At 52.6% G+C, this 72089-nt stretch overlaps 1 protein-coding gene across 1 annotated transcript; it reads right to left on the bottom strand.

The window, feature by feature from the left end:
* Positions 1–16818: 16818 nt before the first annotated feature.
* LOC140425115 (kunitz-like toxin PcKuz1) lies at positions 16819–71578 on the bottom strand. The gene is made up of 4 exons (XM_072509029.1): positions 71407–71578; positions 45660–45839; positions 33174–33188; positions 16819–17502 (listed from the first exon to the last, which is right to left on the bottom strand). The coding sequence occupies exons 1-3, from the start codon at positions 71477–71479 to the stop codon at positions 33178–33180; spliced, it is 264 nt and encodes an 87-aa protein (XP_072365130.1). The 5' UTR covers positions 71480–71578; the 3' UTR covers positions 16819–17502; positions 33174–33177.
* Between the last annotated feature and the right edge of the window lie 511 nt (positions 71579–72089).

Raw genomic sequence — 72089 nt, 5'->3', positions numbered from 1 at the left:
GCGGTCTTGGGCTGAGCAGTTGCCATACCAGGCTGTGATGCAGCCAGATAGGATGCTTTCTATGGTGCATCTGTAAAAGGTGGTAAGAGTTAATCTGGACATGCCGAATTTCCTTAGTTTCCTGAGGAAGTATAGGCGCTGTTGTGCTTTCTTGGTGGTAGCATCGACGTGGGTGGACCAGGACAGATTTTTGGAGATGTGTACCCCTAGGAATTTGAAACTGCTAGCCATCTCCACCTCGGCCCCGTTGATGCTGACAGGGGTGGGTACAGTTACAGTTACTTCCTGAAGTCAACGACCAACTCTTTAGTTTTGCTGGTATTGAGGGACAGATTATTGTTGCTGCATCACTCCACTAAGTTCTCTATCTCCCTCATGTATTCTGACTCGGCGTTATTCGAGATCCGGCCCACTATGGTCGTATCGTCAGCAAACTTGTAGATGGAGTTGGAACCAAATTTTGCCACCCAGTCGTGTGTGTACAGGGAATATAGTAGGGGGCTAAGTACGCAGCCTTGCGGGGCCCCGGTATGGAGGACTATTGTGGAGGAGGTGTTGTTGTTTATTCTTACGGATTGTGGTCTGTGGGTCAGAAAGTCGAGTATCAAGTTGCAGAATGAGGAGCCAAGTCCTAGGTTTTGGAGCTTTGATATGAGCTTGGCTGGGATTATGGTGTTGAAGGCGGAGCTGTAGTCAATAAATAGGAATCTGATGTCAGAATCTTTGTTGTCAAGATGCTCCAACGGTATGAGAATTGCAGTGGATCAAGGCGTTCTGGGAGTATGGAGGTGATGCGCTTCATGACCAACCTCTTGAAGCACTTCATTACGACTGAAGTCAGGGCCACAAGACAGTAGTCATTGAGGTACGTTGCCTGGTTCTTCTTTGTGTCATGTGAGAGTACCTGTAAGAAATGGATGTTTAAGCAATGTACCTTTAAGAAATGGAGCTGATCATATTACTGAAGCGATGTCAGAGAGTGAGGGGAGCTGAGCTCACTTCTGTTTTTTGAGTTTCAGTTGAGAACGCAGCTGGGAGTGTCCGTGCGTTTTGCTGAGAGCTGCAGGAAGAAACACAGAGCTGGTCTGTTGATGTCTGCAATCCAAGGACCATAAATATGTTGAATGTAACCTGGTGTGTTCTTATTTTTGAAGGTTTGAAGTCTTTGGTATGTTTAAAGGAACAGTTTGAAGGATTATTTAGTGTTGTAGTTTTTTGGGGTTATCTTTGAAGTAATGGGTGTTAAGATATTCAATTTTTGTTTTTAAAAGGTTAACTTGATTTCATAGAATAAACATTGTTTTGTTTTAAAAACCATTTGTCCATAATTGCTGTATCACACCTGGAGAGTACGCAGTGTGCTTCCCACACCACAATCTATTAAAAGTTGTGGTCGGTTGAACTCCATGAAACACTTTACGGTTCTGTAAACGCAGACCCATAACATTTGGCACTGGTATGATGGTGGTCTTCTTGAAGCGGGTGGGGACCTCGGAGTGGGATAGGGACAGGTTAAAGTTGTCCGCGAACACATCTGTCAGCTGGTCCGCACAGGCTCTAACTGCACGACCAGGTATCCCGTCCGGACCTGTCACCTTCCGAGGGTTCACTTTCAGGAAAGCCAGTCTGACTTCAGAAGCTGTGACGGTGGGCATGGGTGTGTTATGGGTTGCTGGGGCACTTGACAGCGGATCATTGGTTTCCTGATCCAACCGAGCAGAGAATGCATTGAATTAATCAGGGAGGGGTGCGCTGCTGCTGAAGTACTGCCAGGCTTCGCTTTGTAGGCCATTATGTTGTTTAGGCCTTGCCACAACTGGCAAGAGTCTGGAACGCTAGTCTGTGACTCTAGCTTGATCTGATACTCTTGGCATCTCGGATGGCTTTGCGGAGGCCATACCTGGGTTTCTTGTATAGGTTAGGGTTGCCTGACTTGAACACCTTAGATCGGTGGTGTTGTCGACAGTGTGGAAGGATGTAGCAGGTTACAGAGGGACATAGATAAGCTGCAGAGCTGGGCTGAGAGGTGGCAAATGGAGTTTAATGTAGAGAAGTGTGAGGTGATTCACTTTGGAAGGAATAACAGGAATGCAGAATATTTGGCGAATGGTAAAGTTCTTGGAAGTGTGGATGAGCAGAGGGATCTAGGTGTCCATGTACATAGATCCCTGAAAGTTGCCACCCAGGTTGATAGGGTTGTGAAGAAGGCCTATGGAGTGTTGGCCTTTATTGGTAGAGGGATTGAGTTCCGGAGTCAGGAGGTCATGTTGCAGCTGTACAAAACTCTGGTACGGCCACATTTGGAGTATTGCGTACAGTTCTGGTCACCGCATTATAGGAAGGACATGGAGGCTTTGGAGCGGGTGCAGAGGAGATTTACCAGGATGTTGCCTGATATGGAGGGAAAATCTTATGAGGAAAGGCTGATGGACTTGAGGTTGTTTTCGTTGGCGAGAAGAAGGTTAAGAGGAGACTTCATAGAGGCATACAAAATGATCAGGGGGTTAGATAGGGTGGACAGTGAGAGCCTTCTCCCGCGGATGGATATGGCTGGCACGAGGGGACATAGCTTTAAACTGAGGGGTAATAGATATAGGACAGAGGTCAGAGGTAGGTTCTTTACGCAAAGAGTGGTGAGGCCGTGGAATGCCCTACCTGCAACAGTAATAAACTCGCCAACATTGAGGGCATTTAAACGTTTATTGGATAAGCATATGGATGATAATGGCATAGTGGAGGTTAGATGGCTTTTGTTTCGGTGCAGCATCGTGGGCCGAAGGGCCTGTACTGTGCTGTATCGTTCTATGTTCTATGTTCTATGTTCTATCTGTCCTTCAGCAGGGAGTCAATCTCGCGAATGAGCCATCTTCCATTATATACCAATGTAACTCCTTCAGGAAGACAGATTTCCTTGTAGATTGGGAGACAGCCCAATTCCGATAAGTTTAAACGTCACTGTGACATTGAATTTCTATACCTGTGGGATATTCCAGGGCCCTCCAGTGGGCATGTCTGGTATCTCAAATGCAAACACTCACAATTGCATAATGGAATTCTCCAATGTCTTGTTCACAAGAGCCAATGCAATTCACCACAGACACTGAGAGCCAGGCAACCAGGTCTGTGAGATTTGCTGCCATTATGAGAATTCTTCTGATAGAAAGGCAATTGACTGCACACATGTGGGGCTATAAACCGCCTGGGATTATTCAGCTTTCATTTTCCAACAAAACTATTGCTGTCTGTGTAACTGCCTTATCATCATGTAAGGTGATGTCCCGTTTAAGACCGGGCTTGTAACCCTGGGGACTCCGCCTCTGGCTCCGCCCATCTGGGAGCCATACTTAAGGGCTGCCTCATGGTCTGTAACAGTCAGCTCTCGTCTCTAGCTCTAGCATAGTTATTAGTCTAATAAAGCCGTCTTTACAGTTTAATCTCTAAGCGTCATTATTGAGGGTACCTCAATTTATTAGGCTAAACTAGATTCAGGATGGACGCAGGCCTAAAACCAGAGAAGCTCAATCTGGAAGCACGAATGCCGGAGGCAAAGGAAATTTTTTAATACTGGCTGCGGTGCTTCGAGGCCTACCTGGACTCCGCAGAGATTCCCATCCTGGGGCCACGCAAGCTGCGTCGACTCTACGCCCGGGTGAGTCACAGAATCTCCGCCACGCTCGAAAAGGCGACGACTTATGAGGAAGCGATCGAGTTGTTCCGCAAGCGGTTTGTCAAACCCATCAATGAGGTGCACGCCCGGCATCTGCTCTCTACCTGCCGGCAGCGCTCGGGGGAATCGCTCGACGAGTTTGTTGAGAAACTCACCGCGCTTGCCAGGGACTGTGACTATCAGGATGTGACAGGGGAAGTCCATATGAACCTGCACATCAGGGATGCTTTCGTGTCCGGCATCTGCTCGACCTACATCCGGCAGCGGCTGCTCGAAAACGGGGCAAAAGACCTCCAGGAGATGCTAACGCTCGCCTCCTCGCTGAAGGTGGCCCGACATAACTTGGGTACATACCCCGCGGACTCTGCCAGCCCCCTCCGGACTTCCTCAGACTCAACTGTATTACAGGCCTGCGCCACGCGGCGACCCGCTCACCATGGGGGCACACCATGCTACTTTTGCGGGTAGGGCCAGCACCCACGCCCACGCTGCCCAGCCCGCTCCACGATCTGCAGCGACTGCAGGAAGAAAGGGCACATTGCGAGGGTCTGCCTGGCCAGACCCAGGGGCCAGAAAAACAAAGAACAACCGGCCCGAAAATCAGGCTCTCAGGCCCGCAGGCCTCGCAATGCTGCTGCGCACCGACCCGACACGTCCTCTTCTGACACGTCATCAGCCACGTGCGAATCATGGGAGCGGCCATCTTGTCGGCGGCCATCTTCTCGACCTGACACGCGCAGCCGGTGACGGCGGCCATTTTAAGAGTCCGACTCGGCTGACGACTCCAACTACCTGCGACTGGGTGCGATCACCCTCGATCAAACTCGGCAAAAACACCTGCAGAACTCCATGATGCAGGTGCAGGTCAACGGGCACGACACTGCATGCCTCTTCGACTCCGGGAGCACGGAGAGCTTTATCCACCCTGAAACGGTAAGGCACTGCTCCCTACGCACCCATTCCGCATCCCAAACCATAGCCCTCGCATCTGGGTCCCACTCGGTACAAATCACGTGGTACTGCATTGCGGATCTCTCGATCCAGGGTGCCGAATACACCCGTTTCAAATTTTATATCCTCCCTCACCTCTGTGCCCCCCTGCTGCTCGGACTGGATTTCTAGTGCAGCCACCGAAGCCTGACATTGAAGTTCGGCGGACCCTTGCCCCCCCTCACGGTGTGCTGCCTTGCGACACTGAAAGTCGCACCCCCCTCGCTATCCGCAAACCTCACTCCTGACTGTAAGCCCGTCGCCACCAGGAGCCGGCGCTACAGGGCCTAAGTGCCCCTTCTGCACTGTAAATTCTATGATATGGCTTTTATCAAGTCAGAGGTCCAGCGTTTACTGGGAGAGGGGGTCATCGAGGCTAGCAACAGCCCTTGGAGAACGCAAGTGGTGGTAGTCCGGTCCAGGGAGAAGAAACGGATGGTCGTGGATTATAGCGAGACCATAAACCGATTCACGCAGCTCGATGCGTACCCCCTTCCTCGCATCGTGGAAATGGTAAATCGGATCGCCCAATACCGAGTCTTTTCCACGGTCGACCTCAAATCTGCCTACCACCAGCTCCCCATCCGACCAAAAGACCGCCCCTATACTGCCTTCGAAGCAGCCGGCCGGTTCTTTCACTTCCTCAGAGTCCCCTTTGGTGTCACAAATGGGGTCTCCGCCTTTCAAAGGGCGATGGACCAAATGATGGACCAGTACTGTTTGCGGGCTACATTCCCGTACTTGGACAATGTCACCATCTGCGGCCATGATCAGCAGGACCATGACGCTAACCTCAAAAAGTTCCTCCAGACCGCCCGAGCCCTTAACCTGACCTATAACGAGGAAAAATGTGTTTTCCACACCACCCGGCTGGCCATCTTCGGCTATGTCGTGGAAGACGGGGTCCTAGGTCCCGACCCCGACCGCATGCGCCCCCTTAAGGAACTCCCTCTCCCCCGCAGCCTCAAGGCCCTCAAACGGTGCTTGGGGCTTTTCTCCTATTATGCCCAGTGGGTCCCCAAGTATGCGGACAAAGCCCACCCACTCCTAAAGACCACCACTTTTCCCCTCTCGGCTGAGGCTCAATTGGCCTTCAATCGCATCAAGGCCGACATCATCAAGGCCGCCATGCACGCGCTGGACGAAACCATCCCTTTCCAGGTAAAGAGCGATGCATCAGACATTGCCCTGGCTGCTACCCTCAATCAAGGAGGCAGACCAGTAGCGTTCTTCTCCCGAACCCTCACCGCTTCCGAGGTTCGACACTCTGCAGTCGAAAAGGAGGCACAAGCCATTGTGGAGGCTGTACGGCGCTGGAGACACTACCTAGCCGGAAGGAGGTTTACCCTCGTCACCGACCAACGGTTGGTCGCCTATATGTTCGGTAACACGCAACGGGGCAAAATAAAAAACGATAAAATTTTGAGGTGGAGGATCGAACTCTCCACCTACTGGTACGTCCAGGGGAGCTCAACGAGCCCCCAGATGCCCTGTCCCGCGGCACATGCGCCAACGCGCAGCAGGACCACCTGCAAGCCATCCACAATGACCTCTGCCACCCGGGGGTTACCCGGCTCGTCCATTTCATTAAGTACCGCAACCTACCTTACTCAACCAAGGCGGTCAAGGCCATGGTCAGGGCCTGCCAAGTCTGTGCGGAGTGCAAACCACACTTCTATCGGCCAGACAAGGTTCGGCTCGTGAAGGCCTCGGGCCCCTTTGAGCGACTGAGCGTGGACTTCAAGGGGCCCCTCCCGTCCACCAACCGTTATGCCTATTTCCTCACCGTGATCGATGAGTTCCCCCGTTTCCCATTCGCCATTCCCTGCCCCGACATGACCTCAGCCACGGTGATTAAGGCACTGCACAGCATCTTCACCCTGTTCGGTTTCCCCGCTTATATCCACAGCGACTGGGGTACATCGTTCATGAGCGATGAACTGCGTCAGTATCTGCTCAGCAAAGGAATCTACTCGAGCAGAACGACCAGTTATAACCCAAGGGAAACGGGCACGTGGAGAGGGAGAACGCGACAGTGTGGAAGGCTGACCTTCTGGCCCTGCGGTCGAGAAATCTCCCAACCACCCGCTGGCAGGATGTCCTACCCGATGCCCTACACTCCATTAGGTCACTCCTCTGCACGGCCACGAATGAGACCCCTCACAACCGATTGTTTCTCTTCCCCAGGAAGTCTACCTCCGGGTCTCGCTTCCACCTTGGCTGATGGCTCCGGGACCTATTCTTCTCCGGAGGCACGCGAGGAGCCGTAAAACGGACCCCCTAGTTGAAAAGGTCCGACTGCTCCACGCCAACCCCTAGTTACGCCTACGTGGAGTACTCCGACGGCAGGCAAGATACGGTTTCCCTCCGGGATCTGGCACCCGCTGGATCCTCCACCACAGACGCCCCTTCCTGCGCCGCTCCCCTGCAGGACCTGTTGCCCCCTACAACACACCCCCTTCCGGCCCTACCACCCGTTGGTGAGCCCCTACTGTGCTCCCCCTTTACACAACCTGCCGGCGTCAGCTCCGCTACCCCCGGCCCTGCCTAGTTCCCCTGCCCCGACCCGGACCGAAGCTCCGACCGCTGTTCTCCCGGATGTGCCCTCAACCGGGACGTCCGTGCCCGCCGCATCACCGCCCGAATTGAGGAGGTCGAGGAGGATGATCCGGCCACCGAGACGGATGGACCTATGATGGCACTTCACCCCCGCCGGACTCCTTTTTAAACACGGGGTGAATGTGATGAACGGTTACTGCCTTATCATCATGTAAGGTGATGTCCCCTTTAAGACCGGGCTTGTAACCCTGGGGACTACGCCTCTGGCTCCGCCCATCTGGGAGCCATACATAAGGGCTGCCTCATGGTCTGTAACAGTCAGCTCTCGTCTCTAGCTCCAGCATAGTTATTAGTCTAACAAAGCCTTCTTTACAGTTTAATCGCTAAGCGTCATTATTGAGGGTACCTCACTGTCTCAATGCGCTGCTGCTCTGTGATCACTACAAATGAATCCTTCAGCTGTGTGCTCACATCCCAGGACATTGTCATAACTCATATCCTCAGTCACTCTCAGAGACCAGGGACGGGATTTCCATCGGCCGACACCGAATTCAGGAAAGGCGACTGAGTGGAGAATCGGTCTTGATGCTGAAATTGTGGCCGCGTTCAGTCCGAATCGCAATGTTCTGGTGCCTCGGCAGTGGTGCCAATGCATTCTACTCTGTACGTACAGTAAACACTGTTTGCAGATTATTAGCTGACCTGACCTGGTATTCTCCGGGGCCTCCGCGATCCTCCACCAGTTGAATTTGTGACGATGAAGTTCACTTGTGCTTTTAAAAATCAGGAAACAGGCACCGTGGCTGATGATGGAGAGCGAGGAGGGAGGAGATGCAGATTGGGCTGCCGGTCCTGACACTGGCTGGGCTGGCTTGGGGTGGCTCCTGTGAGGGCCAGTGGGGAGAGGGGGGCAGCGAGGGTGACGGGTTGACCAGGAGATGGACCGTGGGGCCGGGGTGACCCCCACGGAACCAGGATGTCTACTCACAGACAGCCATTGCCACGGCCTGCAAGCCACCATCTTGCTGCGCACCCCACTGACTACCTACCTTGGCCTGTGGTTCTGCAGAGTGTCACTGGCCGTATGGTGCCAACACCGCACGAGCCCCCACACCCAACCAGCCCCACCCTCGACTGTCCTGGCACCCCATCCTCCTCCATAACAACCCCCTCCTTTAAACGGCTGCTATCCTCCAGCGGGGCATCACGCACCACACCCAAGGGCAACACCCACAGTAGCCCCTATAGGGTGGTGCCGTATGGGGCCATGGAGTGTACTACTGACAAGGGCAGCACCAACCGATGGCACCCCTGGTTGCAGGGGTGGGCGTTAAGGCCAGAGGCCCTCTTGGTGTCGGGCACTGATAGGGCCAGGGATGCGTAGATGGGGGATGGGGGTGTTATGCGGGCTCAGGAGGATATGCTGTGCAAACCAGGGATATCATGTAGTCCGTTGGACCAGGTTGGGCATGGGGGGTACACTCCGTGCTGACATGTCGGCCTTTCACCCTTTGCAAACAATGGATATTGGAATTCAACCAGGAATGGCGTCCTTCCTCCTAGTCGCTGCAGGCCTGGGGGATGCACTGTGGCTGTACGAGCTGGAGCTGCTCGAGGAGGAGAATCATTCAGCAGCTGAGCGTGCCCCAGTGGAACAGGGGGCAGCCAGTGAGGATGTAAAACCGGCTTCCCACCAGGCCGAGGAGGAGGTTGGAAGGAGGTACAGCATCAGGCCCTGTGTGCACCGGGCCTGCCATCAAAGACTCCGGCTGAGCTGAGAGACAGTGACCTGAACAGTGGTATGCCAGAACACGGCATACATGTCTCCGGGGGGAATTAGGGAGGACATCCGCTCCCATGAGTCATCAAGGAGACGGTCATCCTGAACTTCTACGCCACAGGGTACTTCCAGTGGGGGCCTGTCCGCAATCCCACAGCGCTGGATGCACAGGTGCATCATTGCCGTCACGAAGGCCCAATATTACTGGTTGCCGCAATGCATCAATTTCAATGTGGACCGAGCCCACCTGAATGCATGAGCAGTCGGGTTAGTAGCCATCGCCGAGGTGCTCTGGGTCCAGGGGATGATCGACGGGATGCATGTCCCCATACGAGCAACTGCAGGTGACAGGCAGCACTTCACAAACCCGCGATGAGCTCTTGTGCACCACACATTTGCCAATGTCTGAGCCCTGCCCACAGTGGCAGTTTCCACCGTCCACCTGGGTGATCCCTGCATGCAAACTGACCATTCCTTCATGCGGTCCCACCAAACCCCTGGTGTGGCAAAGGGGGACGTGAGGGTGATTTGGGTGTGGGGCACAGGAACAGTGACTGCTGGCTGTACTGGAGTCCATGGCCCAAGCCCCCTCCCACACTCTGCCCACCACCCCACACGCCCCCAGCCCAGCTCTGCAGCCAGCCCAGCCCATCCTACACACCCTTCTGACAGAGCACCGAGATAGGTTGTAACATAGTGAACAGGTGTTTATTCTGAACATATATGAACAGGTTTGTGCCCTTGCCACTATCAATATGCTGCACCCAAGCCAACCTAACTGGTGTCTACCTTTCTGGCCTTACGGTACCTAACCCTTGGTCCAGGTGGATGCCCAGGCGGTACATCAGGAGTGGAGGCGGCCTGCTGCGATTACCACCCTGTGATCTGGGCCCCATTCGGCGGCTGTCTTCTGGGGTGATCGGGATGCTGCTCGTGTGACTGAGCCATCTCTCTCCGGGACTGGGCCAGCTAAATTTATGTCTGTGCCACGTCGGCCAATACCAAGGTAATGCTGCCGACAGTCTCAGTTATGTCCCGCTGTGAGTGGGACAGGCTCTGGAGTTCCGCTGCAATGTCCAGGTGGTTCTGGGATATGGCTGCCTGTGGTAAGGCAGCACTGACCTGGGCCTTGCCCACTGCCTGCACAGATTGCCCCAGGCCTTGGACATCTTGACCCAGGGCTGAAAACTTCGCCCCCAGGGCCTCACCGCAGACATCACTCGTGCGGTGCTGGCCTGGGTGGCACGAATGGTCAGCACTACCACCTGCTCCTGCTGATGGTTGGATTCCTCCATCTACTCCAGCAGGTACTGAATGGTTCCGACACCCCATTTTACAGCCCTGGCTCTTTGACTGCAGCTCCACTATCGATGGGACCGTCCGTTACAGAAGCCCAAAACCCATCTGGACAGCATCTAGTCCCTGGGGTCAGCCCACCCTCCGACCGTCTGTCCGCTCAGGAGTCCCTACCTCCACCTGCTGTACCGGAGCATGTGTGTCTGATGCACACCAGATAGTGCTCCAGGAGCATTTTCACTAAAGTGCCCAACCAGGGTGAATGTCTCTGAGATGGTGGAGGGTGTTGGAAAAAGCTGCAATGGAAAGTCGGTGTCTTCCCCGGAATTGAGCTCCAGGGTGTCACAGGATGCGAGTCGAGGACTTCCGTCGCTGTCTTGTTGTTCTGGTAGTGGTCGGGGCGGTACACACCAGAAGGGCCTGTACCATCGCCAGGACCTCCTACAAGACCCAAGACAGGCCGCATGATTGGTTTGTGATCCAGGGGGGAGTGTGACAGGTGGGGTGTGTGAGAGGGAGGTGGGTGGAGGAGAGGTGTGGGGAGATGGTGGTGGGGAGAGGGTGTGTGGGGTGAGGTGCATGTGCAGTGGTGGTGGGGGGGGGGGGGGGGGGGGGGGGGTGACACAACTGCCATGGGGAACCGCAGCGTTGAGGGGTCTCAGTTCCTTGCCCAATGCCGACCTTTGCCTTGGTGACTGCGATCTCTCTGAGCCTACTGACCATGTCCAGTGCCCTCTGCTCCGCTGCGGTCCCCCTCCAGCCTTCTTTCTCTCATGGCGATTATGAAAAGTAGATTATTAAAAGTAGAGAAGTGTTGTTGCAAGTGTAGAGGGTGGAGTGTATCTGGAGTAGTGGAATGTATAGGGTTGGGTGTATCTGGAGTACTGCAGTGTAGAGGGTGGAGTGTATCTGGAGTACTGGAGTGTATAGGATAGAGTGTAACTGGAGGACTGGAGTGTATAGGTAGAGTGTATCTGGAGCACTGGAGTGTATAGGTGGAGGGTATCTGGAGTACTGCAGTGTATAGGTTAGAGTGTATCTGGAGTACTGGAGTGTATAGGTGGAGTGTATCTGGAGTACTGGAGTGTATAGGTGGAGTGTATCAGGAGCACTGGAGTGTATAGGGTGGAGTGTATCGGGAGTGCTGGAGTGTATAGGGTGGAGTGTATCTGGAGTACTGGAGTTTATAAGGTGGAGTGTATCTGGAGTACTGCAGTGTAGAGGGTGCAGTGTATCTGGAGTACTGCAGTGTAGAGGGTGGCGTGTATCTGGAGTACTGGAATGTATACATAGAATTATAGAATTTACAGTGCAGAAGGAGGCCATTCGGCCCATCGAGTCTGCACCGGCTCTTGGAAAGAGCACCCTACCCACGGTCCACACTTCCACCCCATCCCCATAACCCAGTAACCCCATCCAACACTAAGGGCAATTTTGGGCACTAAGGGCAATTTAGCTTGGCCAATCCACCTAACCTGCATATCTTTGGACTGTGGGAGGAAACCGGAGCACCCGGAGGAAACCCACGCACATACGGGGAGAACGTGCAGACTCCGCACAGTCAGTGACCCAAGCCAGGAATCGAACCTGCGACCATGGAGCTGTGAAGCAATTGTGCTAATCACAATGCTACCGTGCTGCCCAACTTAGGTTTAGGGTTAGGGTATACGGTGGGTTGTATCTGGAGTACTGGAGTGTATACGCTGGAGTGTGTCTGGAGCACTGGAGTGTATAGGGTGGAGTGTATCGGGAGTGCTGGAGTGTATAGGGTGGAGTGTATCTGGAGTACTGCAGTGTAGAGGGTGGAGTGTATCTGGAGTACTGCAGTGTAGAGCGTGGAGTGTATCTGGAGTACTGGAGTGTATACATAGAATTATAGAATTTACAATACAGAAGGAGGCCATTCGGCCCATCGAGTCTGCACCAGCTCTTGGAAAGAGCACCCTACCCAAGGTCCACACTTCCACCCCATCCCCATAACCCAGTAACCCCATCCAACACTAAGGGCAATTTTGGGCACTAGGGGCAATTTAGCTTGGCCAATCCACCTAATCTGCATATCTTTGGACTGTGGGAGGAAACCCGAGCACCCGGAGGAAACCCACGCACACACGGGGAGAACGTGCAGACTCCGCACAGACAGTGACCCAAGCCAGGAATCGAACCTGCGACCATGGAGCTGTGAAGCAATTGTGCTAATCACAATGCTACCGTGCTGCCCAAATTAGGGTTAGGGTTAGGGTATACGGTGGATTGTATCTGGAGTACTGGAGTGTATACGCTGGAGTGTATCTGGAGTACTGGAGTGTATAGGATGGAGTGTATATGGAGTACTAGAGTGTTTAGGGTGGAGTGTATCTGGAGTACTGGAGTGTATAGGATAGAGTGTATATGGAGTACTGGAGTATATAGGTGGAGTGTGTCTGGAGCACTGGAGTGTATAGGGTGGAGTGTATCTGCAATACTGGAGTGTATAGGGTGGGGTGTATCTGGAGTACTGGAGTGTATAGGGTGGAGTGTATCTGGAGTACTGGAGTGTTTAGGATGGAGTATATCTAGAATACTGGAGTGTATAGGGTGGAGTGTGTCTGGAGTACTGGAGTGTATATGGTGGAGTCTATCTGGAGTATTGGAGTTTATAGGGTGGAGTGTATCTGGAGTACTGGAGTGTAAAGGGTGGAGTGCATCTGGAGTACTGGAGTGTAAAGGGTGGAGTGTATCTGGAGTACTGGAGTTTATAGGGTAGAGTGCATCTGGAGTACTGGAGTGTATAGGATGGAGAGTATCTGGAGTACTGGAGTATATAGGTGGAGTGTATCTGGAGCATTGGAGTGTATAGGGTGGAGTGTGTCTGGAGTACTGGAGTGTATATGGTGGAGTCTATCTGGAGTATTGGAGTTTTTAGGGCCGAGTGTATCTGGAGTACTGGAGTGTATAGGGTGGAGTGTACCTGCAGTACTGGAGTGTACAGGGTGGAGTGTATCTGGAGTATTGGAGTTTTTAGGGCCGAGTGTATCTGGAGCACTGGAGTGTATAGGGTGGAGTGTACCTGCAGTACTGGAGTGTATAGGGTGGAGTGTATCTGGAGTACTTGAGTGTATAGGGTGGAGTGTATCTGGAGTACTGGAGTGTTTAGGATGGAGTATATCTCGAATACTGGAGTGTATAGGGTGGAGTGTGTCTGGAGTACTGGAGTGCATAGGGTGGAGTGTATCTGGAGTAATAGAGTGTATAGGGTGGAGTGTATCTGGAGTACTGGAGTGTATAGGCTGGAGTATATCTAGAGTACTGGAGTGTACAGAATGCAGAGTATCTGGAGTGCTGGAGTATATAGGTGGAGTGTATCTGGAGCATTGGAGTGTATAGGGTGGAGTGAATCTGGAGTACTGGAGTGTATATGGTGGAGTGTATCTGGAGTAGTGGAGTGTTTAGGGTGGAGTGTACCTGGAGTACTGGAGTGTATAGGATGGAGTGTGTCTGGAGTAATGGAGCATATAGGTGAAGTGTATCTGGAGCACTGGAGTGTATAGGGTGTAGTGTATCTGGAGTACGGGAGTGTATAGTGTGTAGTGTATCTCGAGTACTGGAGTATATAGGTGGAGTGTATCTGGAGCACTGGTGTGTATTGTGTGGAGTGTATCTGGTGTACTGGAGTGTATAGGATGGAGTGTATCTGGAGTACTGGAGAGTATAGGGTGGAGTGTATCTGGAATACTGGAGTCTATAGGGTGGAGTGTGTCTGGAGTACTGGAGTGTATAGGATGGATTGTATCTGTAGCACTGGAGTGTATCGGGTGCAGTGTATCTGGAGTACTGGAGTGTATAGGATGGATTGTATCTGTAGCACTGGAGTGTATAGGGCGGAGTGTATCTGGAGTACTGGAGTGTAGAGGTTGGAGTGTATCTGGAGCACTGCTTCCAGTTTTGGTCTCCTTAATTGATGAAGGATGTTGTGGCATTGGAGCAGTTCAGAGGAGGGTCACCAGATTGATTTTGGGATGAAAGATTTGATGTATGAGGAGAGATTGAACACTTTGGGCTTATACTTGCTGGACTTTAGAACAATGCGAGGGAATCTGATCGAGGTATAGAAAATACTAAGAGGGATTGATGAAGTAAATATAGACCAACTGTTCTCCCCTGTGGGGAAAACTAGAACGAGAGGTCACAGATATACGTTGTGAGGTGGTAGATTTAAAACTGAGATGAGGAGGAACTACTTCTCGCAGAGGGTGGTGAATCTGTGGAACTTGTTGCCCCATGGTGCAGTGGAATCTGAATTATTAAATGATTTCAGGAAGGAGATAGATACATTTCTTATAAAAATCAGGGTAAAGGGGTATGGGGAACATGCAGGGAGGTGGATTTGACACCAGGAAGAGATCAGCCATGATCTGATTGAATGGCGGAGTTGGCTTGAAAGGCTTCATTGCCTACTTCTGCTCCTAATTCCTATGTCCTTTGTCGTGGTGTTTTTAACGAATCCTGGTTTGAAAGGTTGGGAGCCAATGATGCAATTAACACATTGTAAAATGCTTGGATTGATGGAGTTGTGTTTGGATGAAGGTTATTCCGTGTGGAGTTGATTAGATTTCAGCTTGGTAAGGTGATGTAATTATTGGGAGGAGCTAAGGTATCAGTCATTTTGCAGTACGTTGAGGTTTAGATTGGGCTGTGGGCAAATGTCCACCATTTTGCTCTCACTGCAGTTCAGTCTGTAGACAGATTAACAGTTTCATTCCAAGCAGTTCAGAAATGTCTGATGAGAAGGTGAGTTGAAACAAACTGAGAAAAAACTTCTGAAGGAATGCAGACAGAGTTTCTGCATGGTTCTGACAGGATTCAGGGGCGAAATTCTCCGGAAACGGCGCGATGTCCGCCGACTGGTGCCCAAAACGGCGCAAATCAGTTGGGCATCGCGCCACCCCAAAGGTGCGGAATGCTCCGCACCTTTGGGGGCTGAGCCCCAACCATAATGGGCTAGGCCGGCGCTGGACGAATTTCCACCCCGCCAGCTGGCGGAAAAGGCCTTTGGTGCCCCGCCAGCTGGCGCGGAAATGACATCTCCGGGCGGCGCATGCGCGGGAGCATCAGCGGCCGCTGACGGCATTCCCGCGCATGCGCAGTGGAGGGAGTCTCTTCCGCCTCCGCCATGGTGGAGACCGTGGCAAAGGCGGAAGGGAAAGAGTGCCCCCACGGCACAGGCCTGCCCGCAGATTGGTGGGCCCCGATCGCGGGCCAGGCCACCGTGGGGGCTCCCCCCGGGGCCAGATCGCCCCACGCCCCTCCCAGGACCCCGGAGCCCGCCCGCGCCGCCTTGTCCCGCCGGTAAGGTAGGTGGTTTCATCTACGCCGGCGGGACAGGCATATTAGCAGCGGGACTTCGCCCCATCCGGGCCGGAGAATCGGGGGGGGCCCGCCAACCGGCGCGGTGCGATTCCCGCCCCCGCCGAATATCCGGTGGTGGAGAATTCGGCAACCGGCGAGGTCGGGATTCACGCCAGTCCCCGCCGATTCTCCGACCCGGCGGGGGGTCGGATAATCTCGCCCCAGGTCTTTTCTTTAAAACAGTCTCAGAGGACATTTCTGTCCAGTAAGTATTCCAGAGCGGTAACTGTATTTAACAGTGGATTGAGAACTAAAATGACTTTTTTGCTGTTTTGGTGGGAATAAAGATAGCAGTTAAGGGATATTGTGCCGCTGCATTGATTAGCATTGTTTAAGGGTTATTGTGAGCTATTTTCTCATGTAATGTTAAATATATTTTAATACTGTGTTAGTTATGGAATTTGTTCAAATATACCATATCACTCCTCGAGCGTTCTGACTGCACTGCCCTTGGTGGTCATCCTATGATATTCGAGACCTAGGGGGCTCAAGCCTGCTGAGGATCTCCTGTACAAGTGCATGTGCACACTCCCTCAGCCTTACCTAAAAGGGGAAGAGGAGAAGCAGGATATCCTTGGAATCCCGATACACTGGATTGGCTTGCCAGTATTCCTTCGCCATGTCAGTGTGTGATATCAGCCTCCCTCAATCCAGGATGAGAAGAGGCACCCGGAGAGAGATCTAATTGTCTTGTTCCCCTCACCAAGCCACTGCTGTCTGGAGTGCATGTCCAAGATGTGGAATGCAAGTCCAAGCACACATCCAGTAATCATTGGGTGTTTTGTTGGAACTGATTCTTCCCAGCTCATTTCTGTATGATTATCTGGATCTCACCCAGCGAGAGTGAGATACACATTGCGGGGGGAATAGCAAGTCGTGTAACCCGCACAAGGTATTGCATCCGATGCAAAGGCCTATTTGGGCTTTGCCCGCTATTCATCGTCAGAGCCAGCTCCGGGCCGGGCGTGATGCGGTGTTTGAATCACAACAAAGGTCTACATTGGAGCCCCTGTGAAATCATTGAAAACGCTTCACCAAATGATAAAATGGTCCTGTAGAGTTACAAACATTTCTGTGTAAAAGGTTCAGAAATGTCATCACATAATCGACAGATATAAATCTATTCACACACGCATCATTTGCAATTCAATCAATTTTAATTTTGTTTTGTATTGGAACATAAATGATTATATCCTTTCAACACAGTTCATAACAGTTGCAAAACAAAATATATTCCACCAGGGCACCATCTTTGAAATATATGCTTCACTTGTCAGATTTCCCTTATTCTAAAATGCATTAAAATAAATCAGTAGCTCTTAAAGAGCGACAGGATTTAAAGGGAGTCGAACCATTCAAAGCAACATTGTAATTTTACCAATCAGAAACATCAATGGTTTCCTTTTGAAAATATTTTCTATTTAACTCAGAGCTCAGGGTTTCCCCGATGTAACTCTGCTCACAAATGGTGCTGAAGTTTTATGTCCTCGTTGTGGCGCTGACAGTCACAAATAGCCCAAAGTAGAGGGTAGCACCATTCAAATACAGTACAGGAGGTAAATTACTGGCACTTTCGAATTTAAGAGGTAATTAACAGAGGAATAAATATTTCAAGTGTTTTGCACTTAAATGGACTGAAATAAATCACTGCAGGGAAGACTTTGATCAAGATTAAAAATGTAGGAACTCAAGAACTTCTTACGAAGAAGAGTCTAATTTTTATCACTGGATTTTTTAAGAACTGATTTCTTTGATTGTGTTTAAATAATCAATTTCTCTTTTGCAGCAGGAACTTCTTTGATTTTCATTGTTTTCCTGTCACCTGCCAAAATGGAAACAACATGTCAAGGAAAGAAATATTGGTCAGCGCATTGCCCATTCCATATATTCAGCATCCCTGAGTTTGGGATTGTTTAACGTGGAATTGACTTTTAAATATTCTCTCATAATGTGTGAGGATATTTTCAAAGAAAAATTCACTCACAATAAAGCATATTCTATTTTAGTAATTTGATCCCAACGTTATTCAAGAAGGATCCAAGTCCAAACAAGTTTCAGCACAAAAATCTTCTGGGATGTATTTAAACAGGTGTCTCTGTGGCACATTAATAATCAGGGAAGAAGGTTTCAGCGGACAGTAAGGAGGAAACTCACTATGCAAGACTGCTTAGTTTATCACAACAGTCACAACTAAAAATGTTATCGGGCACTTGGAAAATTCAAGCCAATCCGATAGAGTTATCCTGGTTTTGTGAAAAGAAAGTCACGTTGAATCAAATAATTGGAGTTCTTTGAAGGAGTCACATGTGCTGTGTCTAAAGGGGAACTGGTGGATGTACTGTACTTATATTTCCAGAACACATTTGCTAAGGTGCCACATCAAAGATTATTGCAAAAATTAAAAGCTCATGGTGTAGAGCTTAACATATTGCATCGATAGAAGCTTGGCTAGCTAACAGGAAACAGAGAGCTGGCATAAATGGGCCATCGTCTGGTTGGTGGGATGTACCAAGTGGTGTACCACAGTGATCAGAGCTGGGGCTTCAACCTTTTCTATTTATGGAACTGAATTGGATAAAGAGACTAAAGGTATGGGCAGCATGGTACACAAGTGGCTAGCGCTGTGGCTTCTAGCGCCAGGGTCCCAGCTTCGATTCCCCGCTGGGTCACTGTCTGTGCGAAGTCTGCACGTTCTCCCTGTGTCTGCGTGGGTTTCCTCCGGGTGCTCCGGATTCCTCCCACAGTCCAAAGATGTGCAGGTTAGGTGGATTGGCCACGCTAAATTGCCCTTAGTGTCCAAAAAAGGTTAGGAGGGATTATTGGGTTATGGGGATAGGGTGGAAATGAGGGCTTAAGTGGGTCGGTGCAGACTCAAATGGCCTCCTTCTGCACTGTATGTTCTATGTATGTATGATTGTTATATTTGCTGATCACACGATGATAAATAGGAAAACAAATTATGAAGAGGACATAAGAAGGCCACAAAGGGACATAAATAGGTTAAGTGATTGGGCAAAAATCTGGCACATGGAGTATAATGTGTGAAAATGTGAAATTGTCCATTTTTGCAACAACAATAAGGAGAAACTTATACTCTGAACAATGAGAGATTGCGGGAAGATCTCTGTGTCCTGTGCAGAGCTTTACATACTTTTTTTCCTGGGACCAACTTTTACCAACTGGTTGACCTTTGGGACCCAGGCTGACCTTCGGGACCCATGCTGACCTTCGGGACCCACGCCGCCTGACCTTCGCGACCCATGCCGTCGGATCTTCACGACTCACGCCGGCTGACCTTTGCAACCGATGATGCCGACCTTAACCCAACCACAGGTCACAATCCTTAGTTTCAAAATGGCTGCACTTATGCATAAATCACAAAAGGATGGTGTACAGGTACAGCAAGTAATTAGGAAAGCTAATAGAATGTTATTGTTTATTGTGAAGGGAATTGATTACAAAAGTAGGGAGGTTATGCTATACTTCAAGTCACATCATATTTCAATTGTACAGGGAATTGGTGAGACCACAGAGTATTCTGTAAAGTATGGGGCGAAATTCTCCCCCAACGGCGCGATGTCCGCCGACTGCCGCCAAACACGGCGCCAATCAGATGGGCATCGCGCCGGCCCAAAGGTGCGGAATGCTCCACATCTTTGGCGGCCTAGCCCCAACATTGAGGGGCTAGGCCGACGCCGGAGGGACTTCCGCCCCGCCAGCTGGCGGAAATGGCGTTTGTTGCCCCGCCAGCTGGCGCGGAAATGCGGCGCATGCGCGGGAGCGCCAGCGGCCGCTGACAGTTTCCCGGCGCATGCGCGGGAGCGTCAGCGGCCGCTGTCAGTTTCCCGCGCATGCGCAGTGGGGAGAGTCTCTTCCGCCTCCGCCATGGTGGAGGCCGTAGCGGAGGCGGAAGGGAAAGAGTGCCCCCACGGCACAGGCCCACCCGCGGATCGGTGGGCCCCGATCGCGGGCCAGGCCACCCCAGGGTCAGATCGCCCCGCGCCCCCCCCCCCCCAGGACCCCGGAACCCGCCCACGCTGCCTGGTCCCGCCGGTAAATACCAGGTTTGATTTACGCCGGCGGGACAGGCAATTTCTGGGCGGGACTTCGGCCCATCTGGGCCGGAGAATCCAGCGGGGGGTCCCGCCAACCAGCGCGGCCCGATTTCCGCCCCCGCCCAATCTCCGGTACCGGAGACTTCGGCGGGGGCGGGGGCGGGATTCACGGCGGCCAACGGCCATTCTCCGACCCGGCGGGGGGTCGGAGAATGACGCCCATGGTCTCCATATTTAAGGAAAGATATAAATGCTTCAGAAGCAGTTCAAAGAAGATTTATCAGACTAATATAAGGAATAGGTGGGCTTCTTCTGAGGAAAGCAAGGAGTGACTAGATTTGTATCCACAAGAGTTTAGAAGGGTAAGAAACAACTTGTTCGATCCTGAGGCGTATTGACAGGGTGGACGTAGAGAGGCTATTTACCCTTGTGGGGGAATCTAGAACTAGGGATCACTGTTTAAAAATAATTGGTCACTCATTTAAGATAGTGGCGAGGAGAAATATTTAGTACGCGATTCAGCGGCCCCGTTGCGCCCGACTTGGTGTCAAGACAAGGCTGTTGAATCTTGCAAGAGGCATCTTGCAGGATTCGTGATGCTCGAAACATCTCACGATATTCAGCGGAATCCCATAACCTTCCCAGTGAGGCCTGAACCAGGCACCGTTTAATACTGGTTCACAAAGTCGTGAACCAGTTGTGATGGTACGTGGGCGGGGTGTCGCTAGGGAATTGAGGCCCCCGGCTGTTCGGGCACTGGGCAGGGTAGTACCTTGGCACTTCGTCTGTACCTGGCACACTGGCGCTGCCAGTCTGGCATCTTGGCACTGCCGACCTGCTACCCTGGCACTGCCAGTGTTCCCAGGTGGAATGGCCAGGCTGGCAGGGGTACTTCCAAGCTGTCAGGCTGGCAGTGCCAAAATGCCAGGTTGCCCATGTCAGGGTTGGGCCCTTGAGGGCCATGCCCGTACGAGGTGGCGTGGGGTGCTCGAGGACCCTGGAAGAGGGATGTTGGATGAGGTGGTGGGGGTTCGCAGACTGCGGTGGGGAAACTGAGTGGATCAAAAGATCAGGGCTGCCTTTAAAAATGAAGCCCCAATCTATGAGTAGTCTTCAGCGAGGAGAAATGACTTAAAGAGTGGCCTTGTCAGGGAGTTCCTTGCCAGGCCAAAAAAAATGGTAAGATGCCTTTGAATGGCAGGGTCTTTCTCAGCCCTGCAGGCACAGAACAACACCCCGATAAACATGCCATTCAAAATCCACTGAATCGCACCCTTACGGTTATGAGTCTCTGGGACTCACTTCCTCAAAAAACAGTGGAAGCAAAATCTTAGAATATTTTTAAAGCAGAGCTATATAGATTCTTAACTTACACAGGGGAGAAAGATTATCAGGGAGGCAGCAATATGAGGTTACGATTAGAGTCAGATGGGCCATGTTCACGTTATGCTGCATTTGCAGATACTGATCAACAGGAAATAAAAAAGGAGTTTCCTGGGTTTGTGCAATTACTTTAAGCATTTCAGAGGAGTGTGCAGAGACCATTGAAATTTGCAAGAAACCACGAAAACAAAAATGGTGGCGACAAGTCAGACAGCATCTATAAAGAGAATACAAATTATCTGATGATTTGGTTTTGATGAAAGATCACGGGCGAAATTCTCCGGAAACGGCACGATGTCCGCCGACTGGCGCCCAAAACGGCGCAAATCAGACAGGCATCGCGCCGCCCCAAAGGTGCGACCCGGTGGGGGATCGGAGAATTTCACCCCACATGTCAGAATCATTGACTGGTTTGTGCTCTCTCGACAGATGCTGCCTGACCTGCTCAGTATCTCCAACTATTTCGATTTTTCTTTCAGATTTCCAGCACCTGCAGTATTTTGGGTTTTTGTTCAAAGGGAAAGCTGCCTCTGGGATTGGGGGAAGTGAACAGATTGATGCCTGAAAATAACTTTTTTAAATTCGTCTTTAGCGAGTCATGACAGGATTAAGGGGCGAAATTCTCCATTATCGGCGGAAAGTCCGCCGATCGGCGCAAAAAACGGCACAAATCCCACTTGCGTCACGTCATAAAAATGGGCCGATAGTCTGCGGCCCGAAATGGGCTAGCAGCGACGTAACGGGATCCGCGCTTGCGCAGTGGTTCACGCCGTGCAGCGTCATACGCGCTGCACGGCGTGACGGCTCATAAGACTGCGCAGCTCCCCCCCACCCGACCGGAACAGCCGACCACAACACCCGACTTGATGGCTGGCCGTGGCTCAGCCCCGAGGTTCGAGTCACGCGATGTGGAGGCGCTCGTGGACGCGGTGGAGCAGAGGAGGGACGCCATGTATCCCGGGCACGGCCGCAGAGTTGCCCCACGCCACAGCCGGCGTCTGTGGAGGGAAGTGACAGAGGCCGTCACCGCTGTGGCCCTGACACCACGGACAGGCACCCAGTGCCACAAGAAGGTGAACGACCTCGTCAGAGCAGGCAGGGTGAGCCTCCCCATATCCCCCCTACCCCATATCCCCCCCTCCCCCATATCCCCCCCTCCCCCATATCCCCCCCTCCCCCATATCCCCCCCTCCCCCATATCCCCCCTCCCCCATATCCCCCCTCCTCCATATCCCCCTCCCCCATATCCCCCCTCCCCCATATCCCCCCTCCCCCATATCCCCCCTCCCCCATATCCCCCCTCCCCCATATCCCCCTCCCCCATATCCCCCCTCCCCCATATCCCCCCTCCCCCATATCCCCCCTCCCCATATACCCCCCTCCCCCATATCCCCCCCTCCCCCATATCCCCCCTCCCCATATCCCCCCCTCCCCCATATCCCCCCCTCCCCCATATCCCCCCTCCCCATATCCCCCCTCCCCCATATCCCCCCTCCCCCATACCCCCCTCCCCCATATCCCCCCTCCCCCATATCCCCCCTCCCCCATATCCCCCCTCCTCCATATCCCCCCACCCCCATACCCCCCCCTCCCCCATATCCCCCCTCCCCCATATCCCCCCCTCCGCATAAAACCCCCTCCCCCATATCCCCCCTCCCCCATATCCCCCCTCCCCCCTCCCCCATATCCCCCCTCCCCCATATCCCCCCCTCCCCCATATCCCCCCCTCCCCCATATCCCCCCTCCCCCATATCCCCCCCATATCCCCCCCATATCCCCCCCATATCCCCACTCCCCCATATCCCCCCCTCCCCCATATCCCCCCTCCCCCATATCCCCCTCCCCATATCCCCCCCATATCCCCCCCATATCCCCCCTCCCCCATATCCCCCCTCCCCCATATCCCCCCTCCCCCATATCCCCCCTCCCCCATATCCACCCTCCCCCATATCCCCCCTCCCCCATATCCCCCCTCCCCCATATCCCCCTCCCTATATCCCCCCTCCCCCATATCCCCAAGTGAATCCAGCCTAACCTTAACCTCTGCAATGCACGCGCAACCGATGGCGTGCATTCATATACCTGCCTAACACTGTTGCCTTTTACCCCTGCCACCACCCCCCCCCCCCCACAGGAGAAGCGCGCACACAACAATAGGGAGCATGTGAGGACTGGAGGAGGGCCCGCTGATGAGAGGCCACTGACCGTACACGAGGAAAGGGCCCTGGAACTGGCTGGCGGACCTGAAGACCGGGAGGTTGCTGATGCAGAGGTCGGGGGCCCACGAGCAAGTGAGCCATCAACAGCCCGTCCCCATATCCCCCCTCCCCAATATCCCCCTCCCCCGTATCACCTGATCACTGCCTGATGTCTAACCATGCATGCTTCATTGTGTATCGCAGGACCAAACGTCCAGGCACCCATCCCCGCAGATGCACACCGCCCGCAGGATGCCCCTCGGAGACCACAGGAGACGGAGAGACCCGCACCCTCCAGCATGCGACGCCCGCAGGATGCCCCTCGCACGCCACGGGAGACGGAGAGACCTGGACCCTCCAGCATGCGACGCCCGCAGGATGCCCCTCGCACACCACGGGAGACGGAGAGACCCGGACCCTCCAGCATGCGACGCCCGCAGGATGCCCCTCGCACACCACGGGAGACGGAGAGACCCGGACCCTCCAGCATGCGACGCCCGCAGGATGCCCCTCGGAGACCACAGGAGACGGAGAGACCCGCACCCTCCAGCATGCGACGCCCGCAGGATGCCCCTCGCACACCACGGGAGACGGAGAGACCCGGACCCTCCAGCATGCGACGCCCGCAGGATGCCCCTCGGAGACCACAGGAGACGGAGAGACCTGGAGCAACAGGGAGACGACACCCCCGTCACGTGCGGGAGCGACCACCCAGCGATGAGGGGGGCAGCCACAGGCCCCCGTCACATCCGAGCCAGGACACCACTACCCAGGACACCACTATCCAGGACACCACTACCCAGGACACCCCTACCCGGGACAGCGCTACCCAGGACACCCCTACCCGGGAAGACGAAATACCGGACAGTGACTCAGAGTGGATGGGTGGAGACGAACCCCCACCCCAAAGTGACATGGAGTCAGAGTGGGACGAAGAGCACGACACAACGCCACTGCTGTCACCAACACCCTCCACCATCGCAGAAACACTCACCACGGTTGGGCACTTTAGTGATGAGGCGTCTGGTACACTCACTGGTGCGCACAACACAGCCGTCCCGGTACAGCAGGTGGAGGTAGGAGCAGCAGAGGGACCGGGTGGTCGGAGGGCAGCCCAGGCCAAGCGAACATCTGCCGCCCAGATGGATCCCGGGTTCCTGCAGTTACCACACCCACACATAGATCCGATGCAACCACCGACACGGAGACGAGCGAATAGGGTGACGGGTGGCTTGCGGCGGCTGCGGTCGCAGGTGGAGGAGTCCACCAGCGCCCAGGAGCTGGGAGTGGTCCCGGTCATGCGTGCCACCCAGGCTGACACCGCACGGGTGGCGTCCGCGGTGGAGGCAATGGGTGCGACGGTGTCAGACATGGGGAACGGTATGCGAGGCCTGGGGCCTTCCGTGCAGGCGGCGTCTGTGGCCCAGGAAATGGCTGCCCTCTCACAGGAGGCCATGAGCCAGTGCCAGCGCCAGATGGCAGAGGCGCTCAACGCCATAGCCCAGTCTCAGCAGGCCAATGCCCAGTCTCAGCAGGCCATAGCCCAGTCTCTGCAGGCCATGGCCCAGTCTCTGCAGGCCATGGCCCAGTCTCAGCAGGCCATGGCCCAGTCTCAGCAGGCCATCGCTGAGGGCATCGGCGCCAGTGGCCATGTGCGAGCCGGCGTCGCACTGTCACCGACAGGGTTTGCCAACCTCCTGGGCTCCATGGCTGCAAACCTGCAGACCCCTGTCGATACCAGCACGGGCCTCCAGGACTGGCAGCGCCAGATGTCGGGGGCGCGTCGGATGGCCAGTCCATTCGCATCCCCCACCCCTGTAGAGGCCTGGGGGCCATCGGGCACCCCGAGGGAGAAGGAGGTGGTGTGGTCCGTCCCGGCTCCCTCTGTAGGGGAGGTCCCGGTGCACCGCGACACCTCGGACTCCCCCCCTTCCGTCCCAGGTGCATCGGGTGGGCAACGGGCAGGACAAGCTGGCAGCTCGCCATCCCAGTCGCCCGGGCCGCAGCCTGGCCCATCTAGGCCAGGACGCCCCAGGAAACGGCCGCCAAAGGGATCCAGTGTCAGAGGGCAGGAATCACAGGAGTCCACCTCCAGTTCTGCTGTACCGTCTGGGGAACCACGTAGACGTAGTCAAAGGGCTCGTAAGGCCAAACAATTAGACACTGAGTAAGTTGGCACGGGTGCAGGGCACAGATGAGTTTTAGGGGCTAGGGCACGTGCATGAACTCCTTTGGTTATTAAAGTCAATGTTACACCTACCGAAGCTGCCTTTGTGCTCTGTCCAAAGTGTGCGGGCGTGTCATGTACGTTGAGCGCAAGTGTGTGTGTGACGGGTGGTCTTACCTCAGCCCCAGGTGAGTCTGCCCCCTTCCCCCTGGGCCGCCATCAACATCCCCCGGGCAGAGGACGGGACCGTGCGCTGCAGTGTCACAGCCGCATGCAGGGATGGTCCGGGTGGATGGTGGTACTGTGGCCATGGGTCAGACATAGTCCAACGATGTAGAGCCAGGAGCTCATCGGAGGCGGGTTGTCATCATCCTCCATGGCCTGCGATAGACACGCGTCCACCCGTAACTGGGTGAGCCCGGCCCGTTGTGCCGCCGGTGGATCGGCAATTGGGGGGGGGGTGGTGTGCATGCGGGTGGGGTGTGTGGGGTTGGGGAGGGGGGTGAGGGTGCTGGGTGGGTGGATGGGTGGGGGGTGTGGGTGGTCGGCTGTTGCCATGGTGTGCGGTCTGTGGCCATACTACCCGATTCCCACGCCCATCTAGTCAGTGAAGCGGGCGTCTATCAGTCTGTCCCGTGCCCGCTGGGCCAGCCGGTAACGGTGGACAGCCACCCGCCTGTGTCTACCCCGTCTGCCCTGACCATTGCCCCCATCCCCCTCATCTGGGGAGGACTGCGTCTCTTCCTGCTGCTCCTGCACTCCGCCCTCCTCTGCCTGCGGCACATCGCCCCTCTGCTGGGCTATGTTGTGCAGGACGCAGCACACCACAATGATGCGGCTGACCCTATCTGACCGATACTGGAGGGCGCCCCCAGAGAGGTCCAGGCACCTGAAACGCATCTTCAGCACGCCAAAGCACCTCTCGATCACTCCCCTTGTCGCTACATGGGCATCATTGTAGCGGTTCTCCGCCTCATTGCGTGGCCTCCGTATAGGCGTCATCAGCCACGATCGCAATGGGTAGCCCCTGTCGCCCAGCAACCAGCCACTCAGCCGGGGATGGCGTCCCTCGTACATGCCGGGGATGGATGACCGCGACAACACGAATGAGTCGTGTACACTGCCTGGGTGACGGGCGCAGACGTGCAGGATCATCATGCGGTGGTCGCAGACCACCTGTACGTTCATCGAATAGGTCCCCTTCCTATTAGTGAACATGGCCCTGTTATCTGCAGGTGGCCGCACCGCGACGTGCATCCCATCGATCGCGCCCTGGACCATGGGGAACCCGGCAACGGCAGAGAAGCCCACGGCCCGGGCATCTTGGCTGGCCCGGTCCGCGGGGAAGCGGATGTAGCGGTGCGCCATGGCATAAAGGGCATCTGTCACTGCCCGGATGCACCGATGCACCGATGTCTGCGATATGCCGGACAGATCCCCACTCGGTGCCTGGAATGACCCCGTTGCATAAACTTTCAGGGCCACCGTAACCTTGACGGACACGGGGAGAGGGTGTCCCCCGCCAGTGCCACGCGGTGACAGGTGTGCCAGCAGGTGGCAGATATGTGCCACGGTTTCCCGGCTCATCCGGAGTCTCCTCCTGCATTCCCGGTCCGTGAGGTCCTGGTATGACTGCCGGGGCCGGTACACACGGGGCGCCCTCGGGTGCCTCCGTTGCCATGGGGCCGCGACGTCCTCCTCCCCCTCCTCGTCCTGTCGGTCAGGTGTCCCTGCAGCCTGGGCGGCTGCCGCCTGCCCCTCTGCGGCAGCCTGCGCCGCCACTCTGGCACGCTCCTCCTCCTCCTCCTCATCCAGGGCAACTTAGACATGAGCGGCTGCCACCGCGGCGGCCAACATCGCTGGATGGTCTGAAAACATGACGGCCTGGTGGGGGGGGAGGGGAACGACGACATGTCATCATTGCCCATATCCCCTCCTCCCCCCAGCCAGGTGGCATGGACCGCATGGGTCCAACTGTTGGAGGCTGGCACCTGGCCAGGTGGACCAACTCATTTGCCCTCCCATCACCCACCCCGGCACGGACCCCCCCCCCCAACCTCCACCCCAGCACGGACCCCACCCCCAACCTCCACCCCAGCACGGACCCCCCCCCCCAACCTCTACCCCAGCACGGACCCCCCCCCAACCTCCACCCCAGCACGGACCCCCCCCCAACCTCCACCCCAGCACGGACCCCCCGCCCAACCTCCACCCCAGCACGGACCCCCCCCCCAACCGCCACCCCGGCACGGACCCCCTCCCCAACTCCCAACCTCCACCCCAGCACGGACCCCCCCCCAAACCCCAACCTCCACCCCAGCACGGACCCCCCCCCCAACCTCCACCCCAGCACGGACCCCCCCCACAATCTCCACCCCGGCACGGACCCACCCCAACCTCCAGCCCAGCACGGACCCCTCCAACCCCCAACCTCCACCCCAGCACAGACCCCCTCCCCAACCTCCACCCCAGCACGGACACCCCCCCAACCTCCACCCCAGCACGGACACCCCCCAACCTCCACCCCAGCACGGACCCCCCCCCCAACCTCCACCCCAGCACGGACCCCCCCCAACCCCCACCCCGGCACGGACCCCCTCCCCAACCCCCAACCTCCACCCCAGCACGGACCCCCCCCCATCCCCCAACCTCCACCCCAGCACGGACCCCCCCCCCAACCTCCACCCCAGCACGGACCCCCCCCCAATCTCCACACCGGCACGGAACCCCCCCCCAACCCCCCAACCTCCACCCCAGCACGGACCCCCCAACCCCCAACCTCCACCCCAGCACGGACCCCCTCCCCAACCTCCACCCCAGCACGGACCCCCCCCCAACCTCCACCCCAGCACGGACCCCCCCCCCAACCTCCACCCCAGCACGGACCCCCCCCCCAACCTCCACCCCAGCATGGACCCCCTCCCCAACCCCCAACCCCCAACCTCCACCCCAGCACGGACCCCCCCCCAACCCCCAACCTCCACCCCAGCACGGACCCCCCCCAACCTCCACCCTAGCACGGACCACCCCCCCAATCTCCACCCCGGCACGGACCCCCCCAACCCCCAACCTCCACCCCAGCACGGACCCCCTCCCCAACCCCCAACCTCCACCCCAGCACGGACCCCCTCCCCAACCCCCAACCTCCACCCCAGCACGGACCCCCCCCCCCACAACCTCCACCCCAGCACGGACCCCCCCCCCAACCTCTACCCCAGCACGAAACCCCCCCTCCAATCTCCACCCCAGCACGGACCCCCCCCCAACCTCCACCCCAGCACGGACCCCCCCCCCAACCCCCAACCTCCACCCCAGCACGGACCCCCCCCCAACCTCCACCCCAGCACGGACCCCCCCCCAATCTCCACCCCGGCACGGACCCCCCCCAACCTCCACCCCAGCACGGACCCCCTGCACAACCCCCAACCTTCACCCCAGCACGGACCCCCTCCCCAACCTCCACCCCAGCACGAACCCCCCCCCCCAACCTCCACCCCAGCACGGACCCCCCCAAACCTCCACCCCAGCACTGACCCCCCCCCAACCTCCACCCCGGCACGGACCCCCCCCAACCTCCACCCCAGCACGGACCCCCCCCCCAACCTCCACCCCAGCACGGAACCCCCCCAACCCCCAACCTCCACCCCAGCACGGACCCCACCCCCAACCTCCACCCCAGCACGGACCCCCCCCCCAACCTCCACCCCGGCACGGACCCCACCCCCAACCTCCACCCCAGCACGGACCCCCCCCCCAACCTCCACCCCAGCACGGACCCCCCCCAATCTCCACCCCAGCACGGACCCCCCCCAACCCCCAACCTCCACCCCAGCACGGACCCCCCCCCCAACCTCCACCCCAGCACGGACCCCCCCCCCAACCTCCACCCCGGCACGGACCCCACCCCCAACCTCCACCCCAGCACGGACCCCCCCCCCCAACCTCCACCCCAGCACGGACCCCCCCCCAACCTCCACCCCAGCACGGACCCCCCCCCCAACCCCCAACCTCCACCCCAGCACGGACCCCCCCCCCCAACCTCCACCCCAGCACGGACCCCCCCCCAACCTCCACCCCAGCACGGACCCCCTCCCGGCACTCCCCCGGAGCCCAGCCTACTCTAACCACCCGCCCCCCCCCCCCCCGCCCCCCCCCCGCCGCCGCACACACACACACTCAAGCCGAGACACACCTCTCCTCACGCAATCAGTCTGCGGCCACGCCATTTCCTGCCCAGAGCCAACCCCCCAGGCCGTCACTCACCTCCTCGCTGGTCGGCGTGAGCCTGGAGCACCGGGTCACGCCGATGAAAAGGAGGTTTAATTCACGTTGACGTGAATGGTCATCACGTCGACGGAACTTCGGCCCATCCGGAAGGGAGAATATCGGCAGGCCGAAAATCGGCTGCCTTGCGCAGACCCGTGACATTCTCCGCGGCAGCGGCGCCATTAACGCCCCGCCGACTTTTCTCCCTTCGGAGACTTCGGCAGGGGCGGGGGCGGGATTCACGGCGGCCAACGGCCATTCTCCGACCCGGCGGGGGGTCGGAGAATGACGCCCCAGAAACCTATGTTGAGACAGGATGTACATGAATAGAATCGGCAGAATTCTATCCCGAAAAAGCAACAAAAACTATCAGGTTATTAATTAAACAATAAATACCTTCAGTGACTTAATTTTGAAACCGAAGAATCAAGCCCATAATGTACTTAGTGAGGTTAAAGTGGAATCTTCAGATCTCAGTGCATCTTCCCACCCACCAAGCATGATGGGTGTCATTCTCCGACCCCCCGCCGGGTTGGAGAATCGCCGGGGGCTGCCGTGAATCCCGCCCCCGACGGTTGTCTAAGTCTCCGGTACCGGATATTGAGCGGGGGCGGGAATCGGGCCGCGCCGGTTGGCGGGCCCCCCCACTGGATTCTCCAGCCCGGATAGGCCGAAGTCCCGCCGATAAATTGCCTGTCCCGCCGGCGTGGATTAAACCACCTTTTGAACGGCGGGACAAGGCGGCGTGGGCGGGCTCCGGGGTCCGGGGGGGGGGCGCGGGGTGATCTGGCCCTGGGGGATGCCCCCATGGTGGCCTGGCCCGCGATCGGGGCCCACCGATCCGCGGGCGGGCCTGTGACGCGGGGGCACTCTTTCCCTTCCGCCTCCGCCACGGTCTCCACCATGGCAGAGGCGGAAGAGACTCCCTCCACTGCGCATGCGCGGGAAACTGTCAGCGGCCGCTGACGCTCCCGCGCATGCGCCGCCCCGATATGTCATTTCCGCGCCAGCTGGCGGGGCAACAAAGGCCGTTTCCGCCAGCTGGCGGGGCGGAAATCTCTCCGGCGTCGGCCTAGCCCCTCAATGTTGGGGCTCAGCCCCCAAAGATGCGGAGCATTCCGCACCTTTGGGGCGGCGCGATGCCCATCTGATTGGTGCCGTTTTTGGGCGCCAGTCGGCGGACATCGCGCCGTTTCGGGAGAAGTTCGCCCCAGGCGTCATGATTTTTGAGAGGGAGGAAGGAGGTGAGCACCTCTCTCCACCTAGTACCAGGGAGTCCAAGGGGACAGCCACTGCCAGCTCGAGAGTGTAATGTTCTAGTGCATGGTAGTGAGGAGAAGTGAAAATGTCGCAGGATTTCTGGACCAATAAACGTTTTTGAAATATTGTCCATGACGGTGAATCAAGGGGAAGTGTTTTCCAGAGCAAATGTATTCTGCTGTTACAACTCGAAATGTGGTATATGTAAATTCTAATGCTGCATCTAATAGCTTGTTGGAACTCTTGTACTACTGACGGCTGATGCCGATGGGACCATCCAAAGGGAACTTCATTAACAGGGCAGAGATAACAATTAAAAAGCAATTTACTCCAGGAATATTAAATGAAGGATTATTGGAGGAATGATAAGGTTACTCAGAACCTCTGGTTACATAAAGAATGTAAATATGATGCTAATGAAACCAGTAAAATTGATGATTTAAGAGGAACCAAATAAGATTTCAAGAAAAACAAGGCTCATCTCAGGGTTTGTTTTCATAGGTCAAGATATTTCTGATGTGAAATTTGTTCAAACTCACAAAGGAAACAAGATGGTAAATAAAATACAATTCAGATTCCACACCCTGGCTGCAATTTAGCATCTGTGCTGGCCATGGGCACAAATCCCGTAATAGCTGTGAAATCTCGTGAGTGGCCAAAGTAGGGGTTTGCATGGCGAGATTTTGTTTTGGGATCTTTGATGGTGTGATCAGGATCACTTGGGAAGGTTGCATCCCAGTGTTATGTCCTAACATATGCAGAAGATCTAAAGTCAATTAGGAATTGCACATAATGTCAAAAGTAAAAGACAGTTTCAGATTCAAAATATTTTAGAAAATGAATCAGTTTCCATGTGCCATGGGAATGTAATGTTACAGTGCTTCCACTATAAACAGACCGCATGGACTGGCCAATGACATTTACTCAGTTTCTAAGTGAACTGTGTGTAGGCCCCGCATGTTCCAAGACATGGAGACCCACATTCAAATGACGCTTTATAGCACAGTAAGTCGACTTTTGGTCAGATTATATAGTTGGACTGGTTTGGACATGTGATCAAATCTGCAAAAGTGAATAAGTATATTCTTGTGGTTAATGCCTCTTCACTGAATGGGTGGGGAGATTTTCCATATCTAAATATCCTTCAGAGATCACCGTCATCCTGCGAATTAATCTCATGTTCAGGAGATGGGAGCAACTCCAGCACATAGAATCTGACCAGGTTCAGCGTTGATGTAAATAAAAGCAAATTATTTCAGATGCTGGACTCTGAAACACAAACAGAAAATACTGGAAAATCTCAGCAGGTCTGACATCATCTGTGGTGAGAAAATGGAGCATCAAAGCTGCATCCATTCATGTATCAGGTTTGTGACGACCTGAAGCCCTAAAGCTAGGACAAAAGCTTCATGTTGCATTCTCTGGACAGGTTGTGTACATTAATCACAGAGTAACCAATCATCTTAAAATATCAGATGAACACGGCTGTGGAAAGAATGAAGATATTCATTACCTCTGGCTGACTGAGGCCAACTGGGGATTGTATCCGGGCAGATTTCATCTCCTTCCACCGACAATTACCTGAATTGGCTCCTGTCCCATATGCCACAAATTCAAAATTCTCTTGAAATCCCTTCACAAACTCATCCCTCTCGATATCTGTAATCTCTTCCAACCCGAAGCAGCAACCAGCCAATACCAACTGTGAGTCCTCCAATCCTGACCCTTGACTCTTGTGCATTTCCAGCATATTTACCCCATCATTGGCAGCTGTGTCTCAACCACTGAGGTTTCTTGTTCTGAAAATTTCCATGTAAATCTGTTAAAATCCACTGCAAATTACTCCTGAAAATTTCTCCTTGATTTTCAATCAATTATTTTGACACACTTGTGTGAAAGATCTTGGGGTATTTTTCTGGTTGATTGATGCACAGAATGTTTCCTTCCTACAAGTGGTTTTATCTTTAGGTCTACCTGAGCTTGCCGGTGAAGTTAAGATAAATGTTAGTTTAGTCCATAAAATTGAACATTATTAGTGCTTGAGATTCCACTGGGACTTACAACAATGCAAACAAACTGACTTCAACCTGATAACGAAAATCCCCACCAAGGTTATAGTTCATCTCATAACACAGCTAAAAGGTTCTTAGTAAGATGTGCTTACCTTGTTAGGAGTTTCCTAGGAAAGGAAAGAAAGGAAAGAAGAAGCGATACAGATTAATTCACATCGATCATCTAAAATATTTATGAATTAACAGTTAGTCAGGTGTTAGAAGGACCAAAGTTAACAGGCATATGAACCATGCTGCTGTCTCTGTTCAAACACCAATCTCCACTCTGCTCAATGCAACACACCTCCATCACCCACTCAGCAACACTTCACAGCACACTGGACTCACACCTAACAGCCACTTCCCCCTTACACACCCACCAATTCTATCAGCCTCACACTCATCTGATTAAATGGATCCAAGCCAGATAAAGTAGGAAACAAGACACAAATCGTTTCCATTATTGTGCTTTGGGCCCGGGTTTAAAAACTCCAAAGAATATTATGGAGTTCACCTGACCTACAACATTTTGTTGAATTTGTTTAAGGTGAGCACAAGAGCCCACTTTTCAGTTATTCAATGGACTTCTTCGGCGCTTTTAATTAAAAAAAACAACCTTTATTCCACAAATTTAGTTAACATTTGTACAAACACACACAGCAAGAATTTTTATCAATTACAAACACAAAGACCCCTCGCAGCTTCAGTAATCTATGTATAACCCTTAATGAATTCCCCTTTAACTGTTCCAATTGAATAACAAAATCCAAGTAGTACCAGAAACCCCTTTTCAGAGGTGTGGCCCAGCACACGGCACTCTCACTGGTATAAGACTGATACTCTGTTCCCCTTTTCAAACAGCAGATTTGAATTCCTTCCAGAAAGCAATTGTCTCTGTTAAATTACCTAGCAGTCTGGAAACAGCTTTTAAAATGAAGATAGAGAGAAATACTTCTGTCAACCTGTGCAGTTCAAACCAGTCCAAAACTCAAAGCGAAAGTAAAAACTCCCAGAGCCAGGACCCAGCTCAACCCACACAATGAGATCACTGATGCCATGTGATAAGACAAAAATATTTCTTAAAGGAACACTCCCATGACAATTGGCAGATTTATTCACAGGATTCAGCATTACAGACTTCAACTTCCAAACTATGAACCCAATATCCAGCTAACTCATTTTATATTCTTTTTGAGTACTAACGAAAGAAAATAAACTAATGAGCAAATATTTAAACCGTCAGCTCGAAATCAGTAAATGCAGGGAGACCGTGGTGCTCGCAACTATACATAATTTATCACAGTAAAGATGTGAGAATTCCACCTCTGCAACACTCCTATTGCCAGTGGGGTACAGTCCCGATTCTCCCCTGACAGGAGCACTTAATGTTGAAACCGAAGAATCGCGCTCATAATGTACTTAGTGAAGTTAAAGTGCAATCTTCAGATCTCAGTGCATCTTCCCACCAACCAAGCATGATGTCTCTCAGGCACAAATTACTACTGCTTTTTACAAACAGGGACCAGACATCATGACCTTTGAGAGGGAGGAGGAGGTGAGCACCTCTCTCCACCAAGTACAAGGGAGTCCAAGGAGACAGAGCCGCTGCCAGCTCCAGAGTGTAATGTTCTAGTGCATGGACAATGATTGAGGCAATGCACCAAAGAACATCTAGTTCCAGACAAGGCAAATTTATTATTGTATAACAAGCTGTGGGTTGGAAACTAATACTAACAAACTGGAACAATCACAGACAAAACTAACCATGACAACCTCTTCTACAGACTCCCCCTCGGTTGCAGTGTCACATGGCATAATTTGCCTGCCGCCTAGTGGTCAGAGGTCAAACATACTTACATGCACTATTGCTTATGCATATCACTACAGGGTAGCACAGTAGCACAATTTTGATCACTTTTGCTTCACAGTGCCAGGGTCCCAGAATATAATCATGCTTGGGCCACTGTCTGAGCGGAGTCTGCACATTCTCCCCATATCTGCATGGGTTTCCTCTGGATGCTGCGGTCTCCTCCCACAAGTCCTGAAAGTCGTGCTTGTTAGGTTAATTGGACATTCTGAATTCTTCCTCTGTGATACACAAATAGGAGAGGGAGTGTGGCGACTTGGGAATTTTTACAGTAACTTCATTGCAGTGTTAATGTGAGCCTACTTGTGACAATAATAAAGATTACTACTCCATGCCCTTTCCTTGTGATTTTGAACAAAAAGATATATACATAATTTCAATAAATATTATATGTGATATGCACAACACAATAATTTATATCATGTGCAGCTACATTGTCCAATTACAGATTCAGTCTTTAAGGTTTCTTTCTATACCTTGTTGATCTTCTTAGCTTTGGTAGATCTGATGAATCTGCTTGACAGTCTTGTATTTCTGTAGGTGCAACTGGAATGACCATTAACACTGTTTGAAACTTCAGACTCTACAATGATATATGATTTGTCCTCTGGTTGTGTTGGTTTTAAAGAATACAAATTTTCATAGACATCGTCTGCTTGCAGTTGAACCACAGGTTGTTTAACTTTTTGTTTCTCTGCAGTGCCTGTCCTTGCTCCGTGATTACAGTGTAAGATCGCAGACCTATTTCCTGTAATACTGTTGCACATTTTGACCAACCATCAGAATCCTCCACCCTCACTACATTATTCAGATATTAAGGTTTCAGAACCTTGGTTGACTTGTCATGGTAACTCTTCTGCTACTTCTTTTGAGATTGCAGCTGATTCCTTATCTTGTCATTTACTTTCTGTTTGTTACGGCATGGCAGAGTTGTTCTTAGCTTTTCGATTCATCAACAGTTCTGATGGCGACAAAACACTACGCAAATGTGATGTTCGACAGCTGAACAATGCTAGAAATGGATCATCTTGACTGTCCATGGATTTTTCAGTAGATGTTTAACTACCTGCACACCTTTTTCTGCCTTTCCGTCAGACTGAGGATACAATGGACTTGACGTTACATGTCTGAAGTCATAATGCTGTGCAAATGCCTTCCATTCTTTACAATTGAAACACGGATCATTGTCACTCACGAGGAATGCCATGACATGCAAATATTGCTTTTGTGTGCATAATAACACAATTGGCTGACGAGCTTGACATTGTGCCACTTCAGGATAGTTTGAATAATAGTTGACGATTAGCAAATATTCTTTACCTTCAAGGTAAAATAAGCTTGTCCCCACCTTTTGCCAAGGAACTGACATAATTTCAACCATCTCCATCAGTTGCTTTGTTTGTCGATATTGATATCGTTGACATACTGCACTCTTTTCTTGCATTTCTCGATCCAAGGTGAACCTCATGAATCTTTTACAGTATTCCTTTGCGCAGACTGTGGAATAACGATTCTCTGTTGTCTTGGTAACAAACCATTTGCTACACTTAGCTCTGATTGCATATTATGATACTTGGAGCATGAACCTTTCGGCCATCCATTGTTGAGATTATGTAACACCATTTGCAGACATTCAACTTTTTCCATTTCTGCAACAATCAGTTTTGACTTTGCATTGACACTGGTAGTGTCTCTGTGATCATACCCACATGCACTTGCACATTCTCTCCCATGGAATTGTCATCCAGTGCTGCTGTAGCTCTGGATAGCGCATCTGCTACTACAATTCATAGAACAATGTGCTTGCCCGGTGTATAGATCAATTCAAAGTCATAGCTCTGGTGTTTCATCATCATCCTTTGGATGCAAGGTGACATTTCACTAAAGTTTTTCTTGACTATGATTACCAACGGTCTGTGACCTGTCTCTACAAGCAAAGTAAGTAGGTCATACACGGAACTGTGAAATTTCTCTAATCCGTTGACTAATCCTAGACATTCTTTTCAATTTGAGCGACACTCAGACTCGATCACTGATCTGGATGCATTTGCTACTGGTTTCCAATCACTACCATTTTCACTTGCAGCAAAACTGAAACCTAAACCATCCTTCGATGCATCTGTCAAAATTTTGGTGTTCTTGTTCAGTTCGAAAAATATTAGAACTGGAGTTGTTGTCGGAGCTGTATTCAATGTGATCCACTCTTGTACATGTTTGACTGACCAAGTGAAGATTTTCACTTTTTTTTAACTTCTCTAAGACATTGGGCTGAATTCTCGGCACCCTAACGGCGAAATCGCGTCCAGCGCGGGGACGGAGAATCATTTTCTGCGCACGGAATCAGGAGCGATGCCGGGTCCCCGATTCTCCGGGACCCAAAATGTTCTCGGAGTACGCCGCGCCATGCATCCCTTACCTGCGGCCATTGTTGGAGGCTCACCCCGTCATTCTCAGCCCCTGACCAGCTGAAGTCCCGTCAGCGTGGACCACTCATGGTCATGCCATTCGGGATACTCGCGTGGCAGCTGCAGGCTCAGTCCGCGGCCACCATGGTTGGGGGAGGGCCGATCAGAGGGCAGGGGTGTCATCATTCGGGACTATTTGTGAGGTCCAGCTCTGCGGTCTGAGTTTGCCATGAAGCACGGCGTGGCCTCTGACCCGGAAGTGCGAGGGCCAGTATCTGCAGCTAAAGCTGCTAGAAACACGCCAGGTTCCTACTAGCCACCTGCAGTGTTCTGAATATGCGGCCTTTTCATGCCAGTTTTTCTAGTGTGAAAGGCCGGGGGTGGAATTCTCCCCCCCACCCCGGGTGGGAGAATCGCCGGTGCGCCGCACGAATCCCGCCACGCTGCCCCGGCACCCGAATGCGATTCTCCCCCCCCCCAAACCAGCGCGGCCTCCTTTCCTCCGCCGCCCCGCAAGAAGATGTCGGATGGCCGCGGGGAGGACGGCAACCGCATAAATGACGCGGCGCCGCTCCTAGCCCCCCGGGAGCGGGAGAATAGGGGGCTGGGAGCGGCCTCTGACGCCGGAGTGAAACACTCCGGTTTTCACTCCGGCGTCGGGACTTAGTCTCCCGATTAGAGAATTGCGCCCATAGTTTTTACGACGGCTTGGGGACATAGTCCCAAAAATAGAGAATCCAGCCCATGCTGTCTTTTCTGAAAGATTTGGGATAAATTTACCAATAAAATGAAACATGCCGAGTATTCTCAGTACTCCCTTTTGTTCTGTTGGTTGAGGCATATTCACAATGGCTTATATTTTCATGCCATCAGACTTTATTCCTTGAGCAGACAACCAAGCAGACAACCAACCTCTCCTTGGCATGTTATTTCCTTCACATCAAATTGATATTTGGCCTTGTTGAAGTGTAACCCATTTTTCTTGACATTCTGCAACACTTCTTAGCCTTTCAATGTGTTCCTCTTGTGTGGAACATCAAATGATGATATCACCGACATGTACTCGAACAATCTAAATGACTTCAATTATGGTGTTCCATCGATCGGTGGAAGATTTCTGATGCTGAGAGTATGCCAAAGGGCAGACGAAGAAAGCAATATCTACCAAACAGAGTATTGAATACAATACTTAGTACTCTCTTCATCTAACTTGATTTTCCAGAATCCCTGCGAAGCATCAAGTTTGCTGAAATATGTTGCACCTGACACCTCACTTGTGATCTCGTCCCACTTAGGTATCGGATAGTGTTCCCTTTTTATATTTGCATTGTGGTTTTTAGGATCCTGAGAACATTAATTCATTTTTTGAATGCACACCATCGAATTGACTGAACATGTCGGCTTTTCGATCTTTTTGATCACACCAAGAGTAACAAATCTGTCTAATTCAGCTTTTAGACGGTAATGTAATGGTGCAGGAACTCTTTTCGAAGCATGTATCACTGGTTGAGCATCTTTCTTGAGTTGAATCTTGTAGGCGAAAGGCAAAACACCGAAACCTTGAACCATTTCTGAAAAAGGTTACACAATGGACTCCAGTGATCCGCTGTCTGTGCTCAGTGCAAAGTCAGTCCTATCCACTCTTTTTACAAGTTCCAGTGCTTCACACGATTCAACACCTTGCAGCGACTCACGCTCTTTATGGAGAATTTGACTTTGCGAAAACATTATTTGGCAAAATGGTTTTTGCCTTTGCACTTTGTGCAGATTTTTCCATGTGCTGGATTGCCTCGGTAGGTTCCTGTTTCCAAATGTTTTACACATATTGGCAGCTTCTGGCAAATGTTTGAAATGGCCGCCGGTGCTGAGACCACGTTTTACCGTAGTACCTTGCAGTACTACCTGGGTGCCATGCTGGCACTGCCAAAGTGGCCAGATAGAACTTCCAGTTGGCAGGGACACTGCCAGGGTGCCAGGCTGGCACTGCGTGGGTGTTGGGGGTGTGTGGGGAGAGGGGCCCAGGGAACATTCGAGAGTGCGTTCGGCTCGGAGAGGTTGGGAATCGTTTTGGGGGCCTCCGAGATCGGACGCCATTTTTAATTGGAGTATCAATCTCTCGTTACACTGGGGAGTTCCGGTGAGCGGAGGTCACCACTGTGCAAAACGGGGCTATGTGCGGTCTCAGCCATGCATTCCCCATTCAGGCCCCTTATGCCAGTCACGATGAATAGCCGTGTGTTTCTCGGCACTGTGAGCATCAGCAAGCACGTAACTAAAGTGCTTGCTTGGGGACTTTGTTTCCTTTTGGGAGAATCGCACCCAATGTTTTGAAGTTTCAGTAGCTCTTTGTATTTCTTTTGGGAAGTGGCCCTTTTACTTTGTCCCTCAGTTTGTTCAATTTGATTTAATTAGTTGGAATCCGGAAGAGTTCAAAATCAAGGCAAAACCTGCTCCCAGGCCTGGAGAAACTTGCCATTAACAAGTCCAGGTATCAGGTGACTGAGGGGGGTCATCTAAGCCCAACCGTCTGGCCCTCTTAAGCAGCTTCAGCTGTGGCTGCGTTTCCTTGGAATGCAACCGTGCGGTGTCCACGGACACAAGCAAGACGATCTGTGCCCCATGGGCACCGTAGTGTCTGCCGTGCTTCACTGACCCTTTAAATCACCATTTGATTTAATGTTTTTAAGTTTCATTTGCTCTTTATTTTTGTTTAGGGCAGTGCTCCTTTAAGGAATGGCCACTTTTAATTTATCCCTCAGCTTGTTAATTTACTTTAATTGGTTAGACCTTAAAATAGTTCAAAGTCAAGGAGAGTGATGATAACTCATGGTTCAAGGATAAATACTTGGGTGCATGGGATCATGTATTACTGGGAGGGGATGCACCCAGACTGCAGATTATGGCCTGGCCTGTTCGTGTGGTAGGTTATTTGATTTATTATTGTCTCATGTATTAGTATACAATGAAAAGTATTGTTTCTTGCATGATGTCCAAACAATGCATACCGTACATAGGGAAGGAAGGAGAGACTGCAGAATATAGTGCTACAGTTATAGCAAGGTGTAGAGAAAAGATCAACTTAATACGAGGTAGGTCCATTCAAATGTTTGATGGCTGTAAGGAGGAAGCTGTTCTTGAGTCGGTTGGTACGTGACCTCAAATTTTGGTATCTTTTTCCTGATGGAAGAAGGTGGAAGAGAGTATGGCCGGGGTGCGTGGGGTCCTTAATTATGCTGGCTGCCTTTCTGAGGCAGCGGGAATTAGATAGAGTCAATGGATGGGAGGCTGGTTTGCTGATGGACTGGGCTACATTCACGGCCTTTTGTAGTTTCCTGCAGTCTTGGGCAGAGCAGGCTCCAGACCAAGCTGTGATACAACCAGAAAGAATGCGTTCTATGGTGCATCCATAGAAGTTGGTGAGGGTCGTAGCTGACATGCCAAATTTCCTTAGTCTTCTGAGAAAGTGAAGTCGTTGGTGGGCTTTCCTAACTATAGTGTCGGCATGGGGGGACCAGGACAGGCTGTTGGTGATCTGTACACCTAAAAGCTTGAAGCTCTCGCCCCTTTCTACTTCGTTCCCATTGATATAGACAGGGCATGTTCTTCACTACGCTTCCTGAAGTCGATGACAATCTCCTTCGTTTTTTGACATTGGGGGAGAGATTATTGTTGTCGCACCAGTTCACCAGATTCTCTATCTCATTCCTGTACTCTGCCTCGTCATTGTTTGAATTCCGACCCACTACGGTGGTGTCATCAGCAAATTTGAAAATCGAGTTGGAGGGGAATTTGTCCACACAGTCATAGGTGTATAAGGAGTATAGTAGGGGGCTGAGGACACAGCCTTGTGGGGCACCGGTATTGAGGATGATCGTGGAGGAGGTGTTGTTGCCTATCTTTACTGATTGTGGCCTGTGGGTTAGAAAGTTCAGGATCCAGTCGCGGAGGGAGGAGCCGAGGCCAAGGCAACGGAGTTTGGAGATGAGTTTCGTAGGAATGATGGTGTTGAAGCTGGTGTCGATTAAATAGGAGTCTGACATAGGTGTCTTTGTTATCTAGGTGTTCCAGGGTTGAGTGCAGGGTCATGGAAATGGCGTCTACTGTGGACCTGTTGCAGCGGTAGGTGAACTGTCGTGGATCAAAGCAATCCGGAGGCTGGAGTTGATTCGTGCCATGACTAACCTTTTGAAGCACTTCATGATGATGGATGTCAGAGCCACTGGACAATAGTCTTTAAGGCTCGCTGCTTGACTTTTTTTGGTACAGGGATGAGGCTCGTCTTCTTGAAGCAGATAGGGACCTCAGATTGTTGTAAAGAGAGGTTGAAGATGTCTGCGAATACCCCCGCCAGCTGATCCACGCAAGACCAGAGTGCTCGTCTGGGTACCCCATCTGGGCCAGTAGCTTTCCGTGGGTTGACTGTGCGTTGGTACAATGCGGATGGTCCGCACGCACACTAAACCGCTCGGGGGTGGAGTGGTTAATTCGGGTTAATGTTGGCCATAGTCCTCTTTGGAAACAGGGGGCTTTCCAGAACAGTGAGGAAGGTTTGAGCAAGGAGGGACCTGGAGGAAGAGCGAACAAAATGGGGAGCATTGTGAAAGGAGGGTTATGCAAGGCATGCGGCGAAGAATGAGACCTCACAATGATAGGCAGAGGGACAAGGAGGTGGATGAAGAGGGCAAACAATGGAAGGCAGAGGGAAGACAATGTCTCTGTCAAGGTTCCAGTTGAAGTTCAGAGGCTGGCAGACAGGAGTCACAGAGTGCAGACAATCCTGTTGTGAAATGGAAAGGAATCACAGATGGCAGGCGGTCCATGGGCTATGTGGACCTCACAGTCACAAGTCACCAATAGGAGACAGTGCAGAAGAGCAGTGGGCATGCAGCAGGAGGAATCATCAAATCTTCATTGGATGCATGAGGCAAAGGAGGTAAAGGTGTCTGAAGGCACACAGCTCCAGCAGGATGCACTGCATGGGGCAGACTGAGCATCAACAGGATTCTGAGGATCAGAAACACAGACAGCGGAGTTGACTGGCATCACTGAGACTCTATTGTTCATGAGTCTCCTTTCTATACATGAGTGAGAGGTTGTGGGCAGGCAGTGATTGTCCAGATTGTCTGCAACATATATCACATGCTCTAAGAAGACCTTGTGCCACGTGGGTTTGGAGGCTGCTTCCTACCAGTGGCCCTGAAGGTGATGACAGACTCTATTTCTTTGCCACTGGGTCTTTTCAGGGACCAACTAGGAACCTGTACGACATTTCCCAGCAGGCAACACATCGGTGCGTACAGCAGGTGTTGGGGGGGGGGGGCATAATTACGTGAACATTGCTCTGGACGAGGTTAGTCAGACTAAGAGATTCACGGTCTGCGCACCTATCTCTGGGTTCCCAAGAATACAGGGAGCAATAGACTGCACTCATGTGACTGCACAGGCTTCCTGGCAGCAATGCCTGATCTTCATCAACTGCAAGGTCTTCCATTCAATCAACGTGCCGTAGGTGTGTGACCATCGGAAGTAAATCCGGCACATTTGTGCACGATTCCCTGGGAGTTGCCATGACTCCTACATCCTCAGACCCTCCCAGGTGACTGGGGTCTTTATGGGGCCAGAATGTCTTCAGGGATGGTTGCTGGGGGAATAAGGGCAACCTACTTAAACACTGGTTCTTGACTCTGGTGCGTCACCTTCATATTTCAGCTAAGGAAAGGTACAAAAGTGCCCACATCACCACACACTCCCTCATGGAGAAGACCATAGGGCATCTGAAGATGTGATTCAGATGTCTGAACCACTCCGGTGGCTCTCTGTAATATGGATCGGAGATTTTGCCACATGATTGCTGTGCCCTTCTCCATCTGGCTATACAGAAAGGAGAGCCCCTACAAAAGGGTGAACTGGAGGAGGAGCCCTCCTCGGAAGATGAAGATGAGCTGCAGGAACCTCTGGGGATGGTGAGGGATAATATGAGCCTGCTGATGCCATGGAGGAGGGAAGATGTGGGAGGTGAGCTCCATATACCCTAATAGCTGAAAGGTATTGAGCTAATAATCATGATATGCTGCACAGATTTCCTGATGATCCTTAGAAGGATCCTGAGGGATAGAAGTATAAGAACACCATGATGTTCAGTGCCACAGGCTACAATGCTGGCCCTCTGCCATTTGAAGGTAATTTGAACTCTGCTTGGACAACCTTCCTTCAGGGTAACATTGTCTCCCTGGGCAGCTCTGCTTACACCCCTCTCTGAGGTCTCCTTGTCCTTCAGCATCGCCAGCTATGTATGCAGTTGGCAAGCTGGTTGCTGCTACCTTTGACCAGCTGTTCTCCACTCCCTCATTCTCCTTCCCTCACCCTCACTTGAGGAACCTCCTCCAGAATGCACTATTCCCACAGTCTCTGTACCTCTTTTTGTTTCAGTCTTCCCTGGGCTGGAACCTCCTTGCGTGGAGCCTCACTTTAAAATGCCTCCCTTCAGCTGAACCCTTCAGTGGCTCAATGTCAGAGATTTGCTCAGCATGCTGAGGAAACAATTTCTTCACTCCTCATGCAGTCTCAGCTGCAGCCTCCAACCCCTCCTTGTGCTGCTCAGATACTGTCATTTAAACCACCATTATGCTCCTTCAATGATCCTGTCGTGATCGTCTCCTGCCTGTGAAGACTGTGTGACCACAAATCATGCAGGCAGCGAGAAATCACGGGGAATTGATAATTAAATTGCCACAATTATTTTATAATGTTGTCAAGTTCCTTTAAGAGATAACTGCATGATTGCCGAGTCTCAAGAAATGAATCCATAACATGTTTACCATATCCCTTATGAGCGATTGGTACCTTGTGTCTTGTACAGTAAATATGCCCAAGGTATTATGTCACTATAATAACACAACACATAATAGGCCTATACTGAAAGACAGACAAACCTGCTACTTTTAGCCCAACTCCTCGTTTGTAATATTTGAGTTGAGTGTGATGACCTTGGAGACTGTCTCAATGTTGCCAGGCCTGATTGTCAGGCAGCAATAGAACGTCATTCACCCATTGCGTAAATGTAATATTCTCTCTTTAAAATCTGGACATCATCAAAACAGGTGGAGCTGGAAGCAGGTTCCCATTTAGAATTGTAGCCATCTGGGATGGCCACTTACAAAGTAAGCATGGATACTTGCAAATACTCAAGGGAAATATGGCCAATGCAGGATTCAGGCAAACTCAGACTTAATGTATATTTGCTAACAGAGAACCAGACAGTATCGAAACCCCCAGCCGATCTGCATTCTCATGGCCCATTTTCCCAGGACAAAGGACTGGTACTCGGGTATCAGATACAATTCCAGACACATTGGCGCCACACCCTTCACCCACGAAGCCCAAACAGCCAAGGTCAATGACCGCTCAGGACATGCCCAGCCATCAAGGCACCCGCCCCTTTATTGGCTCAAATCGAAGGCAGGAATCGAAGCCTGCCGAATTATTGGGTCCAAAGCTATGGACTGCCCAAAAGAGCGCGAAACCCCAAAGAATAAAGAGGACACTGCCATGTGTTCGATCTCGTTTGGCCCTGGCACACCGGCACTCTTCAGCCTGGCCTATACCTGAAGACAACTGCAGCACCACGAGTTCAAGATCAACGATCGCTACCAGACGGATGAGTCCAGCAGAACCGAAGTTACTTCTCCAGACCCAGCCACTCCAGATCCAAACAAAGGCCATGTTCCCCTGCCAAAGCCGGGTGCCTGAAGTTAAGTACAGGTTGTTGTAGTGTTAGGTATAATGTAGCTTGTAGTGTTTTTATGTTGCATGTGTGAGTTAATCTTGTGTGTAAATAAACTATTATTGAACTTGAACTAACTGACTGGTTGTTGGGTCTTTGATCAATATCCGGTTAAACCTTGTGGTGGTATCATCTGATACCGGGCGACTCTGAAAGCAATATCACTCAATATTAAAAAGGGCAACATTATTGGCGTCTCCGGTGCAAATTGGCAACAGAATAAATCCCAATGAAAGGATGGAATTTGACAAATTTAAAATCTCTTGGATTCGTGAATTCAGAAATGAAAATGTAAAGTTAGCTTTTACAAAATATTAAAGCAGTGTCATTACATATAAACTTGTCGACAGAATGACCTGGCAAAATATTTTGAAGATTTTTTTTTAAAGCTGTAAAGATCATATTGATAGAAATGCATTTAGCACGAGAATAAAGGTAATTTTATATTTTGTTCTCTTAGCAGGAACTCTCGCCCTCCCTGTCACAAGTTCTTTTTCTCAGATGAACATACCCTGGCGAAAAAGCTGTTGGAACAGAAACTTACCTGGTCCTGGGCAATCCCTTTGGCAGTCCTCCATGGATTCAAAGTTGATTCCAAATTCATTCCACTTACAGCCACCATATGTAAATTGCACACATGCATTTATGACTGGATTGTAATAATAACGGACCATGCTTGCCCGACACCATCCCACTACACGTGGCAGAGAGCAGATTGGATTGTCTAGAAAAATACAAATTGTTACATGTAACATCTGTAGAATTACATAATAATTGATTTAATACACAGATCTTGGTTACTACAAAAATAATAACATGAGGGGCATGATCTATTGGCGTGTTGCGCCTGCAAGATGGCAAGGCATGGCCGCTAGAAGCCGGGGGATCCCTCTTCTGGGATCCACCCAGTTTGCCATGACTCGCGAACTATAAAAGGATCACGCGAGACATCACGGGCGAAATTCTCCCCCAACGGCGCGATGTCCGCCGACTGGCGCCAAAGACGGCGCCAATCAGACGGAATCGCGCCGGCCCAAAGGTGCGGAATGCTCCGCATCTTTGGCGGCCTAGCCCCAACATTGAGGGCATTTGTTGCCCCGCCAGCTGGCGCGGAAATGCGGCGCATGCGCGGGAGCGTCAGCGGCCGCTGACAGTTTCCCGGCGCATGCGCGGGAGCGTCAGCGGCCGCTGACAGTTTCCTGCGCATGCGCAGTGGGGAGAGTCTCTTCCGCCTCCACCATGGTGGAGGCCGTGGCGGAGGCGGAAGGGAAAGAGTGCCCCCACGGCACAGGCCCGCCCGCGGATCGGTGGGCCCCGATTGTGGGCCAGGCCACCGTGGGGGCACCCCCCGGCGTCAGATCGCCCCGCCCCCCCCCCCCCCCCCCCCCCCAGGACCCCGGAGCCCGCCCACGCCGCCTGGTCCCGCCGGTAAATACCAGGTTTGATTTATGCCGGCGGGACTGGCAATTTCTGGGCGGGACTTCGGCCCATCCGGGCCGGAGAATTGAACAGGGGGTCCCGCCAACCGGCGCTGCCCGATTTCCCCGCCCAATCACCGGTACCGGAGACTTCGGCGGGGGCAGGATTCACGGCGGCCAACGGCCATTCTCCGACCCGGCGGGGGGTCGGAGAATGACTCCCCACGATCTGAATCCTGCCCGTTGCAGGTGGGATCACTATCTGGCAAATCTGCACATTAGAGTGAGACAACTAGTCTCACTCTATTATGCACTTGCTGCATCTACTGTGGGCCTGGAATCTAACCCGTTTTCCTCAGAGACCTCGGGCGAGCGCCGTTCAGTGCTGGTCCCCACAAATGCAGAGCAGATGGAATGGCACTGGTTGAGGTTTCCCAAAGGAACAGAAGCTCCAGATGTTTGCCCTCTGGGCAGAGTGGCACTCTGGAACTGCAGGTGCCACCTTCGCAAATTTGCACTGCCAGCCTGGCAACCTGCTGATGCCACCTGGGTGGCAGACTAGCACTGACAAGGTGCCCAGGTGGCACTGGTCGGGGGCACTGCCAGGCTGGTGGTGCCTGACTGCCATTTTTCCAATGATGGGGATTGGGCCTGGGGATGCCCTACTTGTGTGCCGTGTGGGTGGGGGGGGGGGGGGGTGAAGCTGTGGACCCCCTTGTCATAATATACACCAGTATATCATGGTGCAGACACACACTGATGGACACACAGTGGGACCAATCAACATACACAACACCGCATCCAATCACCAGTGAGAGCACACACACTATAAAGACAGGGGGCATCAGAGTTCCCGCTCATTCGAGTAGCAGCTAGCACGGAGCTCACAGCCTGAAACGCAGACATTCACCATGTGCTGAGTGCTTCGACTGGTTAGGACAAGGCAAAGGTCTTTAGTTAAAGCTAGTATCGTATTAACCCACACTCTAAATATGTTTAAACACTTAATGATTCAATAAAATAGTATTCTACGATTTCAAGTGTTGGTGACCTGTATGTGATCCACACCCAACACATCACCCCTCAAAGATGAATTGGGTCTTTGGATAGTTGTGGGTTGATTGTTAGGGATGCCATCTAAAAATAGCGTCTCAAACTTTTCCTGCATTGAGGAGTTCTGGTGAGCGGAGCTCCTCAGTGCAGGAAACGGGAATAAGTTGGGCCTTGAAGGGGAGTTCTCTGCTGAGGCTGCAAATTGCAACACAGTCCTGATAGAGAGCGGGGTGTTCCTTGACTCCGGATAAACGTGCACGTCACGGGATTCCAATTTGGTTTGATCGCACCACATTGAAATCAAAACCTTTACTTGTGAGTCATCCGCGCCTGTAAGGAAAGCTTTGCTCGACACGCCATCCCACTCATTGTGATGTTGGGCAATGGCCCCTGCTTCGCAAGCCAGGAATGGTCCAACTTTGCCAGGAGGTACAACTTTGGGCATGTGACATCCAGTCCCCTGTACCCCCAATCCAACGGCAAAGCGGAGAAGGGCGTCCACATAGTAAAACGGCTCCTCCAGCACTTAGTGCCAAAAAAGAGCCCCCTTATTAAAAAATGAATCTTGCCATTCCTGGCTCCCTCGCTGACTGATTCGCCCAAATTGCATCTCAGCTGCTCGTCACTAACAAAGGGGAGCTATTTATAAACACTCCCTCACCACTCACTCCCAGTCTACACACAAACATGACAGCGTGCAGACCTGCCTCTCTCTTTGGCGATACCAACCTGATCAGGCTTCTCGATGCCGTCAATGAGAGATGGGGAACCCTGTTCCCCTGAGGGGATTGCAAAATCATCCGCAGGGTCAGCAATGCCTCCTGGGAGGCAGAGGGAGCTGCAATGGGTGTGGGCAGTGTGACCAGGAGGACCGCAGTCCAATGTAGGAAGAAGACAATTAACCTCCAACAAGCTGCAACGGTAAGTTACCACCTCCCTTCTGGCATCACTTCCGCCTGCCACCGCTCAATTTCCCAAACCCTGCCCCCAATTCACTGACTGACACCTCGCAACACCAACATCCCATCTTCAAGCTTGTTTCTCAGGACCCTCTTGCACCCACTAGCACAGCCCTTTCATGTCCAGGTGCAGTGCCCTCACATGCCACCTGCGATAGAACTCCCTGACCCATCAAACGTGCAGCTCACAATGTCCTCTCTTTGTCCCCGCAGGAGAACGTGGTCCATTACAAGAGGGAAAGGGCGAAGACGGGGTGCGGGGGGGGGGGGGGGGTGTGTAGACCAGAGATCTTGGGCGTCATTCTCCGCCGGCGGGAGTCTCCATTTTGCCAGCACCAGGGGGTTTCCCGACGGCGTGGGGCTGCCCCACAATGGGAAACCCCATTGACCGGTCGGTGTTACGGAGACTCCCGCCGGCCGGTCGGCGCAGAAATGTGGCGGGGCGGGTAGGAGAATTTCGCCCCTTAGTCCTCACCTCCTATGAGGAATGGGTTTTGGAGATCATGGGGTTGTCTAAGGAGAGAGCAGTGACCACAGCAAGATTGGCCTGCGTCAAAGAGGTGAGCATCCACTGCCCCTTCACCCAGATGACCTGACTCAAGTGAGTTGTTGATGTCCCACCAAACTGTCCTTCCATTTCACTGAGCACATATCCATTGTCTTGCAGGATCACCATCTGATGAGGCCAGGCCTTCTCTTAAAAGAGGCGCAGAAGGAAGCGAACACTGAAGGGTGCCACCCATACCAGCCGGGAGATTTAGTCCTCGTGACGGTCTTCCAGAGGAAACACTGCCTGGAACCTCATTGGGAATGCTCTCATCAGGTGCTGCTGACAACCCACACTGCCGTGAAAGTCGAAGGGCGACCTTTGTGGATCCATGCCACACATGTCAAACGGGCACCGACCACAGACAAAAGTGCCAGAACCTGAACCTTGACTGGACCATCGAGATATGGACTCTAATACTGACGTTCTTCTGCGCGGCCCTTACGGGGCATGGATTTAGAATTCTGCGGTCCAAAAGATGCAGGCCATTGCCTCACAGGGCAACTGGACCAATTGTTGGATTTGTACTCATTTTCCCACAAACCCTTCCTCCTCAGAGATGAGATTTTTGCCCTCCCCTTGGATTCTGCATGGTCCCAAGGTAGTTCAGGGGCACTTATCCGTCATACGCCCACTTGGAGGCGGCAGCCTACTTCTGTGGTTGTTAAGGGGTCAGTCTGGCTAAGCATTAGAAGGAATTCTACCCAGGGCAGTACTGGGGTGGGTGATTTACCATTAAGTTCCTGTGTCTATCTTGCTGCTTATGATTACGGGAAGCTCAATTCCGCTTCTACAACTAGTCAGGCCCAATGACATCCTTTTCAGAATGCAAAAGGAATGAGTCGACATTCCGACCCCAGGCACCTTCCCCTGAGGCCGATCTCACATATATACTAAACAGAATGGTTGTAACTGTCAGTGGGCGTATAATCTGACCCTGGGCAACTCCACAATCATCTGTGCCTCTAATGGCTACGTCAAGGGAAGGTTTGGGCCCTGTAATTATAGGAACACTACCAGAACCATACCTTTTGGTACCCGACCCTTGTTCGCAATGCTTCCCCCTGGCTTTGTGGGAATAGCGCCTCCAAGACACTTCCTGTTGACTGGACAGAGGCCTGCGCCATTGGCAATATTATCACCGAAGCCTTCGGGGTCAAACACCTTGCCATTCACTCCCTCCATAACCACCTGGGACCTCCGGGGCGACCTTAAAGATCAATCTCAAATCCACTGGTTACCCTTAATTCCGGGATTCACCAGTTTGTACGCGCCCTAATCCCAGGTCTGGGAATCTCAGAATTAGAAAGGGTTATCATTAACTTCTCTTCCACTTTGGAAATCATTGAGAACAGAACGGTGGATGCCACCCAGGGGTTGCAATCAGAAATTCAGTTGCTCATTACAGTGGTACTCCAAAATCAAATGACCTTTGATTTCCTATTGACAGCGCAAGGGGGAATCTGTGCAGCCATTAACGAATCTTGCTGCTTTTATGCCAATGAGGACCAAAGAATCGAGACGGATGTGCGTGACAGACAGGAACAAGTTCGCCTTCTCGATTCTGTGGCTCAAGAAAAGCCTTTTGATTGGTGGGGATGGCTCCCTGATATTCGAGGGTGGTTTGGGGGATTTCTAAAGACCCTCCTCGTATCTGGGGATAGGCCTTGCCCTTCTTATCCTCCTCTGCATAATGATACGGATCCTCCTTTGTTGTGTTTGCTCTGGCTGCCGATTAAGGACTGAAAGCCCCAGTTAATGATCCCGCAGCCAGCTCCTTCTCCTCCTCAATGATCAGAACCTTACGGACAAGGGAGCCCGACGGCTCGGGGAGACAGAGCTTGAGTAAAATCCTAAATTGTCCTTGAAAGACAAAAGGGGGAAAGTGTGGAATCCGTTAATATAACTGGTCCTGTGCAAGAGTAATGATTGGTTTCTGGGCAAGGGCCATAAGCTAGAATGAAATCCAAGCAAATAACTGATTTTTAGTAATGACGCAAGTCTGTGGAGACAGAAAGATGAAAGTAATCATAACAAGGATGCCTTTTTCTGTAAACTATCATTGTTTTCAGGTCAAAGGGAAGATAAGGAAGCAAGAGGAGGATGGAATGAGCTAGTGTTTCTATTGGTCAATTGCCCTGTTTTCTATCGCTTTCTATTGGCTAGAATTACTGTCCTTTCATTGGTCCAAAATGAAAGTTTAACTGTGATATTATTGGCATATGTGACGATCAATTAAAGGCTTAAAATGTATCTGTCAATTCTATTGGTTAAATCAAGCTATATATGTTTCTGCTTACCAGAATAATTTCGAGTAAGGCAGTGCATCGCACTGGTTTATCTCTCCATGTGCACATGACAATAAAGTTTGATCAAAGAGCTCCTGTGTCAGCCTTGTAATACTTCGACAACATCATAAGTAATAAATGCAGGAGTTGGCCATGCAACTGCTTGAGCCTGCTCCACAATTCAATAAGATCATGGCTGATCGGACTGTGCTTCAACTCCACTTTTCTGACTGCCTCCACTGAACCCTTCTTGCCCCCACCCCTCCCTTAACATCACCCTCAACTCATTTTTGATCAAAGCCGATCCAAAGTAGCGTTGAATAGATTCAATGGCTTCATTGCTGTCTGGAGAAGAGTATTCCAAAGACGAATGACCCTCTGAGGAAAGGAATTTCTCCTCAACTCCATCTTTTATAGAAAATCCTTCATTTTTAAACTGCTAGGTTTTTTAAAAACTGCCAGTGCTAGTTTCTCCCACAAGGGAAGAATCCTCTCTGCATCTCCCTTGGCAAGTCACCTCAGAATCTTTTGTGTTTCAATAAGACGAGATCTCATTTTTCAAAACTCAAGTAGGTATAGGCCCAACTTGCGTAACATTTCCTCATGAGAACACACTTTCATCCCAGGAATAAACCGAGTGAACCTTCTCTGGCCTCTTTCCATTGCAAGTATATCCCTCCTTAAGTAAGGAGGCCAAACTGCACACTCCACTCTCAGTATATGCTCATCAATGCCCTGTAAAGTTATGGCAGGACTTGTCTACATATATACTCAATCCCTCCTGCAATAAAACCAAATGCTCTAATTGTCTTCCTAATTACTTGCTGTCCAACCTATTATGTACAACTAATTTTTTGAGATTCATGTACAAAGACACAGAAATATCTCCATACCTAAGCATTCTGCGTCTCTCAACTCTTAGATAATATTGGGATTTTTATGCAGTGAAGGGGCAGCACCAGTTACACTTGTATGCCTCGGAACATCACACCAGATAGAAGAGATGTACACTAGACGCAACATTGACAGTAACAAATTATATTTACGTGTTTACAATGTATAAACAACCTATGAACACCCAGGCCACCTCAGTGCGATTGGTATTTATTAATTTTTCATACACTACCTGTATCTCTTAGTGCCTCCCTCAGATCCACAGCTTTACTGGAGGCAGCCTGCTGAGTTCTATTTCCTGTTGTTACAGTGACCTTGGCGGGTGCCTTCTGGCGTGCTGAGGCCTTGGAGGTTTCCAGTCTGCTGTGCGTCTTCTGCTGTGGGACAGCCTTTGGCCTGTGCAGCTCAATCTAATGGAGTCACAGGCAAAGGAAATTTAGTGCAGCTGGTCGTCTATGGAGGGTCCTAAGTGGATTGTCCAGGAGCGTCCAGCTGACATTCTCCATGTGAGTGCCTGAGGGTGCCTGAGGAGAAGGGCCCCCGGAGAGAAATAGAGGTGCTCCATCCCAATCAGGTCTAGCCACTGATACATCCCACCAAAACGCTAGAGTGCACGTGCCGGATCCAAGTCCTGGACCAAGGTAAAAGGCAGTCACCATCCAGTATATATTTTGGTGTGTTGGCCTATTGGCACAATGACAATAAACTCACTGTGGGCGGGTTCTTCCATTCGCCCTTCTAATCTGCTGATGTCCTCTGATATGCCCATGCCTGTCTGGGAGGGTCCAACATCTCAGGAAGGGACAAGTCCACAGGCTCGGACTCAGCAGATGCCTGACCTCCAAACGTCTTCCGATTGACGGTGACTTTGGATGTCCCCACCTCTACCATGCTGCGGACCCCATTTGGTGCTGTGTTCACAAGATGGTGAACCCTGAGCCTGCTCCAGAACTAGGTCCCACCGAAGTGTGTGGGCGGATTCTCTGACCCCCCGCCAGGCTGGAGAATCGCCGGGGGGCGGTGTGAATCCCGCCCGCGCCGGCTGCCCCACGGCGATTCTCCGGCCCACGATGGGCCGACCGGCCTCCCATTTTAGGCTGGTCCCGCTAGCGTAAATTAGACCTGGGATGGGATTCTCCGACCCCCAGCAGGTCTGGGGGTAGGGAGGGGCTAGGGGGGAGGGGCTGGTGGAAGGGGAAGGAGGGGAGGGGCTGGGGAGGAGGGGGGTTGGAGAGGGTGCGTGGCGGAGAGGGTGCGTGCCGGGGAGGAGAGGGGGGGTTGGGTAGGGTGCGTGCCGGGGAGGAGGATGGGGGGGTTTGGGGAGGGTGTGTGCTGGGAGGAGAGGGGGTGATTTGGGGAGGGTGCGTGTCAGGGAGGAGAGGGGGGGGATTTAGGGAGGGTGCATGCCGGGGACGAGAGGGGGGGTTTGGGGAGGATGCGTGCCGGGGAGGGGGGGGCATTGGGGAGGGTGCGTGCCGGGGAGGGGGGGATTGGGGCGGGTGCGTGCCAGGGAGGAGAGAGGGGGGGGTTTTGGGGAGGGTGTGTGCCAGGGAGGAGTGGGGGAGGCCGGGGAGGGCAATGGTGGAGAGGGTGCGTGCCGGGGAGGAGAGGGGAGGGGGTTGGGGAGGGTGCGTGCCAGGGAGGAGGATGGGGGGTTTGGGGAGGGTGTGTGCTGGGAGGAGAGGGGGGGGATTTGGGGAGGGTGCGTGTCAGGGAGGAGAGGGGGGGGGATTTAGGGAGGGTGCATGCCGGGGACGAGAGGGGGGGGTTTGGGGAGGATGCGTGCCGGGGAGGGGGGGGCATTGGGGAGGGTGCGTGCCGGGGAGGGGGGGATTGGGGAGGGTGCGTGCCGGGGAGGGGGGGATTGGGGACGGTGCGTGCCGGGGAGGAGAGGGGTGGGTTTGGGGAGGGTGCGTGTCGGGGAGGAGAGGAGGGGTTGCGGAGGGTGGGTGCCGGGGAGGAGGGGGGGGCGGTTTGGGGAGGGTGCTTGCCAGGGTGGAGGGGGGGGTTTGGGGAGGGTGCGTGCCAGGGAGGGGGGTGGGGGTTGGGGAGGTGCCTGCCAGGGAGGAGAGGGGTGTTTGGGGAAGGTGTGTGCCAGGGTGGAGGGGGGGGGGGGGGGTTTGGGGAGGGTGCGTGCCAGGGAGGGGGGGGGGGGTGGATTGGGGAGGGTGCGTGCTGGGGAGTGGGGGGGAGGGGATTGGGAAGGGTGCGGGGGGGGGTTTGGGTAGGGTGCGTGCTGGGGAGGAGAGGGGGGGGTTTGGGATGATGCGTGCCGGGGAGGAGAGGGGAGGGGGTTGGGGAGGGTGCGTGCCAGGGAGGAGAGGGGGGTTTGGGGAGGGTGCGTGCCAGGGAGGAGAGTGGGTGGTTTGGGGAGGGTGCGTGCCGGGGAGGAGAGTGGGGGGTTTGGGGAGGGTGCGTGCAGGGGAGGAGAGGGGGGTGTGGGGAGGGTGCGTGCCGGGGAGGAGGGGGGGTTTGGGAAGGGTGCGTGCCAGGGAGGAGAGGGGGGATTTGTGGAGGGTGCGTGCCGGGGAGGAGAGGGGGGGTTTGGGGAGGGTGCGTGCCGGGGAGGAGAGGGGTGTGTTTGGGGAGGGTGCGTGACAGGGAGGAGATGGGGGGTTTTGGGGAGGGTGCGTGCAGGGTAGGGGGGGGTTTTGGGGAGGGTGCGTGCAGGGTAGGGGGGGTGTCCGCCTGGCCATGTGCCAGCTGGCAACAGTCGTGACCATTCAGCCCATGGGACCTGGTTGTGGGGGGGGGGGGGGGGGGGGGGGGGGTATGGGCAATGGTGACATGTCATCTAACCCCCCCACCCTCACCCCCCAAACCCTGCAGGCCGTTATGTTTGGTCATCACCCAGCGATGTTGGTCGCCGTGGGAGCCGCACTTCGACATGTTGCCCTGGGGGAGCTGGAGCTGGAGCGTGCCAGGAAGGGGGGCGGAGGTTGCCTCAGAGGAGCGTGCCGCAGGGAGGCAGTTGGCAGCCGCCCAGGCTGGACCGCCGCCCACACGCCAGGAAGAGGAGGAGGAGCAGGTGGTGGTGGTGCCACGGCGACGGAGACACCCGATGAGGCCCCGTGTGAACTGGCCCCGCTCGTCGTACCAGGACCTCACGGACTGGGCATGCAAGAGGAGACTCCAGATGAGCTGGGAAACCGTGGCATACATCTGGCACCTGATGGCACACCTGGCACCGCATGGTACTGGGAGAGGACACCCTCCCCCCGTGGCCGTCAAGGTTACGGTGGCACTGAACTTCTATGCCCTGGGGTCATTCCAGGCGCCGAGTGGGGACCTGTCCGGCATCTCACAGGCATCGGTGCACCGGTGCATCCGTGCAGTGACAAACACCCTCTATGCCATTGCGGACCGCTACATTCAGTTCCCTGTGCACCGGGCCAGCCAGGATGCCCGGGCAGTAGGATTCGCTGCGGCGGCCACGATGCCCATGGTCCAGGGGCGATCGTTGGGATGCACGTCACCGTGCGGCCACCTGCGAATAACATGGCTGTGTTCACCAATAGGAAGGGTACCTATTCCATGAACATTCATCTGGTCTGCGACCACCGCATGATGATCCTCCATGTCTGCGCCTGGTACCCGGGCAGTGCACATGACTCATTCGTATTGGCGCAATCTTTCATCCCCACCATGTTCGAGGGACGCCCCCCCCCCCCCCCCCCCCCCCCCACCGGCTAAGGGGCTGGTTGCTGGGCGACAGAGGTTACACGTTGCGGTCGTGGCTGATGACGCCTATACGGAGGCCACAGACTGAGGCGGAGAACCGCTACAATGATGCCCATGCAGCGACCAAGGGTGATGTTGAGAGGTGCTTTGGGCTGCTGAAGATGCGCTTCAGGTGCCTGGACCACTCTGGAGGGGCCCTCCAGTACCCGTCAGAGAGGGCCTGCTGCATCGTTGTGGTCTGCTGCCTCCTGCACAACATAGCCCAGCAGAGGGGCGATGTGCTGCAGGCAGAGGAGGGGGAAGGGGAGGAACAGCAAGACGAGCGCAGACCTTCCCAGGTGAGGAGGATGGGGGCAATGGTCAGGACAGATGGGCTGGACATGGACAGGAGGGTGACCACCGTTACCAGCTGGGCCAGCGGGCACAGGACAAGCTGATAGCCGCCCAGTTCACGGACTAGGGCGTGGGAATCGCCGCACGGACTAGGGCGTGGGCACAGACTGCACACTACAGCACCAGCCTACCACCGTCACCCCACCCACCCAACACCAACCACTCTCACCCCGCCCAGCCAACCACCTGCACCCCCACCCGCATGCACATCATCCCTCCATTGCACATCCACCTGCGGCACAACAGGCCGGGCTCATCCAGGCCATGGAGGATGATGACTACCCGCCCTGTGATGAGCTCTGGGCCCTATATCGTTAGACAATGTCTGACTCATGGCCACAGTACCACCCTCCACCCGGACCGTCCCTGTATTCGGCCGTGACACTGCAGCGCACGGCCCCGTCATCTGCCCGGGGGGATGGCGAGGGCGACTCGGGGGGAGGGGAGGCGCATTCACCTGAGGGCGACGTTCTATCACCCCTCACACACCCACTGGCGCTCACCTCACACCACACCCCCGCACGCATCGGACAGAGCACAAAGGCAGCTTCTGTCAGTGTGAAAGTGATTTGAATGACAAACAGTGCATACACGTGCCCTAGCCCCAGAACTAATCTGTGCCCTGCACCCGTGCCAACTTACTCAGTGTCTAATTTTTTGGCCTTCTGGGCCCTATGACTACATTTAGGTGGTTCCCCAGACAGGACAGCGGAACTGGAGGTGGACTCCTGTGATTCCTGCCCTGTGACTAGGGACCCCTTTGGCGGCCGTTTCCTGGGGCGCCCCGGCCTAGATGGGCCAGGCTTTGGCTCGGGCGACTGGGATGGTGAGCTGCCAGCCTGTCCTGCCCGTTGCCCACCAGATGCACCTGGGATGGAAGGGGGGAGTCTGAGGTGTCGCGGTGTTCCGGGACCTTCTCTACAGGGGGACCCGGAACGGGCCCCAGCACCTCCTCTTCCCTCAGGGTGCCCAATGGCCCCCGGGCCTCTACATGGGTTGGGGATGCGAACGGACCGAGCACCTGACGCCCCCCCGGCACCTGGCACTGCCAGTAATGGAGGCCCGCCCTGGTATCAACAAGGGTCGGCAAGCTTGCAGCCATGGAGCTCCGGGAGTTGGCCATCACTGCCTGTGTCTGGGTGACACCAGCCAGCACCTGGGCAATGGCACCGATGCCCTCAGCGATGGCCTGCAGAGACTGGGCCATTGCCTGTTGAGACTGGGCCACGGCGTTGAGCGCCTCTGCGATCTGCTGCTGGCTCTGGGTCATGGCTGCCTGTGAGAGGGCAGCCATATCCTGGGCCACGAAAGCCCCACACCTTGCATACTGCGACCCATGTCTGACACCGTCACACCCATTGCCTCCACCGCGGGTGCCATTCATACGGTGTCAGCCTAGGTGGCACGCCTGACCGGCACCACTACCTGCTCCTGCACGCGGGTGGACTCCTCCACCTTCGTCTGCCACAAGCCGACCATCAGCCCCTTTGGGTCTATGGGTGGTGTGGTACCTCCAGGAACCCGGGACCCGTCTGGGCGCCAGATGGTTGCCTGCGCTGTGTTGCCCTCCGACCGCCTGGCCCCTCGGCTGCTCCTGCCTCCACCTGCTATACCGGGACGGTTGTGTTGTGCGCACCAGTGAGTGTCCCAGATGCCTCATCGTTAAAGTGCCCAACCGAGGTGAGTGTCTCTGCGATGGTGGAGGGAGTAGGAGATAGCAGTGGTGTAATGGCGTGCTCCTCATCCAACCCCAAGTCTGGGGTCCCCTGGTTATTCCTGTCCATCCGTCCCCTGTGTGTGGGTGTCCTGTGTGTCGGTGTTCTGTACGTCAGTGTCCTGTGTGTTAGGGTCCTGTGTGTTAGGGTCCTGTGTGTTAGGGTCCTGTGTGTCAGTGTCCTGTGCGTCAGTGTCCTGTGTGCCAGTGCCCTGGGTTGGCTGCGACGGGGGCCTGTTGCTGCCCTCCTCGTCGCTGGGTGTGGCCCACCAGCGTCGCCGCACTCGCACTAGATATGGGTGGCGTCCGCCTGGTGCTCTGGGTCTATCCCTGGCCCGTGGCCACCCGGGAACGTCCTGAGGGTGGCGTCTGCCTGACGGGCCGGGTCTGTCCCCCTTCCCCCATATCCCTCCTTCCCCCACATCCACTTCCCCCAGATCCCCCTTCCCCTATATCCCCCTTCCCCCATATACCCCCTTCCCCATATCCCCTTCCCCCTATCACCCCTTCCCCCATATCCCTCTTCCCCACACACCCCTTTCCCCATATCCCCCCTTCCCCCATATCACCCCTTCCCCCATATCCCCCATTCCCCCATATCCCCCATATACCCCCCTACCCCATATCACCCCCTCCACCATATCCCCACATATCACTCTTCCCCCATATCCCCCCTTACCCCATTCCGGGGTAGGGGGATATGGGGAAGGGGGATATGGGGTAAGGGGGGATATTGGGGAAGGAGGCTGTGGGGAAGGGGGGATATGGGGGAAGGGGGATATGGGGGCTATGGGGGAAGGGGATATGGGGGAAGGAGGATGTGGGGAAGGGGGGATATGGGGGAGGAGGATATGGAGGAAGGAGGATGTGGGGAAGGAGCATATGGGGGTAGGGGGTTATGGGGGAAGGGAGCATATGGGGGAAGGGGGATATGGGGGAAGGGGGGATATTGGGGAAGGGGGGATGGGGGAAGGTGGAAAGTGGGGCAGGCAGTGAGGGGGTCTCACATGGTGCTGTGCGGCAGGTGGCCATTTTGCCGGGTTTCCGGGGAGGGGCGCCTTTTATGCAGTCGCGTGAGTCCATGACGGGTGACGCCGTCGCAAATGGCATCACGCCGCTGCTAGCCCCTTCGGGACCGGAGAATTCACGGCATTTCAGGGGGCCCGATGCCGGAGTGATTCGCGCCGTTTTTGGCGCCGGTTGTGGGCCATCGCGCCGATTCACGGAGAATCCCTGCCAAGGTAATTACTGGCGCGACCTGGCTCTGCGGGCGGCCTCTGGGGTCCTCGGGGGGGGGGGGGGGCGCAGGAGATCTGGCCCCGGGGGGTGCCCCCAGGGTGGCCCGGCCCACGATCGGGGCCCACCGATCCGCGGGCTGGTCTGTGCCGTGGGGGCACTCTTTCCCTCAGCAACATCCGTTGTCAACCTCCGCCATGGCCGGTGCGGAGATGAACCCCCCTGCGCATGCGTTTGGATGATGCCAGCACATGCTGGTTCTCCCGCGCATGCACCAACACCATATGGGGGTGGGGGAAGGGGGGATATGTGGGGATATGGTGGAAGGGGTGATATGGAGGCCGTTTGGCGCCAACGCCGCCGGCGTCGGCCTAGCCCCTGAAGGTGCGGAGGATTCCGCACCTTCCGGGTGGCCCGACGCTGGAGTGGTTCACGCCACTCCTCGGCGCCGGGACCGCCCGCCCTGCCGGGTAGGGGAGAATCCCGCCCACTGTCTCTGCACTGGTGAGGGTGCAAGTGAACACACTGACAATTTATCGTGGGTGCTCAGCATTCACATCCCAGGTGATGTGGGGGATGGGGCTGATGGACTGGGACTCTTCCTCTTCCTGATCGTGTCTGTGAAGGAGAGAAGTTATAATGAGTGATTGGCTGCATCATCACCAATATTACAAAGCACTCACAGTTTCTGTGGGTGATAGTGGAGACGTTGATGGATCCGAACTGGCACAATCTTGGTACTCACTGGCCAGCTCTGCCTGCATGTATTGTGAGTAGTCTCAGCTCAGACTGGGATCTCTCCTTGTAATTATGAGTGATCTTCTCCTGCATAAAGGCATATGGACAGACTGTGAGCAGGATAGATGCCAAAGAAGATTATAAGGATGCCTGCTGAGTGGACCTCTGTCAGGGGCGAGGACGTGGCTTGTGCAGTACGTGAGAACTGATGAAGATATGAAAGTGTGTGTGAGAGAATAATGGGTGCTATCCTTTATCGTGGTAGTGAGTGAGATCTCTGTGGACTGTAAACGTGCAAATGACTGATGGGCTTGTGAGCGTGTGGAGAATGTTGAATTACCCTGGTGGACAGATCTGATCATTCATCAGCTTCCTGTACTGGGTGGTGGATCTCCTCTGCAATGAGATATCACTGGCTTTCCTGGTGCCCAACTTGCAGATTCAGGTGGTCAAGTTGGTAGACCTCCAGTTCCCATCACGGGGAAAGATATGCTGGAGGATTGCCTCCAGTGCATTTTTTAAAATTCATGCATGGGACATGGGCATCACTGGCTGGGACAGCATTTATTGGCTAATCTTAATGCTCCTTGAACAGAGTGGTTTGCTGGGCCTTTTCATTGTCACTGAACTTCAGAGCGGTGGGATTCTTTCTTCAGAGAGTCTGCTGCTGCTTGTCATGACGAGTCCTGGGCTGCAGAGAGCGAATGATGCATGTTGGTGCGGTTTAAATATAGCATCCAGCAAGATGAGCCAATGTGGTGAATTTGGGGTGGACAAATCCCAGCCCCACTCCACCACAAGATATGACAAGCTTCATATTCTTGCATATATAATGAACTGAAAATTAATTGATCTGTTGTGTAAACCCACCATGACAGCTGGCTGGAAAAGTGTTCTCTTCCACATCCATCACCGCACTTAGACTCGACACTGCGGCACCGTGGCACAGTGGTTAGCACAGTTGCTTCACAGCTCCATGAACGCCGGTTCGATTCCCGGCTTATGTCACTATCTGTGTGGAGTCTGCCACGTTCTCCCCGTGCCTGCGTGGGTTTCCTCCGGATGCTCAGGTTTCCTCCCACAGTCCAAAGATGTGCAGGTTAGGTGGATTGGCCATGATAAATTGCCTTTAGTGCCCAAAAAAGATTAGGTGGGGTTACGGGGATATGGTGGAGGTGTGGGCTTAAGTGGGGTGCACTCTCCAAGGGCTGGTGCAGACTCGATGGGTTGAATGGCCTCCGTCTGCACTGTAAATTCTATGAAGTGCAATATTCCACCCTTTTTCTCCAGTGATCTTATTTGTTTTAAGTTCCCCAATCCCTTTTGCCTATTGATTTTCAACCATTCTTTAGAGGATTTTTGTGTCCTCTGCTGTGAAGGTGGATATAAAATACATGTTCTAAGTCTCTGACATTTCCCCTTTTCCCATTATTAATACCCCAGTATCAACCCCTCTACGGGGTCAATTCTTACTTCAGCTACTGTTTTCTTTTTTATACGCATGCAGAGATTTTTTAGCATCTGCTTTTCTGTTATGATTCCACTGGTACAGTACAACTCACAACTCCTCAGGTATTTCTTTCTTTCTTCTGCTTAGGTGCTCCTAGCTAGCAGTGATCATGATGTGTTTGAGTTTCACATTCAGTTTGAGGGAGAGAAGAGTGGGTCTAAGGCTAGTACTTTAAACATAAATAAAAGCATTTACAATGCCATGAAAGAACATCTAGCAAATGTGAACTGACAATTTAAGTTTCAAAGATAATTTCAAACTCAAAGAAAAAGCATTTCATTGTGCGAAGATGGGTGGCAGGTTGAATGAACAGTCAGAGGAGAAAAAAGATCAGAAAGGTGGGAACTATAGGCCAGTTAGCTTAACCTCTGGCATTGGGAAAATGTTAGAAGCTATTATTGAAGATATTATGACAGTGCACTTCAATAAATCCAAGCTAATCAGGCAGACTCAACATGGTTTTGTGTAACTGAAATCAAGTTTAACCAATTTATTGAAGTTCTTGATAGAGTCATAGAATCATGGAATCTTAGAATCTATAGTGCAGAAGGAGGCTATTCGGCCCATCGAATCTGCACCGTCCCTTGGAAAAAGCACCCTACTAAACCCACACATCTCTGTGATCTCTGTAACACAGTTACCCCACCTATCCTTTTTGGACACTAAGGGCAATTTAGCATGGCCAATCAACCTAACCTGCACATCTTTGGACTGTGGGACGAAACTGGAGCACTCGGAGGAAACCCATGCAGACATGGGGAGAAGGTGCAAACTCTGCACAGACATTACTTTGAAGAAGTATAGGTTGCTGTAGATAAAGGGGAACAAGCAGATGTACTGTACTTTCAGAAGGCATTTAATAAGGTGGTTCATCAAAGGATATTGTGGAAAATAAAAGCTCATGAGTAGGTGAGTAAGTAACATCTTGGCATGGATAGGAGATTGGCTAGCTGAAAGAAAACAAAGAGTAGACATAAATCTCTCAGTTTCTGGTTCATAGGATGTAATGAATGGTGTGCCAAGGGAATCATTGCTGGGCTTCAAATCTTTATAATTTATACAAATGGTTTGGATGGTGTGGTTGTTAAAATAGCTGTTGACACATAGATGGGCAAGTAGATTGTGAAGATGACAAAAGTAGGCTGCAAAGCGATATAGGTAAAGATAAAGTCACCATAGTCTCAGGTGACCCTTTGAGCGGGGAGAGCTGACTGGTGGTCATTTAACTTGAGGATCACTACACCTCAGGCAAGGGGCAAGGTGGAGAAGATGGGGCCTTCAAGAATAACCAAAAGGATATAGATAGATTAGGTGAATGGGCAAAGATGTGACAAATGGTGTACAAAAATGTGAAGTTGTCTATTTTAACGGGACTATAAAAAAGAGGCACATTCTCTAAATAATGAGCGATTGCAGAGTTCTGGGGCGAAATTCTCCGGAAACGGCGCGATGTCCGCCGACTGGCGCCCAAAACGGCGCAAATCAGACGGGCATCGCGCTGCCCCAAAGGTGCAGAATGCTCCGCATCTTTGGGGGCCGAGCCCCAACACTGAGGGGCTAGGTCGGCGCCAGCCGAATTTCCGCCCCGCCAGCTGGCGGAAAAGGCCTTTGGTGCCCCGCCAGCTAGCGCGGAAATGACATCTCCGGGCGGCGCATGCGCAGGAGCGTCAGCGGCCGCTGACAGCTTCCCACGCATGCGCAGTGGAGGGAGTCTCTTCTGCCTCCGCCATGGTGGAGACCGTGGCAGAAGGGAAAGAGTGCCCCCACGGCACAGGCCCGCCCACGGATCGGTGGGCCCCGATCGTGGGCCAGGCCACCGTGGGGGCACCCCCCGGGGCCAGATCGCCCCGCGCCGCCCCAGGACCCCGGAGCCCGCCCGCGCCGCCTTGTCCCGCCGGTAAGGTAGGTGGTTTCATTTACGCCGGCGGGACAGGTCTTTTAGCGGCGGGACTTCGGCCCATCCGGGCCGGAGAATCGAGCGGGAGGGCCCGCCAACCGGCGCAGCGCGGCTCCCGCCCCCGCCGAAACTCTGGTGCCGGAGACTTCGGCAACCGGCGGGGGCGGGATTCACGCCAGCCCCCGGTGATTCTCCGACCCGGCGGGGGGTCGGAGAATCTCGCCCCTGAGATGAGAGGGCTGTGTGTGTCCTAGTGCATGATGTTTGGATGCAGATGCAGCATGTTAAAGCCAATCGAATGTTGTCATTTATTGTGAGGAGAATTGAAAACACGAGTAAGGAGGTTATGCTTCAGTTATGCAGGACATTGGTGAGGCCACATCAGGAGTGCTGTATACAGTATTGGTCTTCATGTTTAAGGAAAGATGGAAATGGTTAGAAGCAGTTCAGAGTATGTTGACTAGATCAATGCCGGGAATGGGCGAGTTGTCTTATGAGGAAACCTTGGACAGGCTAGGCCCTTATCCCCTGGACTTTAGAAGAGTAAGAATCAACTTGATTGAAATTTGACAGCGGTGAATATGTAGAGAATGTTTTCTATTGTGGGAAAATCTAGAACTGGTTTAAAAAGAAGGTTTCACCCACTTACGACAGAGAACAGGGTTTTATTTTCTCCCTAAGGGTTATGAGACTTTGGAATTCTCTTCCTCAAAAGATGGTTGAGACAAAGTCCTTGAATACCTCTCCATCAACATCCTGGGGGTTATCATGAACCAGAGATTTAAATCGACGAGCCATACACACACAATGACTACAAGAGCAGGTTGGAGGCTGGGGATCCTGCAGTAACACATTTCCAAAGTTGATTAAACATGTCAAGAATGGACATGGTACAAGTCAAGATTGTTTTAGAAAACTCTGGATATGCCTGGATGAGTGCAGCTCCAATAGCACTCAAGAAACCCACCACAATCCAGGACAAATTAACACATATGATTCGTAGCCTATCCACAATCTGAGGCATTCACTCTCTCGATCACTAGCGCACAGTGGCAGCACAGAGTTCCATCTACAAGATGCGCTGCGGCAACTTGCCAATAATCCTGTGGCTTGCCAGCAATACCCATATCTAGGAATGATTTAAACAAATAAAGAATTCTCCTCATTTTTGTCCATTTTTCATTTCTGTTGCTTTACCAGCAAATCAGACAGTAAATTCTAGCTCTCAAGCAGCAGAGGTATGATTTAATCACAAAAAAACAGAGTCCTGTTTTGGGCATGTATAGTGGGGTGTTTCACGGTTTTTGGTCTCAGTCAGGAACCCCCTGACAAGGCCACACAGCTGGCAAATGTGTTCGCTGACATCTTCAACATGTCCCTACTCTGCTCCGAGGTCTCCACCTGCTTCAAGTAGACTACCATCATACCGGTGCCAAAGAAGAACCAGACAATGTGCCTCATTGACGACTATCTGGTGGCTCTGACATTAATCTTAATGTCAGAGTTTGCACTGAGTGCTGAATTTGGTGCTTTTTGAGTGCGATAGTGAGAGTTTGGTGACCGAGGGAGTTAGGTGAGGAGGGAGTAAGGTGCTCTTTTCATTTTGTTTCCGACATTTCCGCAAAGAGTGCGAAGAGAGCCAGGAGTTTACAGGAAGTGCAGCTGACTGGGAGCAGAGTCGAAGGGCGGAGATCTAGTTAGTCCACACAGCAGCTATATTCTTTAAGGTAAGAGGGGATGGAGGCTAGGCCAGTTACATGCTCCTCCTGTAGGATGTGGGTGGTGAGGGATACCACCGGTGTCCCCGCTGACTATACCTGCGGGAAGTGCACCCAACTTCAGCTCCTCAAAGACCGTGTTAGGGAACTGGAGCTGAAGCTGGATGAACTTCGGATCATCCGGGAGGCAGAGGGGGTGATTGAGAAGAGTTACAGGGAGGTAACCACACCCAAGGTACAGGACAAGAATAGCTGGGTTACAGTCAGGGGGAAAAAAACAAACAGGCAGACAGTGCAGGGATCCCTCGTGGCCGTTCCCCTTCAAAACAAGTATACCGTTTTGGATGCTGTTGGGGGGGATGACCTACCGGGGGAAGGCCCTAGCGGTCAGGTCTCTGGCACGGAGTCTGGCTCTGGGGCTCAGAAGGGAAGGGGGGAGAATAGAAAAGCAATAGTTGTAGGAGATTCAATGGTTAGGGGAATAGATAGGAGATTCTGTGGTCGCGAGCGAGACTCCCGGAAGGTATGTTGCCTCCCGGGTGCCAGGGCCAGGGATGTCTCGGATCGTGTCTTCAGGATCCTTAAGGGGGAGGGGAGCAGCCAGAAGTCGTGGTGCACATTGGTACCAACGACATAGGTAGGAAAAGGGGTGTGGAGGTAATAAACAAGTTTAGGGAGTTAGGCTGGAAGTTGAAAGCCAGGACAGACAGAGTTGTCATCTCTGGTTTGTTGCCGGTGCCACGTGATAGCGAGGCTAGGAATAGGGAGCGAGTGCAGTTGAACACGTGGCTGCAGGAATGGTGTAGGAGGGAGGGCTTCAGGTATTTGGATAATTGGAGCGCATTCTGGGGAAGGTGGGACCTGTACAAGCAGGACGGGTTGCATCTGAACCAGAGGGGCACCAATATCCTGGGAGGGAGGTTTGCTAGTACTCTTCGGGAGGGTTTAAACTAATTTGGCAGGGGAATGGGAACCGGATTTGTAGTCCAGCAACTAAGGTAGCCGATATTCAGGACGCCAAAGCATGTAATGAGGCAGTGGGGAAGGGAACACTGACAAAGGAGAGTATTTGCAGACACAGAGATGGGTTGAAGTGTGTATACTTCAACGCATGAAGCATCAGGAATAAGGTGGGTGAACTTAAGGCATGGATCGGTACTTGGGACTACGATGTGGTGGCCATCACGGAAACTTGGATAGAAGAGGGGCAGAAATGGTTGTTGGAGGTCCCTGGTTATAGATGTTTCAATAAGATTAGGGAGGGTGGTAAAAGAGGTGGGGGGGTGGCATTATTAATTAGAGATAGTATAACAGCTGCAGAAAGGCAGTTCGAGGAGTATCACCCTATTGAGGTAGTATGGGTTGAAGTCAGAAATAGGAAAGGAGCAGTCACCTTGTTAGGAGTTTTCTATAGGCCCCCCAATAGTAACAGAGATGTGGAGGAACAGATTGGGAAACAGATTTTGGAAAGGTGCAGAAGTCATAGGATAGTAGTCATGGGCGACTTTAACTTCCCAAATATTGAGTGGAAACTCTTTAGATCAAATAGTTTGGATGGGGTGGTGTTTGTGCAGTGTGTCCAGGAAGCTTTTCTAACACAGTATGTAGATTGTCCGACCAGAGGAGGGGCAATATTGGATTTAGTACTGGGTAATGAACCAGGGCAAGTGATAGATTTGTTAGTGGGGGAGCATTTTGGAGATAGTGACCACAATTCTGTGACTTTCACTTTAGTAATGGAGAGGGATAGGTACGTGCAACAGGGCAAGGTTTACAATTGGGGGAAGGGTAAATACGATGTTGTCAGACAAGAATTGAAGTGCATAAGTTGGGAACATAGGCTGGCAGGGAAGGACACAAGTGAAATGTGGAACTTGTTCAAGGAACAGGTGCTACGTGTCCTTGATATGTATGTCCCTGTCAGGCAGGGAAGAGATGGTCGAGTGAGGGAACCATGGTTGACAAGAGAGGTTGAATGTCTTGTTAAGAGGAAAAAGGTGACTTATGTAAGGCTGAGGAAACAAGGTTCAGACAGGGCATTGGAGGGATACAAGATAGCCAGGAGGGAACTGAAGAAAGGGATTAGGAGAGCTAAGAGAGGGCATGAACAATCTTTGGCGGGTAGGATCAAGGAAAACCCCAAGGCCTTTTACACATATGTGAGAAATATGAGAATGACTAGAGCGAGGGTAGGTCCGATCAAGGACAGTAGCGGGAGATTGTGTATTGAGTCTGAAGAGATAGGAGAGGTCTTGAATGAGTATTTTTCTTCTGTATTTACAAATGAGAGGGGCGATATTGTTGGAGAGGACAGTGTGAAACAGATTGGTAAGCTCGAGGAAATACTTGTCAGGAAGGAAGATGTGTTGGGCATTTTGAAAAACTTGAGGATAGACAAGTCCCCCGGGCCTGACGGGATATATCCAAGGATTCTATGGGAAGCAAGAGATGAAATTGCAGAGCCGTTGGCAATGATCTGTTCGTCCTCACTGTCAACAGGGGTGGTACCAGGGGATTGGAGAGTGGCGAATGTCGTGCCCCTGTTCAAAAAAGGAACTAGGGATAACCCTGGGAATTACAGGCCAGTTAGTCTTACTTTGGTGGTAGGCAAAGTAATGGAAAGGGTACTGAAGGATAGGATTTCTGAGCATCTGGAAAGACACTGCTTGATTAGGGATAGTCAGCACGGATTTGTGAGGGGCAGGTCTTGCCTTACAAATCTTATTGAATTCTTTGAGGAGGTGACCAAGCATGTGGATGAAGGTAAAGCAGTGGATGTAGTGTACATGGATTTTAGTAAGGCATTTGATAAAGTTCCCCATGGTAGGCTTATGCAGAAAGTAAGGAGGCATGGGATAGTGGGAAATTTGGCCAGTTGGATAACGAACTGGCTAACCGATAGAAGTCAGAGAGTGGTGGTGGATGGTAAATATTCAGCCTGGATCCCAGTTACCAGTGGCGTACCGCAGGGATCAGTTCTGGGTCCTCTGCTGCTTGTGATTTTCATTAATGACTTGGATGAGGGAGTTGAAGGGTGGGTCAGTAAATTTGCAGACGATACGAAGATTGGTGGAGTTGTGGATAGTAAGGAGGGCTGTTGTCGGCTGCAAAGAGACATAGATAGGATGCAGAGCTGGGCTGAGAAGTGGCAGATGGAGTTTAACCCTGAAAAGTGTGAGGTTGTCCATTTTGGAAGGACAAATATGAATGCGGAATATAGGATTAACGGTAGAGTTCTTGGCAATGTGGAGGAGCAGAGAGATCTTGGGGTCTATGTTCATACATCTTTGAAAGTTGCCACTCAAGTGGATAGAGCTGTGAAGAAGGCCTATGGTGTGCTCGCGTTCATTAACAGAGGGATTGAATTTAAGAGCCGTGAGGTGATGATGCAGCTGTACAAAACTTTGGTAAGGCCACATTTGGAGTACTGTGTACAGTTCTGGTCGCCTCATTTTAGGAAGGATGTGGAAGCTCTGGAAAAGGTGCAAAGAAGATTTACCAGGATGTTGCCTGGAATGGAGAGTAGGTCTTACGAGGAAAGGTTGAGGGTGCTAGGCCTTTTCTCATTAGAGCGGAGAAGGATGAGGGGCGACTTGATAGAGGTTTATAAGATGATCAGGGGAATAGATCGAGTAGACAGTCAGAGACTTTTTCCCCGGGTGGAACACACCATTACAAGGGGACATAAATTTAAGGTGAAAGGTGGAAGATATAGGAGGGATATCAGAGGTAGGTTCTTTACCCAGAGAGTAGTGGGGGCATGGAATGCACTGCCTGTGGAAGTAGTTGAGTCGGAAACATTAGGGACCTTCAAGCAGCTATTGGATAGGTACATGGATGACAGTAAAATGATATAGTGTAGATTTATTTGTTCTTAAGGGCAGCACGGTAGCATTGTGGATAGCGCAATTGCTTCACAGCTCCATGGTCCCAGGTTCGATTCCGGCTTGGGTCATTGTCTGTGCGGAGTCTGCACGTCCTCCCCGTGTCTGCGTGGGTTTCCTCCGGGTGCTCCGGTTTCCTCCCACAGTCCAAAGATGTGCGGGTTAGGTGAATTGGCCAATGATAAATTGCCCTTAATGTCCAAATTGCCCTTGGTGTTGGGTGGAGGTGTTGAGTTTGGGTATGGTGCTCTTTCCAAGAGCCGGTGCAGACTCAAAGGGCCAAATGGCCTCCTTCTGCACTGTAAATTCAATGATAATCTATGATTAATCTAGGACAAAGGTTCGGCACAACATCGTGGGCCGAAGGGCCTGTTCTGTGCTGTATTTTCTATGTTCTATGTTTAAGTGCTTCTAGAGGTTGGCCATGAAGCACATCACCACTATACTCCCAGGAAGCCTAGTTCCACTGCAATTCGCATACCGCCGCAACTGGTCCACAGCAGACTCCATCTCCCTGGCCCTATACTCATCCCTGGAGCATCTTGACAACAAAGACTCTGACATCAGATTCCTATTTATTGACTGCAGCTCCGCCTTCAACACCATAATCCCAGCCAATCTCATATCAAAGCTCCAAAACCTAGGACTTGGCTCCTCACTCTGCAACTGGATCTTTGACTTTCTGAACCATAGACCACAATCAGCAAGAATAAGCAACACCTCCTCCACGATAGTCCTCAATACCGGGTCCCTGAATGGCTGCATGCTTAGCCCCCTACTCTACTCCCTGTACACACACGACTGCGTGGCATGACCACAGTGGGTTGGATGTCGAACAACGATGATTCAGAATACAGGAGGGAGGTAGAGAACCTGGTGGAGTGGTGTAACGGCAATAATCTCTCCCTCAATGCCAGCAAAACTAAAGATTTGGTCATTGACTTCAGGAAGCAAAGCACTGTACACACCCCTGTTAACATCAATGGTGCCGAGGTGGAGATGGTTAATAGCTTCAAATTCCGAGGTGTGTACATCACCAAAAATCTGTCCTGGCCAACCCACATCGACGTTAGCACCAAGAAAGCACAACAGCGCCTATACTCCCTCAGGAAACTAAGAAAATTTAGCATGCCAACACTGACTCTTACCAACTTTTGCAGGTGCACCATAGAAAGCATCCTATCTTTGGCTGCGTCACAGCCTGGTATGGCAACTGCTCGGTCCAAGACCGCAATAAACTTCAGAGAGTCGTGAACACCGCCCAGTCCATCACACAAACCCGCCTCCAATCCATTGACTCTATCTACATCTCCCGCTGCCTTGGGAAAGCGTGCAGCATAATCAAAGTCTCTTCCCATCCGGCTTACACACTCCTCCAACTTCCATCGGACAGGGGATATAAAAGTCTGAGAACACGCATGAACATATTGAGAAACAGTTTCTTCTCCGCTGTTACCAGTCTCCTAAATGACCCTCATATGGACTGACCTGATTAATAGTACACTCCTGTCTGCTTCACCCGATGTCGGTGTCTAGGTGTACCTTGTGTTGCCCTATTATGTATTTTCTTTTCATGTACTAAATGATCTGTTTGAGTTGCACGCAGAAAAATACTTTTCACTGTACCTCGATACACGTGACAATAACCAAATCCAAATCCAATCCACTTACCTCACTTCCTGCACCGACAAGGGCAGCAGTACCAGGGTGCCCAGGTGGCAATGCCAGAGTGCTCAGGTGGCACTGCCAAGGTGCCAGCCTGGCAGTGCCAATGTGCCTGGGTGCCAGCAAAAGTGCCAGGGTATCACCCTGCCCACAGTCTGACCACCCAAGGCCTCTGATGGCCTGGCAGGCTTCCCAAGCTGCCATGACGCCTGGTCCATGTTTGTATGGACCAGTGTTAAACAGCAACATGGAGAGGTCTCCTAAGCACGGGCGTTCGTTCCCAGATGTCGGGAGAACCGGGCACCGACTTATGTAAATGAGCCTAATGGCTCACATAATTATGTAAATCTGGATCTCGCTAAGTGAGTGCGAGACCCAGACCGTGACTTCTCCGAGTGTCGCAAATTTGGCGAAAGGCCTCGCGTGAGAATTAACAGCCTCGTCGCATCAGCGAGTCGGGCGTGACGAGGCCATTCGATTGTGCCTCTGATCTCTGTTGTTAAAACAGGAGGTTGTGGTAAATCTGAACCCAGCTGAGATTCAATTCCAAGACTTGTCACTTTGAGTCCTGGCTTTGTCCCTCAAAGGCCGTTCAGAATTATTTTTCTGTGGATGACAAATGTTTTAATCATTGCTATTTAAAACAACTGAAAATAATCTCAAATTCCACATGTTAGAATACTCTGAAACTATTACCTGTCTGCACAATGTCAAACTGCTGAGCCAGCAGTAAGATGCTGCAGATCACAGTGAGAAGCTGTAACTCCATGATTTGGACAGAGTGGGTTGAGTTGTTTCACTGTTGAGTTCTCGCTGTGACTCGTGACTTCAGTCTACTCCGGATCAGCGGAATCAAGTGGACTCTTCACTCTCTGATTGAACCTGGTACATTTATAAAGCGGGTGTTCCAGCCACTGCACTCAGTCTGACTCAGAGATGCGCCAATGTGACTCCAACTGGAAAACCAAAGGCGCCAATCTTAACTACGTTATCAGTTTCTCAAACCAAAAGAAAGTGTAGTCATTGATGCATATAACTCCCACAATGTTTAATATCCCTGGTGCATGTTTTATATCACTGCAAAATAATTGGCCCAAAATTGATATTTTTGCTCTATACTATTATGTAACCCTCAGTAAGTACATCTATTCATTTCAGTTAGAAGTTTAAGTAATTTTTGAATATCCCTGCCACATAATTTGACAGCTGGACAAACCAAAAACAGTGTGGACATGTGAAAACAAGCAGTTGCATTGGTTATGTGAATTAGGCTGCAGAAATGCACACAGTTCCTATGTTTGTATTGGTTTATGAATAGAAAGGCATCTAACCCTAAAAGGGTACCCACTGGTAGAGCTGACCTCCAAATGGGTTCTTGA

Source organism: Scyliorhinus torazame, chromosome 6, assembly GCF_047496885.1.
Source record: "Scyliorhinus torazame isolate Kashiwa2021f chromosome 6, sScyTor2.1, whole genome shotgun sequence".
NCBI classification, from domain to species: Eukaryota; Metazoa; Chordata; class Chondrichthyes; order Carcharhiniformes; family Scyliorhinidae; genus Scyliorhinus; species Scyliorhinus torazame.
This window is presented reverse-complemented; position numbering and strand designations above follow the sequence as displayed.

Coding starts and splice junctions, on each gene's coding strand:
- LOC140425115 (XM_072509029.1), bottom strand. CDS start 71,479: ATGGAGTTACAGCTTCTCACTGTGATCTGCAGCATCTTACTGCTGGCT. Junction 45,840..71,406: donor GTTTGACATTGTGCAGACAG/GTAATAGTTTCA, acceptor GTATTTTTCTAG/ACAATCCAATCTGCTCTCTG.